Source organism: Megalops cyprinoides, chromosome 15 (assembly GCF_013368585.1).
Source record: "Megalops cyprinoides isolate fMegCyp1 chromosome 15, fMegCyp1.pri, whole genome shotgun sequence".
Classification (NCBI taxonomy): Eukaryota; Metazoa; Chordata; class Actinopteri; order Elopiformes; family Megalopidae; genus Megalops; species Megalops cyprinoides.
Window position 1 is genome coordinate 23,376,842 of NC_050597.1, and position 60,948 is coordinate 23,437,789.

Below are 60,948 nucleotides of genomic sequence, written 5' to 3' on the forward strand. Positions count from 1 at the left end.
CTGGCCACTCTGTCATAATGTGAAATCCACTCACAGACAACCTGGGGCCAGCCTTAAAAATGATCAGCGGCTAGACGTACAGGTGTCATCTGACATCCATGGGAAATTTGGGCTTGAAATGAAAGCTGCTGGGAAAAAAAAAACCAGCAGAAAAAGAATATGAAAATAAGCTAGAAAGTGTTAAATATGATGCAGCAATGACACACCAAGTAAAAGGTCCTCACGAGGCTGATGAGTAAATGCTTGGCGCGTCCAACCAGATACTTTCTCTGGGTTTCATTTCCTGGTACTAACACCCCAGGTGCCCCTTAAAATTCCCCTGATAGAGGAAACATGCAAGCTAGGCCCCTGATGTCATCTTTGGTGGTGAGAGTGCACGTGTGCCACAGACTGACACTGAGAGACAGTCTCCCTCTGTATCTGCCCAATACACTCCTTTACCTCTCCAGCTCCTGAGACACAGCTTCCACGCAAATCACTCTCTGGGTCTTATTTTTTTAATATGCTGAATGGCAGCAAGAAGTATTCTTACTTCCGGCTCTCCCACAGGGCCAAAACAGAAAAACATAGTACTGAGGCGTTTTTGATTGCAAGAATGTCTGAAAAAGCAACCGCTGTTGGTTTTGGGCATAACTCTTTTGCTTTATATTTGGTTGCCCTGAGAAAGCAGATCGGAGCGAGCAGGACTGTGGAAGCCGAGAGGTCTGTACGAGCATGCTCAGTCCGAGCGGAGAAACAGCAGGGATCCCAACGCTGGCCTGTGTCAACAAAGCAGTTTAATAATAATGAAAAGAAAAAAATTCCCCTGGCGGATCGCCTTCCTTCCTCCTCCAGGACCCTCATTACCGCGAGTCTCGTTCTAAGGAAGGGGGGGGGGGAACCCCACACCCTGTCCCACAACAGGATGCCTGTATATTGGTGGGACAGGGGCCCCATTCCTAGGGACTCCATTGGAGCTCATTAGATCTAAGGGGGGAAGAGGGCAAATGTTGCTTTTGCAGGGCATGTACTCTCTTCACCTCTGCTCCTAATTGGACTTTAATCAAGCTAATTAAGCTAATTAAGCTTTCACGAGGGCCAACGCAGTTAATGGCCTCGTCTTACCCTTTTAAACCTGGGGCTGCTGAAGGGTCCTTCTGAAGGTGACTCAGTAATTGCCTGATTGAAATTATTTCCAGATGCTGTTTTTATTTTGGGGGTTAGGTGTGGGGGTAGGGCAGAAGCCCTGGTCATAATAACATTGCTCAGAATTAAAGTCTACTTTTGATGGAGGGGGTGGGGCAGGACTCCTACACAACTAAGACCCCAACTGATTGTACAAAGCAGCATCACGTTGTGCTTAAAACCCACCCCACCTCACCACACCATATCCTCAGTGTTCAAGATGGGTAACCAGCATCAGAGCATCTGCCTGTTCTGGAAGCTCAGTCACAGGGCCCTCCATCCTCACCGGGAACCCTTTTATATCAAGGTCTCCTCTGATTGGCCCAGGAGACCAAAGAAAACGTACGGACCACGCCCTGTGATGAGCGTATCAACATGTCTGTAATCTGCAGCACAGTTACAAAGCACTTTTGGTGACGTCCAAGATGGTGGGGGAGGGGTAGGGCGGGGCCTACAGACAAGGCCCATAGAGACCTTTCCTTCCCATCTTGAAGCTTCTCACAGCTCTCCCTCTCCTTGGCCTGCTCTGGGCCCAGCTCTCTGCCCGGGCCTGTCTCCCCTGGCCCCCGGCCCTTTAGCGTAGAATGCCCCATTGTCTCCTGGGACTGGACACCACTACAGCACCCCTTCATTAGACTTGGCAGCTCATTGGGACCTGGCACCGATCCAGGCCCGGGGATCAGAGATCACATCACTCTGGCCAGGGGGGGAGATGGCCAGCCCCTCCACAGTCCTCCTACAAAGAGGCTGCAGAGAGTGACTTCACTTTCAACCCATCCCCGGGGTTACACAACGAACATTAGCAGATGACATCAATTCTCTTCATTGACTCTAATGCAATTTTCCTAAAACACAATTTCCTATTGAATTATGCAATTTACCTTAAATCCACGAGGAGAGAGCCAGCATTAATGACTTATTTGACGCTTGTTCCTTTTGGTGACGGAGCCTTTCTGCTCGCCGGGAAAAAAAAAAAATTAAAAAATGAAGAAGTGTGGCATTCATTTTGAATAGATGCCTTTCTTTGAGCTGACATAAAAAGAAAATCATGTGGTGTGTTTATTGAATCACGTCCAAATTGCACGAGGTTAACTTTGTTTCCACAACAACAACAAATCAGCGGGCAATGACGTGAACGCACGGCATGATGGGAGTGCTTCGCAGATGCACTCTGTCGCGTACACAGAACTGAGAAGCGAGGCCTGTTCTAAGTACAGAGGGACTCTCCTGACCCAAAACATTTTGCCGCTTGGCAGGCTGGAGTTAAACACAGGAAAAGGAGCTGGAGGTTAAAGATCGCCTCCTTCCTACTGCGGAAAAATCTGTGCGACTCTCCTGCCCTTCGCAGGATCTCAGTCCAATAACCTGGGATTTCAGAACTGCTGAAATGCCTGAAAGTCTAATCTGTCGGATCCTCCTTCAGAGCTGAGCCACAGAGCTTCTTTCACCTCGGGTGTTGTTTGAAAGCTGCTGGTACATAAACACTGAGATCTGACGTATCAAAACAAGTCCTTCGGGGCCTGACGGATTTGCTCTGGAGTGAGATGTGTGGATTTGTGCCGAGGCTAAACACAAAACCCGCTGCCATCGCACAGCAAAATAAAAACGAGCCCCACTTTGCCTGTGGAGGAATGCGCGATGGTGCCGTGACGTACGTGCGCCGGTCCTTTGCGAGCAGCGCGTGAAACCAAAATGCAGTTAACTCTGAATCCATTCTGCTTTGGATGGAAACACAACATGCGCTGTGAAGAGGAAATGATTGCTCTACATTACAACGGGCCCTTCCTGAGCACATAAATGATAAATCATAAAGTGAGACTACCCACCCTCCACTCCCCAAACACACCTCCACCCCCCCCCAATCCCCATCCAATCACCATCTCTCTCCTTTCCCTCTCTCTGACTGCTGGTTTATTAGCCTGTAAAAATGTACACCTACAGACAGTCCCACGGACAGACAAAGACACTCCTCTCCTCCGCTCTTGTGTGCCAGCGGCTCTGGTGGAAACAGTGAGATGTTTCCCGTGCTGTGCTGCCGGCCAGTCGCGCTTGGCCGGGGCCGCCGTATGACAGAGCTGACAGGGGACAAATAAAACGCGCGGCTGTGGTACCAGGCTGTAAAACTCTTCTAAAGATTCGGTTACCCTCCGGCTTTGAAGCACAGGCACATTCCCCAGCCCTCAGCACTTTCTGGGAATGCACTTTCTGACCGTCTGAGAATGAAGCTTTCACTGTTAAAGACAGAGCAGGTCTGTGTGCTGCAGAGAGGGGAGAGTGTCATTGTGTGTTCTGTTCTGTAAAAATAGGAGGGTGTGGCTAGTAAGTTGTGTATTACACAGATGTAAGGGTGTGGTTAGAGAGTTATGTAATATGGAGATCACAAAGTGTGTTTTGCATATTGTGTACTATATAGATGTGATGTGGGGTAGTACTGTGCTGGTACTATAGAGAAAGGGGTGGTGTGTGTTTGTTGAAGTGCTGTATAGATAGGAGGGTGCAGTTAATGTGTTTTGTGTTGAAATAGGAGCTCGTAGTTAGCGTGTATCATTGTAATGACAGCTGTATTTGTTGGGGTGTCAGCATGCAGGAGCGTGGAGTGTATCAACACGCTATGCACAGGCATGGAGTGTGTCGATATGCATGAGCGTGGAGGCCCTGGTGATCCCGTCAAAGTCTCGCTTTCCCAGGGTCTCACGTCCTCTGATCCAAGGGGGGTCAACCATTAAAGACAGCCGCGCTTCGGGGTGACCCAAAGCAAACGGAGGTGGATAACCTTCGGCAACGGGATAGTTCTGTTTCACCAACGCCGCTGACTCACAAAATCAGACACGGGCTTCTGCTGGCCCCGTGCGCTGGGGGGGGGAGGCGTGGGGCGGGTGAGGGAGGGGTAGTGGTGGTCACCATTTATACCCCAAACTCTCGACAAGCTACATTTCACTGGTTAGGATATGGTAAAGACCTCAACATTTCCAAAAGTGGCGATGGATTTCAAACCCGGCAATCTCTGCACCAGACCCAAACTTCTAATGTATACTTTTGTAAGTCGCTCCAGATAAGAGCATCGGCCAAATGACTAAATGTAAATGTGATATGTCGGCAAACGAAGCAACAAATATCAAACCAAGCCAGGCAAGCAGATAGTCGAGAGAAACACCACAGATTATAATGGAATGTGCCTTTTTATTTGGAAAACCAGCTAACGTCACTGATTAGCGTGAAAGGTCCATGTGAGTGTTGTGAGTGGGGAGGAATTCTCTGTGATAACTGTGTCTCCCTGTCTGAAACAGCTGTGCTTCCTGGCTGCAAGAGACTGCTATTGCCTCCTTCGGGAAACGTCGAGAACACAAGCGGCCTATATCATCCTACGCCCACACGTTGTTTACATCGGAAATGGAATGACATGGCATGGAACCTAGGCTTGGGGGGGTGGTGGGGGGGGCGTTGGCAAGGCACCAGAGCTCTATCTGTTCTGTGTTTGGGACACGCGCACATTCATGTGAGCATGGCGTGGATGGGTGACAGGGGATGGGGGATTGGGGGGGAGGGGGCGGCGCTGGGCGAGGGGGTGAGGGGGCACCCTAAATCACGGCTGACAGGTCCGGGGCGTGTGACGGGACGCAGCGCTTCCTCGCCCTGAGCCCCCCGCGAATCGGCAGGAATGCGTGGAGAGGGGCGAGGCGCCCGACTCGATCGCTTCCGCGGGATCTTCCCCGCTTCCCACCCGTCGCCACTGGCACCCGCGCTGCGTTCCCCCCCTCTGCCCCCCGCCACCCCACCACACCCCACCCCAACCCTCGCCCCATCCAGCTGGCACCCCTGAAAGCAACCCATTGTCTCCCGAGCTTGCAGGCAGCAGCCCGGCATTCCTGTACCCCTTTCTGCACAGGAAGCAGACCAGGGGGTGGGGGTGGGTGGGCATGTGTGTGTGTGTGTGTGTGTGTGTGTGTGTGGGTGGGTGCTCTTCAGATAACTGAAGAGGCAGGTGGGCTGCCAGCCAAGCGTACAGTATTAGGAGAGTACATCTGGCGCAATTGTTTCAGCCCTTTACAGCATGTTGGAGCAGACGCACACACGGACACAAGCAAGCGCCAAGCGGAGACATGTGTCCTCGTCATGGTGCTTGCATTTACACACACACACACACACACACGCACACACACACACACACACACACACACTAACACACACGCACACACACACATGCAGGCTATCCGTGAACAACATCGCCTCGCTGGCAACCTTCGGCTGTGCTGTCACGTATGTCTAGACGTTTGCACACATGTGTGCATGCGTGTATGTGTGTGCCTGTGACGAGGACAGGGACACTTCAGTTTCGTCCTGTACGCGGACAGTGTGGTGCAGGAGCTCATCGTAAACACCCCGAGCGGGGACGGGGGCCCCCGCAGCGAGGCGCGGGCACATTGTGCGGGAGATAGGGGCTTTGGTGGGATCACTGGGTAACATTTACAAACCCCATTCAGAGGTCCTCAAACACGAGCTTTCAACCGTTGCATTCTCCTCGCGAACAATCGTGGCTGCCAATCCTCGCTCCGTCCAACACCCTTTGAAGTCTTGCAGCCCGCGAAGGGGGGGACTGAAACACAGAGCGGTGTTTTAATTCCCCCGAACTGTGTTCCGGTTCTGTCTCAGACAAAACAAAGGCGGAGAGGGATAAAGGAAACCATCGAATGACACTGGGGGCAAAACCGGAGTTAAAAATACTCCCATCAGTCACAATTCGTTCCCTCCGCAGACCGCATACGGACGCACGCACGCACGCAGGCGCGAACTCACGCAGACACGCACACACGCATGGGGACATATGTGCTCACTGACACACACACATTCAGCCCAGTCAGTTGGTTTTACTTATTAAACTAAATGAAGTTAGATTGTATTACTGTGGACGGTTGGAACAGCAGGTTTTGCTTAGCCGCTGGCACAAAAAAGAGGTCATTGGCAATGGGAGAGAAACACACACACACACACACACACACACACACACACACACACACACATACACATGCACACACACGTGCAGGCATGCACGCACATAAAAAAGTAGTACCCAAACACAGTGAAATAACAATGAAAGATCGTAACAACATTGCGAACAATCACTCCTCATTCTTTGCCAGTAACAAGGCCGAAAACCACACTCCAGGAGAGGTTTAACACATTTACCTGTACAACACTTTTCTGAGCCCCTCAAGTAGGAGGTGGAGGGGGGGAGAGGGCAGGAAGGTGGGGTGGTGGTGGGGGAGGATCATTAAATTAAGGAATTCTCCGCAGAATCAAAAAGAGAGTTCCGGGACAGGGTTCGCAGATGGGGGGCGCGGGGGGCCCTCGTCGCCTTCCTGCGCACCCCTGCCCTGGGTCAGCTGCTTTACGGGTAACGCTCCTCTCCAGAACCCATTAGCGAGGAAATGGGGCCGCCTGGCCGCTTACCCAACCCCGCCCCCAGCCACCACCAACCCCCCCCTTGCCCCGCCCCATACCTCCTGCCTGTCCGTCCATCCGTCTGTTTGTTTTCACAGTGTTAACAATTAACACATGGCTCTGGGTATTGGCCCGCCTAATTGGGCCAGTGGCAGCGCTGATTGTGATAGATGAGAACTTTAGCGGGCTCCATGGTGGCTCCTTTCATCTCCTCCGCTCCGTTTTCACAGCAGACCTGCTTTCTGTTCCGCGCATTCCTTCTCCGACAAAATTACAAAACTTCATCCGTTCCTCTGACTTTCAGATGCTGCGGCGCCAAACATATGGTTCTAAAATGTAATTGCTCACATTTAGCTAATATGAAGAGGTAATGGGACATTGCTCCACATTGGCTTTCCTAAAGAAAAAAAAAAATCACCCAACCTTCACAACCATTTCTTTCCACTGTCGGATGGCCGCAGGGCCTGAGCTCTGTGATGGTGGCCTGCACTCTTTGACCCAAACCCCCCCCCCCCACCACACCCCCATCCCCACACAGCCTGTGAGGCTTCCCCAGAGTCAGCTGGACATGTCTTTATAGGGTTACAAGGGTCGCTGAAGGTGCTACAGGCTCTTCCCTGGCTCACAGTCCCACCAGCTCGGGCCCAACACGCTAGCAGGCACCCATTAGGTCTCACCAAACAATGCTGAAGAGCTGACCCTGAAGATTAATCACTGTAAAACAGTGACACACTCAAACACACATTACACATAAGAATGATAAGGAGACTGACCAGAGACTCAGTTATCTAAAGTGCTTTACAAATACAAGTAATGCAGTGCTTTTTAAGAGAGTGACTCACAACCCAAGAGTCATGAATGCAACAAAAAACAAAGTTAAAAAAATAGACAAGCTGAGCAGTAGAACTGTCTTGAGAGCCTCACTTCCTCTGCTGTTGTCATAACCACTTAACTATTTAATAGTGGGAATACTAGAAATATTGTGCAATATTTGATGGGATATGCATTCGTTCCATAAGAACATAAGAAGTTGTCAAGAACAGGCCATTCAGCTCAATATCAGGCTAGCTCCAACTGCAAAGTATCCACATATGCAGTGGTCTTTAACTGCACCTTCTCACTGTTCTGCCCTCTCCATAAATATACGTTATGTGTTTTTTTATATGCTTTGTACAGGATGAAGGTATGGCATGCCATTTTCCCTCACGGCAAGTGAACATGCTGTGTGCTATTTCTTTATCCACGAGGCATATTTCACCATTTTGTTAGTGGCGTACTTAAGTGAGGGGGCCTCGTAAATCAGGGCTTTTTACCCAGACAATGATATTATTTAGCCATAAAAGTAAAGAGGGAACAAGGCCGGGGGAAAAGTGCGTGGCGTTCATTAGAGGGGCCTGTGGCAGCCCCAGGGCCGTCAAACAGCGCTGGACCTGCCGTGTTTGTCATTGTTTCCAGCAGGGCTGTTTTTATAGCCGAACGGTAGGCTCGGTAACCTGTAGAGGCCCTTGGGGGGGCGGCGGGAGGGGTTCGGTTTCTGATCTTCACCAAACACGTTGACCCGGTGGTCAGCTCCCCGCCTGAGTCAGAAAACACAGGAGGCTCCCATGACCCATGAGGAAGAGGGGGATCGGGTGACGCCGGCCCTGGATGAGGCGCCGAGGAGAGGCCTGGCGTGACGACGCTGCCGCAGATTAAGCCCTGAGAGTGCTGCTTTCAGGGGCGTCCAGCCGTTGCGTGGCTCCCGCTCAAGACTCCTGCATGAAACACGTGGCTGGAACAGGCCGGGCTGCCGCTCGAGCGTCGGCCTCATTCGATCTGAATCACAATACTCTATAAGGCGATACATTGGATAAAAAAAGCCAACATGAAGAATCTGCACGAAAAGACAGCGCATTGGGAGTGACACGGGAGCAAGAACCGATGACACTGCTGAGCCAAAATTTATCGCACCGCTGAAATGGGAAGATATCTTCCTCTTTGAGGAAGATAAACGATTCTTTTATTCCCAAGACCGGTTGAGACACCAGGAGAGGCAGAGACTTCTTGTAAGTTCTGGAAAAGCTGGGATGAAGTCAGACTCAAGCAAGAAGACAGTTCATAAATATCTCCTAGAATTAAAGCGCTTTCTTGCAGATGATGCCTTATGCATTTGCAGTGAGCTGGAAGAAATCTCAGCATGTGTATTACAATACAGTCAGCACACGCAGTGCTCAGGACAGAGGCGCTGGGCATATCTCCTGCGAGCACACGAGGCATGTTTGTTCCGAGAGACAGGGGCTCGGTGTGAGAGTTTGGCCGAGGAGGAGCCCTGCGATGAGTGAGCTAGGTCGTGACGTTCCCCAGGCCCCCTGTCACTCAGCAGCCCTTTAATGACGTGTTTGATGGCCCAGCTCAGGGGTTGAAGGTCACGGTGGGAGGAGCCTGGCGGCTGGCGTCACTACACAGCAGATCTGCCGCCCGGCTGGCGTGACAGGGTTTATCACAGTGCCCTGTTGACACTGGGCCGCCTTTGATGTTCGGGGCGAAGACTGTTTGAGGGCATCGTGTGGTCACGAGCCGCTCTGTTCTGTAGCTCCGCCAGCCCTCTTCTGCACCCACATCTCCAAATGTTTGGCATCCTCTAAACACACACACACACACACACACACACACACACACACACACATTACACACACACACACACACACACACACACACACATTACACATACACACACACACACACACACACACACACACACACATTACACACATGCTCATTAGCAGCCCCCAAATGTAACAGGTATGCACCTTCACAAATGTACCCCTCGCCCCCTTTACACCCCAACCCCTTGCTCCTTTTCCCTTTGCTTGGGTGATTTCCCTGTTTATGCACATCTCTACTTAGGGTGACTGGGTCAAACCTGGCATTCATGCAGAAGGCTAGGCCACACACACATACAACTCTCTCCCTCTCTCTCTCTCTGTCTCTCTCTCATACACACACATACACAAACACACGCACACAAACTCTCTCTCACACACACAGCTCCATCCCAATCCCCTATCATGCCTTCAGAGGAGAAGACTCAAAGGATTGCGTGTACAACCGACTTGTTTTTTGGCAAGGCAATGCAAGACTTGTAATTATCGTAATTAAAAGGCTGTGATTTTGTAAAGACAACTTTTTAGGAGTTAATTTTCATGTTGGTGTTTTTCCTCGTTCTCTGTTTTTTTTTTTGGGGGGGTGGGGCGGGGGGGGGTTCTGTCTTCCTGCAGCTCCCTATTTGTGTGTCCTGTAAGACCATGTTAAAGGTGGAAGGGAGGCTGGGGGGTGGGGGGGTCAAATGAAGGCAGGATGGGGGTGGGGGGGGGGGGTAAAATTGAGGTGCACAGGGCCCCTGCCTCGCCGGCACTCTCTGTGGAATCTCTGTCAGCAGGCGGGTGAGGCTGAGAGGCCTGTGATTAGCTTTCAGAAACACAGTGATTAGGGAGGCTATGGTTTCGAGTGAGACGGCAGATTCCAGCAAAGTCTCCAGGAAAGAAAAAGGGGAAAAAAAAACAGAGCTCAACATTCAAAACGAATGGCAGGCTGTTCATTTCGCACGATATTAAAAGAACTGACAACCTTGTAATTTCGGAGGACCGTGAATTGTACTTACAAATGATTAATATGCTACGTCTTTTAGCAGCTCATGCTATAGAGGAGCGCCTTGCAGACTTTCGAAAACAGCCATCAGGGCTCTGTTTGTACGACCCTGTTTTTTTTTAACAGTGCTATTGCCAGTTAAGATTCCTATTTTTTGCTGCTGAGGTGCAATCATGCCTTTTTATAGAGAGGAAGCTGAAGTAGGAGTAGGAGTATGAGTGGTGCCCTCTCAGCTCAAAAATATAAAAGGAATTTCTTTGAGTCACTCTCCTTGTGATTTTGTAAGCTTTGGTTTTTGTAAGCTGACTCATTTCAGTTGTGAATATCCTGTATTTTCTAGTAGTCAAAGTGTAAACACACAAGCAAATTAATTAACTGAATAAATGAACAAATCATTACCTGTACATTATGTCTGTTTTATATGTTTTATTAATAAATTGACTACATTGTATTTATATTTATAGATTAATTTTAATAGATTTTTCTCTGTAATACGTGAAATCTTAGGTGTCTATGTTACTATGGAAGTGTCGTTGTCCTCAGCCTGGAGTTGGGAGGGGGCAAACTGGCTGCCATGATGGCGAACGTCTTGTTCCCACAGATGTAACTACAGGCTGCAGGAGAAAATGACCACCTTTGAGCTGAACACCGCATGGCAAAGGGAGGTGAAACCTGTGATTGGTGGAATTCTGAAAAGGAGCTGCCATGATTGGCGGGCCTGTACGCTATAATTTGCCTTTGGAGGTGAAGGTAAAGCACTACGTGGGAGCAAAACAAATGGCCACACAGAACGGAGGAGAAGAGAGGGTGGACTCTGGGTGGATGCAATGCCCTGGGTGACTCCATTATAAAAGAAGGATGTGACTTCCTGTTAGGCCTTCACTACTTGTCTCATATTGAGTATCTCTGTAACCTGTATCCTGTATCCTAAGCACTATTAGTCATCTCTACAAAGGTTGACTTCCTGTACCCCCAGCAATGATGGGTATCTCTATGAGGAGCTCTTTTCCTGTATACTCACAACTGGGGTGGAGGGGGGGGAGGTGGTGTTCAGTGATTGAAAATGACCCAATGTTTGAAAACCATGAATCATGAATGTGTGCTGATGTCTTGATACAGGATCATGCTGCCTCCTGGTTTCTTCTGACGTCATCCCTATTTATGAAGGATTATTCAGAGGACACTCACATGTGAGGGACCCCAGGAGTTCAGGCTACACCCAGATACTGCACCCAGTAAACACAGCTTGCAGGTATAGAGTGGATGCTGTTTGGCTCAGAGGCTGAAAAAGATTTGGCAAAATGTATTCGCCCTCCTGTGCAACTCAAAGGGCGCTGGCCATCAGAGACAGGGTCAACAATACTGCGTGTGTGCCCCCCCGAGCCCCCGGGCGGTGCAGACCAACGGATGGGCACGACGTCAAGCTTTAGACTGCGAGGCAAGGTTATCAAGATTGCGAGTGACAGATTGGACCACAGCTGCTCTGAGAGACGAGGATTGTGGCCACATCACACCTGCAGTGTGTGGCCGGGCGGAGGCTGCGGGGGGGGGGGGCATATGTTGAGTGAGGTGGGGGGGTGGGGGGCAAAACATTGGCATTGGTATAGTGGGGGGGCAGACAGGATATATATGACAGAAATAAGGAAGTATCTTTATCATTTCTTTAATTCCTTTTTTATTAACTGATAGCGAACCAGCTGCAGCGTGGAGAGAATGTTTCATCCTCCCATCCGTCACCGCTCCGGGAGACTGAGGCGAAGCCCCACCCCACCTGTTCTGCCCGCGCCGTCGATGGCTGCCTTTGAAGCCCGCGGGGGTGCCAAGGGCGCACGTGATCATTGTGCGTCCCCAGGGACGGCCTAGCGGCAGGACCCCTTTGATTTCCCCGCCGCAGTGAGTGTCCGATGCTGGGCCAGAAAAAGGCGCTCAGATGCCCCTCAGCCCTGACAGGGCCCTGATTTACAGTGACAGGTGAGAGAGGGACAATGACCACGGCCTTAAAATCAAGGAACCTGCGTCATGGAGAAAGTGAACATGCCTCACTCAAGGAAGGCATGGACATCAACACACAAGGGCACAAAGAATGAGAATCAGAACCAGACTTTATTGGCCATGCATGCTTCTACATATACAAGGAATTAGACTCCGCTTCCAGCGTCTCTCACAGTGCTTGCATGCAATGTCAAAGTGGCAACAACAAATATCAAACTAACAACAGCACTGCAGGACACATACATGGAACAAGTATGGAATCAACAAGGTATATATGTAGAGCTATTGCATAATGAACATGAGATGAAATGTAAATGCAAGCACCCAGTGTGTTCAGACAACAACAACGTCATGTAAAGATGTATTCTAAATCCATTTCATTGCAATAAATACTGTGTGAAACGACTTAACAGCTTTACAACAGCATTCCCTGTTCCTATTACTACAGCAGCTGCTAAGCACTCCCTCTCACTCCCACCGCCAGACCAGACATCAGCATAAATAGGAGAAATGAGGCAGAGGAGATAGAGAGCAGAGGAGGAAAAAAAGTTGCAGAAAAGAGGAGGGCGAGAGAGCAGGGGCATGAGAGAAAAAGAAGAAAGGGAGAAAAGCTGCACAAACAGGAGGGAAAAAAGAGAACAGGAGAAGAAAGGAAAGGCAAAAACAGAGCAGAGAGGGAGCGGGAGAAAGGGCAAGGAGAGAAGGCAGAGAGAGAGAGAGAGAGAGAAAAGGGAGCTGCAAAAAGAAAGAAAGCGGGAAGGGAAAAGGACAGAGAAAGAGAGAGGAGAGCAGGGAGAGGCGAGAGAGAGAGAGAGGCGGTGGACGAAAGGGCTCTCTCTCGTTTGATTTCAGGTCCCGTTCTCGCGGTTCACCGGTGCTGAGCTGGATGCAGCCGGGACAGAAAGGGGACAGTCAGGGACACTGGCCCCTCTTTCAGGGCAGAGAAACCCAGATAAGCAGGGGGAACACAGGAGCCATTGTCTGCATGTCCTGGTTAATGTTTTAATGAAGGAGAGGCAGCCAGGGAGCTGGCAGGGCTGATGGACTGGCCCAGGGAATGATTAACACAGAGCAAACATGTTTATTTCCCTGCCCCCACAATGTAATGTGTCTGTGGGCCGCATTATTTTCAGTTGTGAATGCCGGGGAGGGGGGGGGGGGGGGGGGGTAACAATCAAGGGGTACCAACCAACTGTTTGGCTTTTTATTCTTGGATTCAAATATTTTGCGCTTGCGGATGATGGGAGCATATGCAACCTGTTTGTGTGTGTGTTTGTGTGTGTGTGTGTGTGCGTGGGCGCACATGTGCTTGTGCATCAGAGAGTGTGTGCACGCGTGTGTGTGTGTATGTGTGTGCTTAAAGAGTGCACAAGTTTATTTTTCAGAGGTCAAGGAAAGCCTGGGATTGGGCGGGAAGTAAGCGGTCATTCATAGACGGGAATTAGCTTATTCCAAACCATAGTGCCTTGTGAACGGTATTATTAACAAAAAAACACAGAATGACTGGCACTGACTTTTACTTTCAGATCGGACCATTTTATTGCATCGGACTGAAATAACAGACAAGGCCACTGAGTCACTGATCGTCACTGCAGAGTTAATGATCGCGGTCACCGCTGTGGGGGCTATGATGTAATCTCTAATGACTCTGTTTTTTTTTTTGTTCTCATGACTCTGAATCTGACATTTCAGCGGTGCTCAGATGTCATCCCTCGACCTGCGGGGCAGGTACTGAGGTCAGTTTCAGCGCTGGCTCTTCTCTAGCACCACCGTGTCGCGCCGCCTCTTATCAGGTTTCGGGGCATACGCGAACACACTTTTCCCACAATGCACGTCTTTCACACCCAGGGGTGATTGTTGACAGCTCGCCAACGACAAACAGGAGAGCAGATTGTAATGGTCACATGACCCCCTCCTAAGTGCACCTAGCCACCTTGTCCGGTTTGGGATAAGTCAATACCTTCTGCGTATTCAAACTGCTGACACAGACACATAGAGGAATCTGTGCAGTGGACACTGTCTTCAATGTCTACGATGGCTGCAACTTTCCTTTGGTCAGTCTTACTGTCCCGGTAGCAGAAACCTCACATAATAAGCATGTGTCAGTCATGACTACGATCTTGTTGACATCTGTGATCAAGACAAAGATAATTAGCAGGTATGGCCCTCATCTGTGGGCAGAGAGTTCCTAATTACCCACTTGTCAGTTATTTTTCTAACAAATCATAGGACAACGTGAACTTGTGGCTGCATGGTGTTCCATGTAAATAAATTTGGAAATGATCAGCTGGAATTTGAGGTTAGCAAGGCAGTTACAGTTGCTTGCTAGCTACATAGCTAGCTATGACATACATCCAAGTTGCTAGCTGGTCAGATAGCAAGCAAACTACAAATGTTGCAGTGTATCATAATTATGGCTTAAATGATGATTTCAATGACTAACAAACTAGCTAACTCGCTATTTATGTATAGCTAGCAAGCGAGCTAAATGCTTGATTATTTATATTTACTTATATTATATATAAGTTTCTCACATAAGAAAGAACTGTGAAATTGCTTTCTGCAATTTTGGTTTCTCAAGCTGACACAGCACAAGTTCCATTTTCTTGTAATCTGAAAGAAAAATGGAATTCACACACAGTGAAACTTTTTCGAGGCGTTATTTTTCTCGTTATCTCAACCATCAACGAGTAAAACTTAAACTTAAAACTTAAAGGAGAAGCCTATTAAACACTGATTGGCCTGCGAAACCATTTGGGGCTTTTTGAACTTGTCAAATATTTGATCTCATTATCTCAGTAGTCTCAGGTCATCTTATCATGGTCAGGAGTCCTCTTATCTCAGCCGGGGGGAAGTCACCAGTGCGGCCTACCAAAGCAAGGCTGCTCTTGTTGCAGTTTCTTAGGGAGGCCTCTTTTTTTCGCTGTCTTGAACGTGGGGTGGATGTGCAAATACTGTCATTCCTTCCATTTCTCCCCCAAACCTTTACTCGGAGTTTGAGCCCCGTGTGTGAAAACAAACAGCGGCCTGAACGGCACTACTATGCTCTGCCATGAGAGCGCGTCCGAGACGGGGCTGTACCTCGGGGGCCCGGTGGCGGGACGGGACGGCCCCCGACAGGTCGGGACCTGAGAGCTCTAAACACTGGGCCTGTGTCAGCCCATCCACCTGCATCCACCTGCAGGCCCAGAACGCTGTAGGCAGGAATCCCCTCCTCCTGTAACCGAGATGGAGTGGTAACTGAGCTGTAGGGGGGAGAGAAACAGTGGCCTCTCTCATCTCGGGGAGGAGAACTCAGCACACCCTCGTTTTTCACAGCGCGGACGTGATGGGCGAAAATGTTCTGTAATGCGCTCTCCAGCTGTTGCCGAAACGCCGGGCACCGGGGGCGGGGCTGCGCTCCAGATGTTACCACAGCGACGGCCCCAAACAGTACGAGCGCCTTGCCAGAGACTCCTTGTGCACTGTCAGGCTCCAGGTCAGCCGTGCACAAACGCACCCCTGACACACCAACACCAACACTGCCAACACCTCCCAGAGGCAAACACGCATTTCAGAGTTTCAGTTACTCGAGACGCACCAGGTTAGCCACTGGGTCAACATTAATGATGCGTTTGGCTTGGTTCTAACTTGCGCCCGCTGCAACGAGGCAGCCAGGTGTGTTATGCGACTTTTCTGCAGGTGTGTTTGATCACAGGCTTACCTGCAGACCCAACTGGGAAGATAGCGCGGTGGAAATATTTGTTTACTTGTTTGTTGGTTAGTCCCAGTGGTAGGGAGAGCAGTGGATTGTGGGTAGTGCCTTTGTAACAGTGCAGCATGGCTGTAAGTTCAGACAGGAGCTGCGTCATGGCCGCAGTATGTGATGTAAGATGGTGAGAGAAACTAACATTGTTGAACAATCCTTTTTACTTGTCAACCGTGAATAACCCAATCAGGAAGAAAGACCACTCCACTCCCTTAACCTCTCCACCCTGCCTGCCACCCCCTCCCGCAACGCCAATTAAATTTTCTGAAATCTTAGCAAAAGTTCAGATTACCTCTAGCCAACAGCAGTTCGGATTTCAAAATAGACAGAAAGCTGAACCCAAGGATATGATGTATTTGAGAGTGTGTAAGAGGAGATCCTGCAATGCTTTTCCCTTCTAAGTGCAGAGACTCTGTGATGCATTTCTCCTGTAAGAGTGGGGAGGGCAGGCAGGACTGGGCAATACTGGCAGTTTAGGCTCTACTGGGAGAGTGATGAGATGATGAGGAGGATGAAGAAGATGTATAACACACACACATAAACACGGAGAGCTGGGAACACAAGGAGAGGTGGTTCCTTAGAAGCTGATTTATTGACTCCTACTACAGCACCTAAAACAGCTACATCCTGACAAAGCTGTGCACATTAAAAAGGCATTAAAAAACGTAGCTCTGGAGAGCAGGTTAAGGCTGTTTTTTTAATGATTTCATTACAACTCTAAATATGCTCGGGCCACTCCAATCTCACCTACATCAGAACTCAGAGAGAAGAAAATAAACGGAACCTCTATTTGTGCAATTGATTGCAGCGCGTAATGTGATCCCCAGCTCTACCACCCAAGGAACCACGTGCTGGAATGTCCATGCTACAGTATAGAATAAAAACACATCAAGCGTGACTGGGGCTCACACGGTATGCAGAGGAACTCAGACTGATGGTTTCTTTGGCATTGTTCCATGCACACACACCCATGTACACACACGCATGGCACACACACACAGGCATGCACGCATGCATGCACACGCACACACACACACACACAGGAGATTGCGAATGCAAACCTGACACTGGGAAATACTACGACTTTGATTCTGGGGTGTGTTTAGGAGGCACAATGAAGAAGGCCCCCAGGGCCACTGCAGCCTCTCTCTGAACCTCCTCAAAACAGGAGTGGGGAAGTGACAGGATGATACTGCTCTACACCTCCATGAGATAGACGCCTGCTCTCATAATTGATGATCTGATTCAATGTGAGAGAAAGAGAGACAGAGAGCGGTAACTTTTTTTTTTTTTTTTTACTTTTGAAAGTCATTTATTTCACTGATTTGTTTCCAAACACCTGGAAGAAGATAGTATCTACATATCTACATATTTAGATATTTAAAAGTTACAAAAACCACAAACAACCATGGGAAGAAACATCAACCAAACCAAACTCAAAAAGAAGAGAACACCTTAACCAACCTGAAAAATACCGAACAAACAACAAGAGACAGAGAGAAAGAGAGAAATTGAAGCTCTCAGTGCTTGTTTTACATGACATGAACCATTCATGTACAATCCAGGCTGGGTGAGTCTACTTCTAGACAGCCATAGTATCCCCTGGTCTCAGTTTCCTTCAAACTCCTAATTACTTAATTGGAACAATCATTGGCTGTAATTGGTATCAATCACCATGTGTTTAAGGCTGTTAGTAATTGACCATTTGAGAGAAAAAAACTTGGAGGAAAATGCAGGAACGTGAACTGTAGTTCTGTGGTTGTGCATTCTGTTGGTCTGGGTGAAGATTGGGCTGTAGATAGTACTCCAGAGTACTTTTTGGAGAGCAATTAGGCCGTAATGTAATCTTTGCAATCTTTCTGCCTTTCCGAAGAAGGCTGTCTCGAACCCTCTTCCTCGCTTTGGCAGCGCCGGTGGAAGCAGTGACTTATCGCCCATCTTGCTGGTTTGTGTCTCTCTGTTTCAGAACAGGATGTGTTATAACAGGATAATTACGCATCCCCTTGCTGAGTCCTCTGCCATCTTCCACAGTATATGAGCTCCCCCTTGTGGCCGGATCGCTGGCGTGGGCCCTGACCTCTGTTTATTTATTTATTTGCTGGGACTGGGAGAACGCATGTGCACCAGAGATGCTCATGCTCTATGGGAGAATGAATTTTGAAATCGGCTCTATCTGCAGCAGGGATTTGAAACTCTTGACATGGGACATTGAATGCGGATTCAGTCTAAGTGAATGGTTACATGTTAACAGCCATGCCCACCTCCACCCTTCATTAGTGTAAAGCCAGCGTTTGGGAAATCAGGGATATTCTACTCAGCATGCACGACATGTTATCTATTTGTTTAGGAGATGTCTTCATGCAAGACAACCTGTGTTTGTACATATTACGCACTTATCATGCTGTGTATTTACTGAGGCAATTTTGGGGTAAGTACCTCACTCAAGGCTACAAAAGCAGAGCCCCGCCCGGGATCTGAACCTGCAATCACCTGATTACAAGTTCAGGGCCTTCACCACAACCCCACGCTGGACCTTAACCACAACCCCATGCCGCTGGAGGCCATGGACAAAGACACCAGTGACTAAAGCCTAAGTATGACAAAAGTGGAAAATGTAGGCTCTCTCTCTCTCTCTCTCTTTCAGGTCTCCCTCCCGTTCTCTGTCTGTCTCCCTCAGGGCTCCCTCCCTTTCTCATTCTCTCTCCCTCAGGTCTCCCGCCCTTTCTCTCTCTCTCTCTCCCTGAGCTCTTTCTGACTCTCCCTCAGTAAGAGCAGCCAATGACATCTTGGTGCAATCTGCCACTTTGCCCATCCGCACACCCGTGTGACCCGGGGGGTATCGTGTGACCTGGAACACATGTTTAGAGTGAAACAGGCATGGCAGTGTGGAGCTCTGGAGTGACCACACGTCTCCATGGACCAGTGTGTGTGAATGGATGTACTTCACTCTTTACCCATTAGGCAACTAAATGCTCTGATGAGAGTGACTTCCAGTCTGTGTGTGGAGGCAATGGGGGACTCTGTCTATGGCGAGGGGGCTGGGGGCTGATGGATGGGTAGGTGGGAACTGCTTGTGGTTATTCCACCTTGGTGTGTGTGTATGTGTGTGTGTGTACATGATGTGTGTGTGAGAAGGGAGGGGTGGTGAAATAGGTCAGACTGGAAAGCAATGCCTGTTTCGCTCACACTGACACACACGCACACACACACACACACACACACACGTGCGCGCGCGATGAGGAAACTCCACCAAGACCTCATTAGCACAGGGCAATCAGTGCACACAACACCGCCACTGATTACTGAAAACATGGAACTGCGAGAGCAGCACAAATAAACTTGCAATTAGCAGCGGGATAACTGTAGAGGCCAGTGTCAGTGTGTGAGTGCGCGTTTCATGTGCATGTACAGGACAGAACTATAGCATTGCTCAGCACAGAGTACATTGTCCTCAAAGGAGAAGGACCCAGATTCTAACTCCTTGTGCGATGTGACATCACCGTCAACGCTGCCATGCAGTGGAGCCTTCCAAAAACGTGGGCGCGGTTCATACCCATACAGGTCGGTGAAGTTTGATGAATTGGGGAAAAGTCCCAGTCACACACCTCTCCCGCTGAGTGAAGCAGCCGGCAGCCTTTCTCCACCATTCTCTCACCTCGGACAGGTCTTGTGGCAACATTACCCCGGGATATAAAAGCTGTTTGTCCAGGCCTGGTTACTCTCAGGCCTGAGTAAGCTTGGCCCACATTCAGAGACTCTAGGAGAATAAACCCGAGCATGAAAACGGCTCAGATCCTGAGTCAGACCTCCGACCAGGCTTGTCTTATTTATGCTGTGTGGATATTACTAATTCAGATTTTTAATTTGGATATATGCCCAACATTGATGCCCAATACAGAATGAGTTGTATTTACACACTAAGTGCTTAGACCACAGCTACATGTGTTCTGCTCGAACTGACTCAAACTGAGTCACACTGTTGGACAGAGCACAGATGCACCCTCACACATTGCAGGAACATGAATGTGTGCAGATAGGCATATTCATACACACACATACATACACATAAACACGTGTGTGCGCACACACATACCACACACAGGGGTCTCCGGGGCGAGAGCCCTGTGACTGACGTCAGGAGAGCGGGAAATCGGGGTGTTAGAATTTTCCTCATTCCCCTGTCAGAGCCCTGCCATCAATCTCCGTCTGGCGGCGAGAGGACCCGAAACCCTTTCGCTGCACCCTCTGGCCCGGGGCCAAGAACATTCTGTACCGCGCGGCCACATCCGTGTGGAAGCACTCTCTGCGTCTCTGCGCCCCCCTTAGAGCCGGAGTGCTACCTTCGCGTATCGCATGCGCCGCTAAACACAACCAGATGCACGCTCCCGGACCCTCGCTCCCCCCCCCCCCCCCCACCCCCACCCACCCACCTGGGGTCCTTACGCCAAACACGCCCCCAACGGCTCGCCCTCTGGCGTCAGACCCAGGACCCTAAAGGCCAGCACCGCGGGGAGGTGTAGGGGGTGTAACTGCGGGAGGTGGCATCTCGGCGGGGCGCGCCCCTTGGTGCGTGCGTGTCTGTGACTGTGATCGATGGGTCACTTCGCTCGCCGTAACGACTCGGCGGGCGAAAGCGGCCCCTCTCACGCGAACACTGGCGAAAGCTCACGCCTCCGTCTCAGGTCCCCGCTACGCTCTGCAAGGCCGGTCACACACACGTGTTGCTCCGCTTAAAAATAGCTCCCGCCACGGACACAGTGAGCGCATTGTATTCCGCGCGGCAAAAGCTATATTACAGTACGGTATTATTAAGAGTTTTAAAGGCTTTCTTCTATCTGCCCTCCTGGAAATTGTCCTGGTGCAGGTTGTAAAAACGTGTGTTTTCGATTCATGTATAATACCCGCTGTTGTTGTCTAGCTGGCCGTTTTTCATTGGCCCTGGAGAAATGCACTATATAAAGCCTAAGTATAGAAACACGTAATTATGCACAATAGAAAACAATATAAAAGTGTATTAGACAATGCAATAAACACCTCTTATTAAAAGTTATGAATTGACACCAACAAGAATTTACATTATAGAAAGGCCAGCCGAGCCCGTTGTTTCGTCAACAATATGCTGGGCACTATGCTTCACTTTGCATGGAGAATATGCAAGGCAGCACAGGGCAGTACGATACTATGGCATTGCACATGTGTGAGACCTACCCATGCGTACATGTCCTCTGAGGGGAGTGAACATGTGTGTGAATATGTGCACTGCACAGACGTGTACTTGACCTTCTCTGGCCTGACTTTTGACTGTGAGTGCACAGTCAAACACACACACACACACTGTGAGTGTGTGTGTGTGTGTGTGAGAATGTGTGTTTGGAGGGTGGGGTGGGGGCTGGCTGGGAGGGCCGGCAAACCCGTGCCCGCCCAGGAAGGGGGATAAACATGACCGTTCGCGGTTAATTTCGGATAGAACAATATACAAGGCAGAATTTGGTTGGCGCGGCTGTCTCCTTGGCGAATGGCATTGTACTCTTTCCGTTACGCTGTGATTTCAACATTCGAAACCTTGACATCTGTGGTTTTTCGACCGCTGTTATTTCAACCTGACGAATGGCTGCCACGTACATGGCGTAATTGCGTTACTCACAATCAATCGATACTTGGAAGCTCATTACAAACTCCCACAGCCCGCTCACCCCCCCTTAGCACACACTTGCAGTCATTGCGTTACAATGAACGCCATCCGCAACAGATCCTTTTTGGCAAAATGCAGGAACGGCGTTTAAAGTTCTTCCAGATGGGTGGATCACTGAAATTTTCTTGAAAGAACTCTTTTTGAGTTTTTTTTTTACTGAAGTAAATAGCAGTCGGCTCTCGCAAGGGCCTTCTTACTGACAGCATGTGAGTGTGTCAGACAGCAGTGCTGATGGTGGTTAGCATGCAGCACGCACATCTACCCAAAACCTTTGGGGGGGGTTAACAACATGGCCCAGCACTGCAGCATTTGATGGAGCATCACAGGTCCAATTCGGGATCCTCCAACGGTGAGTGCTGTCTGATGCAGGAGATCCACTCCACATTTACACGATCTGTCATTATGTTAAAAAGATTAAATAAACAGCCAACTCATCTATGCGGACTTTTCCTCGTGTTCCCAGCTGGGGTGGCTGCTGATGACATAGCCCCAGCAGTCAAATAATTCATCTCTGATTTAAACATCTCATCTCTTGGCTTGAGGCTCACCAAAACACACACAGCACTCTAATGCATGTTAAGAGAAACAAGTAGGGGAAGGTGCTTAATCTTGCTCCCGCACTTAAGATGCTAGCTGTGATTCTCACCATAAATATGACCGGCCGGTTTGGTTATTTAATATCCTCTGGATAATATGGAAACACAGAAGCACATGCGCACACACACACACACACACACACACACACACGTGAACATCCATGCGCGAGAGAGGAGGAAGGGACATAAATGCTCCTTGGAGGAAACTAAAAATTCCTCTGTTATTGATTCCCTGTGTGTAACTGTCCAAGTGCGGGGAATGTCTGGGGTGAGCGTGTGTCGTGAGACTTCTCCCCCCGGTGTAATTTCGGCCGCTCTGACTCCTTCAGGCCTCCTCCGGCGGGAGCTCGGAATGTGTGTCAGAGGCCTCGGTCACGTCCGGATCCAGGAGGATCTGCCCCCCCATGGGGAAGAAAGGGGCGGAAGTGATTCACGACCCTGATCTCCACCTCTGCCCACGCCTCCCCCCGTGTCCTCCCCCAGGAGAGACTTTTGGGTAATGCAGACAACATGGTGAGAGTCTGCACCTCTCTCTCTCTCTGGATCTGGGCCTGGACAGGTGTGACCGACAGGTGTGACTCCTGTCAGGTTCACATCCCCTTCTGTCTGCTGTTTCTACCTTCATAGCTCTGCAGGGCGGTGATGGTCAAAGGATATGCATGGCCCTTAGTGCCGTGCCTTCCAGCTAGATAGATCATTTACACAAACCCTTCACATGTGTCTCTCATATGACTGTCCGGCATTTTTTTCCTTTATCTGTTTATTTGCGTTACTTTTAATATCACCATCAAATCTCTTGCCATCATTTCACGGGGCAATGTCACAACTGCTGCTGTTGGCGAAGGCAAAAGGCAATAATAATAATCACAAAAAGCACTGTTTCAAGAATTCGACCGTCCTTGTTTGGCGGTTTTGTTAATATTTACATTTTTATAACTTTAGACTGGCGCTAATGTCTCCAAGAAGCGTTTAACGGGAACAAAAACACACAATGCGTCAGCGAGGCCTCTTGCTTTTATAAGCAAGTCAACGGTAAACAGGAAACCGCTCGAAATAAAAAAAAAACCTGTGGAAGCGTCACCGGGACGCACAAAGGTTCAGAGGCCGATGGGAACAATGCGTCTTGGCAGTAATCTCTAAAAATAGACAAAGCAATTCATCAGCTGTCCTAGCGGTACCTGTTCAGGGGCACTTGTCGAGCCCTGTGCTCTGTATGCGTCTGTGGTTTTGAGTGCCAGCACTGGAGACAAGCTACAAACAAACGTGTGGTTTTTCCCAAGAATGGCGCAATTTCCTGGTACACGGTGAATAAGCCCCTGAACAAGTCTGGACAGAGGAGCTGAGCGATGTTTTCACTCCCCCTCAGGAAATGACAGCACCAGGCCAGCTTTCCTTTCTCTGAATCTCCCGCATGGCCTGCCTATCTGTCAGAAACGCATCCAGCTTAAGAGGCCATCGTGGAAATCTACCCCTGAAGATTTCCATACAAATGTAACCCCCAGCAAAATCACTCACAACAAGCTCTTTCCATCTGTCTCTCTCTCTCTCTCTCTCTCACTCACACGCACACACACTCACACACTCTCACACACTCCCCAACATGCAAGCACACAACCTGTGCACGTATTGAGACTGTTCTGGAAAATGAAGCTTTGTTAAGCTGAATGCACACACTTTCAGGCTAGTGTGTGGATGAACTCAGCCTAATCTCATGGACATAAACACAAGGAGACTGTGCAGTTCTGTCACAGGCTGAGGAGCTCAACAGTGTGCTCACAATTCAGATGGTTTCCTGCCTAGCAGTAATCCCACTCTAAATTGTTAGCATTGCGCGCCGGCTATGGAACATAAACATTTATGGCATTTTTTTTTTTTGGTGTGTGTATGTGATGCTTTGATGGAATGTTGACTCTATGCTGTGTGTATGTGTGCATATGCCTGTCTTTGTGTGTGTGTGTGTGTGTGTGTGTGTGTGTGTCTGTGTCGTGTTGTATTTTTATAATTTTGGAAGCATGGCTTAAAAAATGACAACAAAACCCTCAAAATTGCTAAAACTGATAAATACTTTCATATCAGATAACAGCTTCTATATTGTAACAGCAAAAGACTAAAACGTGAAAAGTACAATTTTAGTGTCATGTTTCATTAGTCATTTTGTAATAGCAAATACAGTATGGATAAAATAAGGAATTTCTGAGAGTCACAGCAAACTCACTGTTGTAAAATATTGCAATAAATAAATTGTGTTTAAACTCAGGACATGCTGGTCATGTTTTCTCTGGCAATAGATAAGTCTCTAAATCTTCTCAATTAAGAAAAGAAGTTTAAATAAATATGCCTGATAGCCATGTCTCATTCTGAATTTTTTAAACAATTGCCAAAAATACAAATTTCGAAACTATTCACAGACTTCCAGCACTGAATGTTCTCGGCGTCTGTGTCTCTAACCTCATGCTCTCCGTCGTGTGAAGTCGGACAACAAGAGGATTTGGGCTGTTCACACACAAAACTTCTTGTTAATTGAGTCCCTCCCCCCAGCCCACCCACCCCCCCCCCCCCCCCCCCCACCCTGAAATACATAATCCCCGTAAACCTATACTATAATCAGCTCTCAGAACATTTCATTTGAAGTGGGGACTATTTTCAGCGGGGCACATTTAAAATATTTTTAAAGCTTACTTTACAACTGACTCGGTTTCAGTCTGTCTTATCTCTGAAACAATGTGCTTCTGTTAGATCTGTTTTTAAGATTAACTTTAACTCTATGCATGCTGAAATGAGTATAGGGTGAGGGGGAGAGAGGCTCTGTAATGGCAATCTACTACTATAGTGTAACAAGGAAATAGAAGACTTGCTCATTGCGTTGTAAAGCTGCTCATGAGGTATTGGTTGATACTCTGAGATACTGTCATACTGAGATTCTGTTAGAACAACGGATTCGTGAGGGCTCCATTGCTATCTTTTCATCATTGCTAGCTTTTCCTAAATCTAGGCTTTATGTCATTCGGTACAGAGCTATGTGTATGTGTGTGTGTGTGTGTGTGTGTGAAAGAGAGAGAAAAACCATGCGTCTGTGCATGTGTGTGGGTATAATTTGTGTCTGTGTACATTTGTGTGTGACAGTATGGGTGTTTGTCCGTGTATGTGCATGTGGTTGCAAGGAAGAATGCATGTGCTTGTGTGTGTGTGTTTATACTCTATGTTTGTTTATGTGTGTGTGCGTGTCTCCCGGTTTATCCCTGGTTTCCTCAATCGCTCTTATCAGCGTACGCATGTGCGTTTTATGCAGAGATATTGCAGTGTCTGAGGGAGTCTGAGTTTAAGCAGACATAAGTGCATTATTTCCTTCACTTGCTGAACTAGCTGCACGGGGAGAAATCATGCTGTAATCCAACAGAGTAAACAGGGTTTCCGAGCAGTAAGGATTCAAAATCCAGGAATCAGAGCTAACGGTCAGAGCCAGGAATATAATCAGGGAGTGAGAGCTAGAGGCCAGACTCAGAGCACTAGAGCAAGTATTTGGAGGTGGTAGGCAGAAACGGTATATATTCTTTCATAACTCGTTTCATTTAGTCTCAGAGTCATACATGTATTCCCTATTCATTTATTTCATGTAGTTTGTGCTGAACATGTTGGGAGCAAAACAGACATGGCATTCATTTATTTTTTTTACACCTTTCCATGACTGGCAAATGAACCATAATGACCAGTGAACTGTTTTTATGAAAGCACTGGAGACTGGGGACAGAAAGTATTGATTTATTAGTAAATATAATAACTTTTTACAAGATGCTTGGGAATTCTGAGTGTCCAAGATGTGTGATTTCTAAATGGATTCCATCTGAAACATTGCGTTCGAGTTTTGAATAAATACGTAGCCCTTCTCCTTCCCTTTGAACCTGGGTCTTAATAAACTCCCGATTCCAGTGTAATTTCCTGTGTCTTTGCAGTGGATACACCTCAAGCTCTGGTCCAAAAGTGCGGCTTTAAGATTTTAAGAACACATGTGTTCTGTGGGGTGAGTGTGCACACTGCTAGCTAACAGATGACAAGCACTTGGCCCGCTCTTTTTACAGCCGTGAGAAATGAAGACTGGAACTGGTGCAGCTAGAACCCCCCCCAAAAAAAAACGAAAATAAACATTCCCCTCTAAATATATCGCTCACAAATTGTACACAAACACCAAAGGGTTGTGACTGAAATGCCAGGAGTAAAATATACGTAAAAGTATAACTACTAAAACTAAAAACATAAAGACTGCCTTGTCCTTTGACAAGGGGTCAAAGTTCATCAATCCACATTTTTGATATGTTCACAAGTATCCTTTTTTGTAGAAATTCTGAAATATATTACCTGTTATTATCAGAAAACAACAAGATAGAGAGGAAGTGACTAGGCCTGGAAAGCATGATCTAAAACCTTTGATTTCAAGAGCATAAATGCCAACCTCAAATATGCACCAGCGAGTGCCAACACCTGACATGGAAACTGCTGGAACTCTAAGAACATTCCTTTGCTGTGAGGTCTATTGCCGAGCACCGACGCTTTTGTCTCAGACGTAGCTTACTGCTGTTTTGACCTTTTGTAGTAGCAATGCTTCCTGGCTGTCCTGCTTTTGGTACCACTCTGAGATCCATTTGGGCCACTTTAGGAAAGAGCTGTGGAGTTGGCCGGCTCACAGCAACCACTGTGCTCCAGATTCTCTCTCCCTTCTCCCTCTCCCTCTCCCTCGCTCTCCCTCTGTCTCTCTCCATCTCTCGACCCCTGACCTTTCGCAAACAGAGGTTGATCTTTGACTGCTGGTAAGTGCCGGGTGTTTGATGGTTCTGCCTCGTATAACTCGCCTTGTTTACACTGCACGTTCCCAGTGCCGATGTTTAATGTCACCCAGGCTTTTCGTCCACAGACAGGCTTTACATAAGCTGACACTCTCAGAGAGAACTGCTTGTGGTTGTGTGTGTGTGTGGGGGGGGGGCTGGGGTGAGGGTTAGGGGGGATAGGGGTAAGGACATTTAGACTGGGTAGGAAGGAGGGGATGAGGGGGTGTGGTGGGAGCAGATCCCAGTTTGATTGGTGCATGAGGAAAACCAGGCCTTCCAACATCCCCACAGAAGAGGTTTGGTGTCATGGGAATATTTTAGCAAACCACAGCGTTTTATTTAAAAGGTTGCCTATAAACATGTGCTTGTATGTATAAAACAGCAGCACAAAAGTGGGATGGGGGCAGAACTATATGGGGTGAGCAGGACTGTTCACCCTTTGACCCGTGCCCTTTGACCCCATAGCAAGGGTGATTGGGACAAAGAAAACTCTTGCCCCAGGTGTGGTGTGTGTGCGTGTGTGCGTGCGTATGTGCATGTACATGTGCGTGCAACTGTGGTTGCATGTATCTGTGCACATGTGTGGGTGCTTGGACACCAAGCTTTGTGAAGCATCTTGATGGATATTAACTGTCTATAACATTGAATTGTTTTTTATTGCATCAATGCTGGGAGATGCTAGTATGTTAGGGTGCCACGATAGACAGGGAAAGAGACTCCTGGTTAACAGGATGAAACTGGCATCTAAAAGGTTAAAGACCATGGCCGCTTACCAAGGATCCAGGGAATGCTAAAAAAAAGCCCCGAAAGGTCTAGGTTTACAGTGCCTCTTTGAGGTTCACCAAATAGCTGCTGACTTTATGAAGAATTTATTAGCTGATCAACATCTGCGAACTATTTCAGCTGTTGTTTGTGTCTGAGCGAGCCAACCAGAACGCCCTGCTTGCCGCGGACTGTCGAGTGGTCCCACGGGTCAGCTGGCCTCGGAGCGTCGTTAGAGGCGAGGAGAAAACGAGAAGACCAGCCCGAGCGCCTCCCACCACCTCCCTGCCGGGGCTCCTCCTTGTCAATGCATTAATGCACAATCACTTCCAGCGTGAAGGAAATCAAAGTTTTCCCTCTTTTCTGAGTGACCGCTGAGGAAATTATGTTCCTAAGGGTTGGTTTCATATGAAAACCTTTTTTTTTTTTTTTTTTTATAAAGCTGGTCAGTTTCCACTTGTTTTCTTTTCCAGGGTTTGGGGGCGAAAGTGCAAGAACATTGTGTGCTATAACTACTGTAACAACTGCCACTATTACTTTAACAAGTTACAACTGTTGTTAGAAGCATTAGTGCTACTACATCTAGATATAACTACTGCTGCAAATACTACTACTACAAATACAAATGCTACTAGTAGTGTGTATGAATACTAGTAATGCTTTAAGCAGTCAGATCCTTTTGGGTGGATTCAAAACTGTTACCTCCATTGGGCAATCATATTTACAGTCTACTGCTGTGCATAGCAATGGAACAGGCAACACTGTTAGAATAAGAATGTTCAAAAAGTCCAGTGGATATTAAAAATACTGTCCAGTGTGCTTCTGACCAGGGACGTTTCTAGCTATTGAAAAGATCCAGGGCTAAGTCAAGTTTGCCTGGGGCTTGTCTTTTTTCAGCATCAGTAGGTTGGGGAGGTTATATCTACCTTTATAATAAATAAATATTATCACACTTTCGGACGCTGCAAGTCAAGTTCCACACTTTTACACAGTCTGTCTGTTGTTTTGCTATAAACAACTCCTTTTTCAGGGTGAAAATATTTGGGGCTGTAGCCCCGAATGATCGGACCTAATGACGCCACTGCTTCTGACATAAAATGGAAAAACAGAAGTTAAAAAAATCAATTGAAATCTATAAAGACTGAAAATGTAATTATTCACGAAACCAATGTACTGCAACCGTTGAGTGTCTAATGACAGATGGATAACTGAGAGGAAACTCCTAATGCTGAACAGTACCCTCTTCCTGAGTCTGTACTTGCCTAAGGATTATTTTTCTTTAGACACAATGGCCTCCTTTGTCAGATGTTTACCCCATGCATAAGAAACCATATATGTATTAAGATGGCTTAAGAGAGGGATGTAAATAGTTATGCTTTATTTATTGTATACATCATTGTTCGGCGCTGTGGATTAGGCTGCTAAGCTGCTGGGTGGTGCTCTCAGGTGAACTGCAGTAAATTAGTCCGTTCAGCTGCCAAGGCTGAGTTTACAGAGGCAGTTTGTGCACGCCCTGAGGAAACTTGTTTCTTTGGCAGCTCCTTGGCAACGGAGTGGGCACTGTTGCCACCTGTTTGGCTATCTTGTGGAAAAACCTATTGTAATTTAGCAGTAGTGGAGCGGCGAGACGCTTTTATGGTCACTGCCGGTTTCAGCTGACACAGTGAAGAGCCGGAAGAGTTGAGTGTTTGTTTGTTTGTTTGTTAGTTTGTTCGCTGAGGATGGACTGCAATTCCCAGCATGCAACAGTGGCTTTGCATGCAACAGTTATCCCAGCATGCATTGATGGAACTGCAAGTGATGGACAGCCGCAGACTCAGCTGGAAAAGCGCTTTACCCTTATCAGCCTGAGAACCACAGAGGACACGCAAGCAGAACTTACAAACCAGCACTCGGCTTCCTCTGTTTACTCTCTCACCTCACATGATAACCAGGGCATGTGGGATTCTACCATATTCCTTTGAGGAGGAAATTGCTGAGAAAACAAGATACGCCACAGACAAGGAGAAAGGATCTTCTGACTTATACTGGGAACTTCCACACCAGTGGGCCATGCTTGCTCCCATTTTCCACCCCATACGCTGTCAGTGGTGTTTCACTCCCCTAACTCTCCATCTCTCCCACCCCCATCCTTCCCAACTTTATAGAGGCCTTTACTCCCACTTCCTCTTGGTTGTGGAGGACTTCCTCCCACCACACTGGCACTAGGCTAAGCATGAAAGTCAATTTCCCTCAATTTAACAAACTCAATACCACTAAATTTTGCAAGCCCTGCACTCACACTTGGCATCGTATGCTTTCACTGTGTCTCAATGTATGCAATGATAAATAGACAATGACCTGCTATACTGACACTGTGATGACTGACCACAAATCAAATGCTCTGTCTTAGTTACATAATGTCATAGGAGAGATGTCACCAATGCCATATGTTACTGCAGATGCCAGAAGTCAAAAAGTTCTTCCATTACTCAGCTATAGGCTGCGCATAAGACACTCAAACAATGTGCTCTGTGCCTTTAAACAACAGGATATGCTCTGACTTTTGTTGAAGGGCTTGCCAGGAATCTCCGCGGCCGGGCACTTCGAGCGCACCGACCAAACACGCTGGGGTGAATAATGAGCCGTTGCGCTGGGAAAGGAGTGCCGAGGTTATTACTGAGGCAGTTATATAACCGCCCTGATCCCACTGAGTCATCACCCGCTTCTCTGGGAAGAGAGGAAGCCGCCGGAGAACAGAGGGCGGGTACACATGCAGCACGGCATGATGGGATGAGGTGCTATGGATTTAAACACAGAAGAGCAGCGGAGCAGGGTACTATGGAATAGACACAGAGAGGAGTTTGGGTGGCTGAGGGGTGCACACGCAGCACAGGGTCGAAGCACTGGCCCAGCGTTCTCATGACCAGCTATTTGGCTCCAGTGTTTCTTCCATCCACCATCTAATAGGTTCCAGTTAGTAACAGGAGGTTATGGTGCTGTCTGCCTTCCTACGCTGAGTATGGATGTTCTGTCTTAGACCATGCCCCTTGAAGAATGTTCATAGCAAGCCAGCAAATCAGAACACTTTTAGCTTCAACAATGACAGAGAGAATAATTCTCAGTTTTACGTCCACGCAGCTGACTAACTGAACCGTGCATACAGAATCTGTAGGCCCTGTCTCCCATTCCTCTGAAATGGAGAGAACGACCCATGGTCGCCCACGCATGAAACCTTTCTCTCTGTGTCTCTCTACCCTCTGGCTCACAAAGAACAGAAACGCAATAGAAACCATTGGCAAAGCGATGCTTAAACAATGCAGGCAGATCCCTTGAGCTTCAGGTTCTCAAAGCTTGCCGTCGTCCGCAGCGGTGGTCTTTGTTTTCGTAATAATAGTTATGAACTGCTCTGCGGGTCAGCCATTTGTTGTTTAAACGGCTCATTCCTTGAACCTCACGATTAAAGATGAGAGGAGGGACGGGTGAAGCTCCGCTCTGAGGCGGGCAAATAAATCCTTGGGAGTTGCTTTTAGGAGGCGCTGGGAGCCTGCCGCGGCCGCTGCACCTTTAAGACACCGGAGAAAGTCTGTCTTTAATGAATCCACTCAGCTTGTTTGTCCAGCCACCCGAGGTCCAGGTCGAGATTAAATCATGGCGGATGTGGTTCGCGTCTAATTTTACAAAAACAAATTTCTACAAGGCGGTGTTTACGCAGGGCCCCGGCAGGAGGGGCGACCAGGCCCCCTGACCCACTGCTCTCACTAGAGGAATAAGAGGCTTATTAGCTCGGTGCTATTTTTAAACTGGGCCCAGAATGGGCTGCGTTTTTGTACGGGGACATTATTAGAAAGGAGGGGGGTCGGCTTGTTTGTTGCTGGTCTGCGTGAGGGGAGGGAGAGGGAGCTCTGTCGAAAACAGGAAATGAGGTGACAGCTTCGACAACACTCTCAGCGTCTTCTTCTTCTTCTTTTGCTTCTCTTTCTTCTTCTTCCTCACCGGTACAGATCGCTGACACCTTGGCAAGCGGTGTTATGCCTGGAATTGAGTAAGAGGCTTGGTAAACACCTGGGTCATATGCCAAAACTAATATTGACACGGGACCGAGGGCGGTGTCGAAAAACAAGGCCGGATTTGTGGGGACGTGCTGGGCCGTGTGCGCCGGCGGTGTAAGCGAGACTGCAGAGTTGCTCACCTGAGCGGGCCGAACCCATAACGAGGAAAAACGAGACTCACCTGAGCGCTTATAGCATGACCAAGGAGACGAGGCTCACAGCAGAACCAGGGTGAGTGCAGAGAGGTGATTGCAGTGCGGTTTCTGCTTTGAATTCACGCCAAGCGTCTAACAGGGAGGGAGCCGTACTGCTTTTCTTAATCCTTTTTTGCCTTTTTTTTTAAATGCGCTCTTTTGTTTAACCCCTTCAGGGTCAGAGTTGCATGCAGAAAGCAGTGTTAGTGTTTATGTGTTTTCTGCTTCGGGGACAAGCAACATTTCCATCTGCCTCCAGGGTCCTGCCAGACTCCTCGGCATGAAGGCTCCCTCGATTCCTGTTATCTGCACAGTCATTAAAACAGGGGAGTGAAAAAAAATAAAAGTTCCGGCTCTTTCACTCTCGTGCAGCACTGGGAATTCCCAGAGGAGCCCGCGGATGTGCCTTGGATAAAGAAGCTTGAGCATTTAATGACCTCGGCTCCCCCTTCTCTTTCCTTCTCTCTTTCACCCAGACTCTCTCTCCTTCCTTTCCCTCTCTCCACCTCTCTCACTGCCCCTCTCTCTCCTCCTCTCCCTTTCTTTTCAGCTCTCCCTCACCCCCTCCTCTCTCATTTTCTCCCCCTCTTCACCTTTGCCTCACTCCCTGGTGCTGCTCACCTCTCTTCCCTGGACTCTCATTCTTCTGTTCCTCTCTCCTCACAGCTGCTTTCGTCTCTCCTCTCCCCTACCTTTCTCCTTCTCCCCTCTCGAGCAGTTACCTCTACTACCTCAGTCTTGCTGTCTCTCTTTCAGTCCTTGTCTCCTTCTCTCCACATCATTCTCTCCTTCCATTTCTCACTCCTTCTCTCCCTCTCCCCCTCTCCCACACCCTCGTGTCTTAATCCCATTCGAACACCACTAATCCTACTATTAAAAAAGAAGCTACCAGAGTCTCTGAATATATAAGGTCGTATCGACGGCCCAGGAAAACTTGCCCTCCATTGTTAATACTCTACCAGAGTCTGACCGCAAAAAATATAGCGAGAGTAACAAAGAGCAATTAAGTGAGAGTAATGAAAACAATAAACTTTTAAATCAGAAATTGTATGAAAACACATGCAAATGTGCTATCAGTGGGGAGGCTGTCTTGAGGCAGGTTTTTAAACCAAAAGCAGAAGAGGAAAAGTGCGTGCAGAGGGAACCGGTTGGCCCACCTTTCTGTGTGCGGCCAAGTGCGCTCCTCTGGTGTAATAAGCAGTCACCTGATACTGCTCCTGTCAATCAGATCTTCTTCCCCTTCCTTTAGACCGTGGCGCGTCAATCATCTAAGGCTCTTTAGGTTAAACTGGAATGGCCAGAACCACAGGGGATAATCATACGTGCCGATGCCATTGAGGGATCAGGTAACACAGCCACACACAAACACATGCATGCACAAACAAGCGAAGATACAGGCACACACACACACACACAAGCACACACACACATATGGAGAAACACAAATGTGCAAAGACAAGCATGCACACACACATGCACAAGTGCACCCTCACACACAGATGAATGCACAAAAATGCATATAGTCACAAACACTAGTGTGCACATGCAAATGCCCAGACACACACGTGCATGAACACACGTTCACATATACATACACAGACACAAACAAACACACAAACACACAAGCACACATAGATTAAGAAACAAAAACATGCAACGACATGCATGCACAGCCACACACACAGAGCAATGCACAAAATGCATATAGACACACATACACACATGTGGGCCCACACACATGTGCAGTTTTCATGCATTTCCTGGGTAACAAATACATGAATACAACTCTAACTATGAACAGGCTGCATAAAATGAGAAGCTGTTGCACAGAACAGACAATAAATAAGGGAAAGATAACTTCAGCTACAACTCCAGTTCTACATCCAGCTCAACTCCAGGCAGGAATCTAAGTGTGCTGAAACAAACTTTGAATTCAGTTAGGTTCATCAGCCAAGTCCAGATTCTCTGAGCCGGACTCACTTTCGGAGCCCAGCTCTTGCCGGCCTGACTCGCCTGTTAAACTCATCCCTAAAAGAGTCCCGTTCCCCCCGCAGAACCCAGCCCCGTGCAGACCCATTAACCTGTCTGAATCAGCGCTATCCTCCTTCCACCCCCCCAAGCTGCTTCTCGGCAGGAGACCTCTCAGTGTGCGTGGTTTGAATTCCAGTGACCACAAAGAGCACACAGGCCCAGCCAGCAGCCCCCCTCCCTTCCAGCTCTGCACCAGAAAAACCCCACCTCAGCTCTCTGAGCAGGGACCCGCTCAGGCCAAGCTTGTTTCTGTCAAACATACTGACTTGCACAATATAGGTAATCCCCCCCTGACCCCTCCCCACCGTTGGCACCGTGCTCCCGCTCTCAAATTGTTGTTTCACGAGACTGGCGAAAGCCAGAGGACTTTGGGAGTGCATTATCAGCCTACAACGCCTCGCGGTTTGTGTGGACATCCAAAAGAAAGCACACGGAGGGCCCGAAGGGCCAATGAAGGGAGCCACCGGCTTTGCCTGAGAAAGAGTAATAGCGCAACCGAAGCTACACAAAATAAGACTTTCCTTTTTAATGGTGCTGATTTTCTACGCTCCCAATAAATCTTTCGAAAGAGATACAAATGAGGAAAGGCTTTTGGCCTTGTCCCTGCAAGATGAGACAATAGAGTTTTAGCTGCCAGACATCCCTGGTTGTACTCACAAACCCCCCGGGCTGCTCTGAGGCTGCTCAGAACGGTACACGAGTTCCTGAACCGGCTAGTCCAGCTACAGACCACCCATCATATGGAAACAAAAACTGGGTCTATATTAGGACGTGGCAGTGAAAGAATAATACAGAACGCTTAACGCGAATGTTACTGTGTCAACAACGGCGAGAAATCCCAAGGGAGGGATTCGGCTTCAGAGAGTATGCCATCACAACAAACAGAAAACAACCCGGGGGACGGAGGGACTGAAAGCATTCTGGGAAAAACTGTCGACACATGTCAAGAGGGGGGCTAATGGCTGCTTATCAGCACGGTTCCTGCTCTGGGATGGTCTCCGTTACACAGCACAGCGTACACATTATTATTGTGAAGTGTCCACAGAAGCTGTCAACCTTGTAAAAAGGGAGTGGTAAAACAGAGGGGGTGGGGGACGGGGGGACGGGGGACGGGGGGACGGGGGACGGGGGGGTTCTAGTCAGAGAAGGGACCCACAAAAGATGATGAAGGAATGGGTGCGCAGCTTGCTCCAAAGGTCTGTGGTGGTGGATGTGGGCCATTAACAAGCGACCCTTGCTGGGAGGGCAGCTCTTGGGCTAGCGTGGGAGAAAGAGAGGAGAGTGGGAAAGTGGCCCAAACCCGGGTGCCCCTCCGTACCTCTCTCTGCAGGCACGATCCACGGCGAAGCGCGGCCACCTCACCATAGAGCTGTGCAGACCCTCAATCTGCAGCTGGCGTCTCAGGCTCTGATAGAACTCCTCATTACTTTAATATGAAAATTACAACCATCTGAAATATCACCCAGGGTTCAAACATACACTGCTGCCTAACCCGCCACATTGTTACCATTGTTGCACCCCCCACACCCCCAACACCCCCCCAACCCCTCTTCAACCCCCTCCTTTTTATACCAGGCACTTCAAGACCTGCCAAACACAACATGATTACCGGCGCAGCCCTGGATTGCGCGGCGAATGTTGTTGTTCGCGAGACTGTGTTTATTAATTTATTCATTTATTTGTTTATTTTTCCGAATGGAAACGTCGCCCCCCCCCCCCCCCCGTTCTGCATGGACAGCTCGAATCAAAAGGGAGGAAAACACATAAAGGAAACATAGATTAACCCCACCGCGCGGAGGAGAAAAACAGCCGCCATGTGTTTCTCATTTCAGCCGGGTTTGAACAGCAAATGGAGCGCGGCAAGAGCTGGCTCGCCAGAATCCCGGCCCTCCCACACCCTCCTTCCACCCCCCCTCCTCCCCACCCCCCATCTTTCCCCCCGAGAGGAGGAACGGCGTCCCATGGCGCTAAACACACGGCGGAGCACCGACAAAGAGCCGTGGAGTCACAATCCCTGCTCTGTTTCGGCTCCTCCGCCACCCTCCGCTTTCTCACGGCCTGCCTCCCGCGCCAGCGCTCACCGTTTCCGTCCAGGGGAGAGCAGCCGGCCAGGGCAACGGCGCTGGCTGAGCCCGCAGTGGGGCGGTGGTGGTGGTGGCGGGGGTGGGGGTGTGTGGGGGGTTCTACGTGACCGTTCCTGTGTGGCCCCCCAGTGGGAAAGGGGGGGGGGGGCGGGCTCTGCGGGCCAGGTACTGTGTGGCTCTGTGGAAGTTCAGCGTTTTTCCATAACACAGAGCGACAGCACACACAGGAAACTGCATATTACTTTTAGAAAACTCCCAGAGAGAGGAAGGAGGGGGGGTGTGTGTGTGTTCAATTCATAACAACTGTTAGACGGGTGATTAATTTGAAACACAATATAGGTGTAACCCGTATTGTAAATGCCTGCAGTGAGTTTGTTTTTATGGTGGCGCTTTTAAAATGTGCTCCATAAAAACCCCATTTTTTTTTTAAACGAGGAAGGCAGTCATGGAAACGGGGTATACAGTAAATAAAAGTGGTAAACCATGGCATGTTTATATTGCCATAAACAGGAAGGCATTTGCATGGCGGTGCAATGTGTATGTAAGTGATGGTGGTTGCTGAAAGAGCTGGATCTTCACGTGATATTTTATAACCCGCGACCAAAAAGAAAGGGGGGGGGTGTTCAGCACTGAGCTGTTCTGAATGCTGGGACTGTAAGGGGGGTGGATGTCTCTCCCCTCCAGCTGCCCGAGGGGGGTCAAAGTTGAACGTCTCCTCCAGGAAAACACAACCAGAGGAATGTCAAAGGTTTCTTGTTTTGATATCACGGCAAATGATCGTTTTTCACTTTCGCGTCTTGACATGCGTGGAGAAGCGGGGGGAACGGCGCTAATGCGCTGCGCCTGTGACTCTGTGCTCCCGGAGCCGAGATCTTACGGGACCCCCGCCGCGGCTCGCCCAGATGTTCCGTTCGGTTCGCGGGGGCCCCTCAGGTGTACCTTGGCCTTTGTCCAGCCCCGCGGACGGACAGGAAGTCGCTTGGGTCCCCGGGATCAGCGGGACGCGAATAAATCAGAGAGCGCTCTCTCGCTCCCACGGCCAGGTGCAAATCGCAGGCGCTGAAATCCCGTTTCATCGTCAACCCCCCCCCCCCCACCCCCCAGGCCTCCCTCACCCCACTTCTTTTCTTTTCATTCTGCCCGAACATGCTATCTCCAGAGGGAGGGGTAACCAGATGTCGAGGCTTTGCCCTGAAGTAGCCCCTAATGAAGACAGCAGTGACAAACTGTTGATCGCAGCCTGCCGCTGACACGCTGGGGCCGTTTCCTTTCACCTTGGGAAGCTGGGAATTCACGGTGGAAAGAACTACAGTGTGACTTTTTCCTGCCCACTGTCATCATCCCATCATGCTCTGTTTCTGTTGTCTTGCTATTTAAAATGATTTATCTCTCGAAATTTGCTTCGACATCAGTTGCTCGGTCATTTTGTTTGTTCGCATAACTATGGTTACGACGGACAAACAATTATCATTGTAATCTGAAGCGGTCATCCAGTAGAAATTTTCCATGAGCCTCTTCACAGAGATTTTTTTGAATGGCAAATACATAAACAAGGATTTCAGGTCAGTCCAATTAATGCAGACACGCTGGCCAAGCCTCCTGATGTAGATATCTTCCAAAACCAGCTTTTCTCTCAAACCTGAAGGGCATATTTTATACAGCATTACAGACTACCATGCAGAATATACACAGTAAATAAGCAGGTGCAAAATAACTGCCAGGAAGCACAGAACCATCTTATCCAATTAAAACAGAAATCCTGAAGTAAAATATCTACATGAGAATTCCTAATCATACCCGCTAGCTGTTGGCTATTGGCACTAAACCCACTGCCCTGAGGTGGGCCTTGGATCTTGGCCTACTCGGGAGAGCTGGGCCAGTCTGCCACTGCATTGTTAGCTGGGATCGAGGCAGTGATGAGACACAACTGAGAGACGCTTGCTGAAACAGTACAGTTGAGCTCACACTCACACATACTCGACCGCTCTCACATACTATACTGTCTCTCTCTATACTGCGTCTCTTTCTTGTTTCTCATGTGCCGTGTCTCTCTCTTTCTCACACTAGCTCTCCATCTCCTCTCCTGTCTTTCTCGCAGCATATCTCCTGTCTCCCACATACTCTCTCTCTCACACACACACACACACTGTGTCTTTATGTCACACTGTGTCTCTCCTCTTTCACATATACAGCCCCTCTTTTACAGTTTCTCTACTGTTTCTCATGCACTTTCTTTCTCTCACTGACTCTCCTGTCTCTAACATACTGTCAGTATCACATATCTCTTGTTTCTCATTAATTGTCTCCCTGGCTCTCACACACAGGCTGTTCACTGATTCTTGTAGTCTCACCATCTTTCCCTCACACGCATTCCCCTTTCTTTAATGCAAATGTGTGTGAGAAGCAGCGAAAAACTCATACAGTGTAACAGAGTGCAGTTTGTATTGTCACGTGCTACAACGTGACATTCGCTTCTCCAGCGAACTGGGCCACTGCAGTGGCATAATGTGCACAAATGTTGAACGCAGTGCTGCTATGAAAGGCCAGACAGATGTTTGCTGTTACAAGCACTGCTCATTCCTTTCCACGCTGTTATTTACCAGGCATCTCAAATGGAAGGTTTATTTTTCTTGTGTAAACAACAAGAAGAGGAATCATTTTCCAGAGAACATTTATATACGGTCACAGGCATTACGTTTTTTTTTTTTTTTTTTTAAGTCCTACAAATGTTATTTAAAGAGTTGTTTAATGCACAATCATAATCTCTCTCACACGTACAGCTCCACAATGTTCTTTTTGGGCTGACGCCCACCGCGTAGACAATCCAGTAACGATGTCATTGTGGAAACTCGGAGTCACAGATGGCCGCCCAAACAGAGCACGCCGCCTCCCAGGATCGCCCCACTGCGATGACAAAAAGCTGGATAGCATCAGCGGCGGTCACAATCGCCAAATCGAACGGTGGCGTTCTCACATGGACATGGCCAACGACAGAGACGAAAATAGATCGAAACTGGGGCAGCATTGGCAAACGTGGAGACACCCTCTTGGAATGGCGAGGGTGGGGAGGGGGCTGTTCTGAGAAGCTCCGTAACTCCACTGACAGATTGCAAAAACTTGAGGAAGGCTTCATCAGACGTAGAGTAATCAGTGACAATGCTGGTGACACAAACATAAAATAACATGGCTCAACAAAATGACCTCATAGTGCACAGTCATTCATGAGCATGTGAGTCTATGAGTATTTTCACAGGGGTTGCAGTAGTTAACCGTCATCCTTACACTTCTTACAAATACGTGTTAGAGTGTTTGTATAGGACCCCTCACAAAGGAACTTTTCCAGAAAACTGAGATCACCCTCAGGACTTCAGCCATCTTTGGAGATGGGGCCTGACCCCCTAAATCCCCCTGACGCACTCAGTGACACCCAGGGTGTGTCCAGGGTCAAAGAGTTCACATTACAGTGGTGCCCCCGAGATATAGAGAGAGAGAGAAAGAGAGAGAGAGAACAAACAGAGACACACCCCCACCCCCCCACCCCACACTACTGCTGTGTCAACTCTTTCTTTTCATTCACAATCCCTCGCTTTTTTCCTTCCTCTCCCAGATTGATTAATGAGGCGCGGAGTAACTGCCAAGGAGACTGACAGGGCAGATTTACCTGAGGGCCAGTGTGTCTCCGCTGTTCCCCGAGGCGCCCACGCCCCCGCTCTTTATTTTTGCGTAATCAAACATTCTAACGAAATTCACACGTTGCCCTGCCTTGGGACTCCTTTGGCTTACCTGACAAACACCGCGTACCCTCAGAAATATGGCTTTCGAGGTTTTTTTTAATTTATTGTCATGAATCATTCCTCTGCCAGAGAAAATCAAGTCGCATGTGTGACTTCCATTTTTCCATGTACCACTAATGGAACAATATTTATCTTGAACACACTTTTTTTACTATATGGGACAAGGAGTTCTTTTAGAGGGAGAAGAAAATATGGCAGAGCTCTCTTGATTGCTGGGCGGTCCTTTTCCTCTAACCCCAGTGTCACCCCGGGGTCACCCCCCCCCCCCCCCCCCCCCCCAACTCTCCCACCAACCCTCCCCAGAATCCCTTGCTTTACATTGTTTGGTAATAACACACAAGAATTTATTAATCTGACATGCACTCCAACAGATTAATTTGAGGAACGCTTTGATCAGGCATGGTACCGTGCATGGAAACGTAGACCAATCAACAATAATCAATTAGCAGAACGATCAAGGGGAGGGGGGCGGGTCAGAGGTGACGGCGCTGTGCATTAATCTCTGCTTCTGCGCAGAATACAGTCTGGTTACAGGCCCGGCCTGCAATCAGGGAGCAGAGGGGGATTAAATGAACTTTAGTGGTGATTAATGGTGAAATGAGGAGAAGCAAACTAAGAGTCCTGCTCCGCTGCCCCTTTGACTGAAAGGGTATGGTGGATGTTTGGCCTGTCTCTCCTGCCTCTCTCTCTCTTCTGATTGCCTGTCTGTCTCTTCACATCCAGTGAGACGTAGACAGAAGGGCTGGCGGAGTCAACGGTGACAACCAGCTGTGGAGACAGTGAGAGCAACCGAGTGCCTTTTATATACACTTTGATCAACATTGTTTGTCTTCACCCCAGTCAAGGAAGTTGACACGCAGTTATATGTGTAGGAGGAAAGACGTAGGAAAATATGAGTAAAATGAGGGAAATTACCTCTGGATGACACCCAGCCTGAAATACAATGAGTTCTGTCAGCTTAAAGCAACTTTTTGAAGGCAGTCTGTCAACTTTCTGTTCTGAGGAGTGGGCAGTGCTGGGTAAGCTGGACGGAGAGTCTGTGTATGTGAGTGCACGTGTGTGTGTGTCCATATTAGCGAGGTCAGTGTGTGGGTGTGCATGTGTGTCTGTGTCTATGTTAATGTGTATGCATGCGTGTTCATGTAAGTGTGTGTGTGTGTGTGTGTGTGTGTGTGTGTGGGTGAGAGATGTGGGTGCTGTGACTGAGCGATGGTGCAGGTGGTGCTCCGTTGGCATGGGGGAAGAAGGGGGGTGAAGACAGAGTATTTAGGTGAGACGGGGAGCAGAGAGACACAGGGGTCTGAGAGCCGGGCTGGTCCCGTGACACGCTCTACTGGCTGGTTTCAGTGCCCTGGGTGGTCGCACCCTGCGACTTGACGACGGTTTGATCCGTGTGACAGTGGAGGGCAGGAATTTCAGGAACTCCGGTGCGAACAGGGGACAAAATGTGTGTGGCACGATGCCCCCGATGGAGGAGAGGGCATTGATTTGCTCACCCGCTGCGCTGCGCCGCACCGCCCTTCACCTAGCTGCACCACTATGAGCTGAACGGTTGCACTGTGGCCTTATCAGCATGAGAAATCGTTCAGACTCGATCGCATTCCTCTGGAATTTTGCGCCCGCTCTGAATGGCAGGAATGCCATGCGGCTCTCTATGCAGGGGACCTGACAGGGGACAGTCATACAGCTCTGCCTCTGTGATGAGTGACGATCCTGCAGAATCCTCTAAACGGCGCTGTACTGAGATCAGCCGGAGTGAAAGATTTCGGGATGAAAGGTTTCTTAAAACACTGTCAGGAGCCTAACACCCATGTGCAGGACCAGCGCGGCAGCATCAGTGCTGCCCTCGGTCAGGCACTGCTGTGGACGGACTCACCCGGTCCTATTCGCACCCGAACACACCCTCAGTGGAACATCTGGGTATCGGGACTGGCATCTAGAGCTGGGTGGTGACATTTAGAGCAGTGAAGTCTTGAGGACACCCAGTACAGTCCGACACTGGCCGGTTCAGCTCAAGCAACGGTCGCGGATTTAAACACACTCGCTGAAAGGCAGAGCGGGGCGCCCTCATAAACGCCTGACTCGGTTACTGGTCGCTTAGCACGTTCAGACTCTGACCTTTACAAAGCTGATAGCCTGAGGCTGCACATGCTTCTCATAGGGCCTGCATTTACTTGTGGAGAAATATCCCCTGTATTTTCCCTTACGGGGACTTTACATGTAAAACTACACTGGGGACTTTGCATGTGCAACTGCAGCCAACTCAAAGTAATGGTGAGTCCTTTGGTTGACCAACCCTCTCTTCAAGTGAGGTGTATCACCATATGTTATTCCTGGAAGTCTGCAGTCAAACCATCTTTCCAGCTAAATGCATCTTTTGATGACCAACTACTTCAGAGCTTGGAAAAGTCATTAAACTGACTCAGCAAATAGAAACAGAAACAATTCATTTTCGACAGCCACGATTGCCACACTGTGTTACGTGACTAGGGCTGTGTAGTGCATGCAATTTTGGACCGGTCTGTCAGTGAGTCTGCAAAACTACTGATGGTTTATTCTCTTGGTTGCATAGAAATTACCAAGTCAGAAATCCCACTGAGCTTGGCATTGAGAAGAAAAGCTACGTGGTGACAGTGAGGCCAATGTAGAAGATGTCACTGCCTATTGTGGAAAATGCCCTTCAGTGTACCATTTGAATGAAGTGATTGAGTGATTCCGGTATAACAGAAACTGCAGTCCTCATTTGCAGGGCACCCCTGCTTTACAGGGGATTGTTGTGAACTAGAATTCCCAGAATTACCCTGTGTTTGCCTTCTGTGGCCAGGAGGAAACATCATATGATACGTGTCGTTTACCTGTGCACTGTTTCCTGGTACACTCTCATGTCAGCCAGGGTCACATGTGCGTGCGTGTGTGTGTATGTGTATGCGAGAGACACTCCTGGCTTGAGGCAGGCGGGGGGGGGGGGGGGGGGGGGGGGGGGGGGGTGCAGTGGGGGTGGGGAGGACCCCTGTGCAGTCAGCAGGATGTTCCCATGCAGTGGGGAAACAGGCAGCTGGCTGGACGCCTGCCAAGCCAAACCTGCCAGGGCTGGAATGGGAGCAGCGCGGCGATGGAAACACAGATCGTGTTTCTGTTTCCTGAGTTCTGCGAGATGCCAGCGGGGGGAGGGTGGCGAGTCCAGAGCCCAGTGAGCAGGAAGACCTGGAGCACAGCCTGACGGCCCAACAGCAGATTGAGGGGAAAGACAGCGGGTGGGAGGTGGGGGTGTGGGGGTAACAGAGTGGGGGTTGGGGGGTGTCAACAGGAGATGCAAGGGAACAGAGAGGGTCTTTAGCTTTGCAAAAGACCACATGCAATGAGATAACCCCTCAAAAATGCAAATATAAAAAAGTACAACCAGCACCAGAAATGAGAGCTTTTTCTGTGAGACATCACCAGTTGCCTTCTCTCCATCCCTAGCTTTCTAAACTTGACACCCCTCACTCTCCTAGACCCCCCTCCCCACCTCTCCTCTCCCTCCACCCCTCCACCCCTCCCTCCCCGCCTCCATTGGGATTTCGGGCTGTGCCTCCCGTATGGAAGTGATTAATCTCGGCATCTGAGACTCATTGCCGTGAAAATGTTTGACGTTTATCAAGATGTGCTCTGTGATGTCATGGGGCCAGCCGCTGAGCGGAGGGAGGGGGGAGAAGTGCTGTGTCAGGATCGGGAGAGAGGGCTGAGATCTCCGTCTCCTCCACCGCAGCGCTAAATTAGCACGTCCCTGATGGAAAACATGCGTGGAACCCGGGCCCGGGGCCTACTAAAACGCTCGCAAAAAATCCGCTCCGCGGTCAAACGCTGTTTCAATTAAGCCCCGAACATAACAACTTCATTGAAGTTTTACCAGACAAATAAGCCCCTTTCGAACCAGACGCTCAGCCAATCGCTGTGCGAGTATCGAATGTGTTGTTTCTGGTTTCAATGAACATCTGCACATGTTGTTTAATCGTCTCGCTAATAGCATGAAGATGTAACAAGAAGAAGGGAAGCAGAAAAAAACAACAACAACAAAAAGAAGCTATGCCAGCAAAATTCCTCATGGGTCATAAATTACATATAGAAAAAAGGAATTTCCAAGATTCTAGTGTTTGACTGTTCAAGCTGCACTTAATTTCTCCTCCGCGTTACCAGTTAAAACATATGAGCTGTGTGATTGGAATGCTGAGCGCACACACAAACACGCAATGTACACATAATATATCCATAGGTACAGATGTTGCACTGCAGTACAAGGGGCGAGGGCCTCTGCTATGTGCATGCTAACAGACAATGCATCCTGCAGGAAGGGCCCGGGGTATGTGCTAACAGTTTTCTAACAGACTGCTAACAGTGCTCATTATTTGCTACAGTCAGGCCCTGTGCTATGTGCTTGCTAACTGACGGTGTGTGTCTGCAGTAAAGAGCTGTGCTAACTGTTTGCTAACAGACGGCCTGTTTCTGCTTTAAGGCCCTGAGCTGTGTTCTTGGTAACAGACAGTGCATTCCTGCAGTAGGGGGAGGGCTGGGAAACAAGCGTGCAGGAACAGCAGCGGCAGCAGCAGCAGCAGTGGGGCGAGAGGCCGCTTTTTTTACGAGGCCTAGCGTCTGGACCCAGGCCCCCGCGACACAGTGGCCTCTGTTACACACGCCTAAATTTAAACCATTCCCAGGCCGTCCGCGAACAAAGCGCCGCGTCCGTCAGGAAAGGCCCAGACTCCCGGAGCGGCCGGCCCGCGCTGGAACAACAGGAAACACATGTGGGGAAGGATGGCAAGATAGGGCCTGGGGCCTTGCGGATCAGCGCCGCTCCAGGGTCGGTGCCCCGTGGATCCACGCCATGCCCCGGGACGCTTCCCCATCCTGCCAGGCCTACCATGGGACGGGACAGATACGAGACACACATGCCCGGTTCCGAAAACTGCTCCAGGAAATCTGGGGGGGATGGGGGGGGGCGGAGGGGGGCGTATTTTTAGATTTATCACTGGAGGGACAGCAGGTTGTCTTCCTGTCTGTGACATTAATGAGAATCATTGTACTGTTCACATGGTTACATCATAAATAAACACTCCCTTTGGGAAGGACCGTAGCCAACCCCAACACTGCTCTTTAAATAGTTATCGTGCTCATTAACACATGTCTGATTCACAAACAAACTTTCCCCATAATTTTGATTAAAAAAAGCTTGCTTGCTTTGAGTACAAACACAAGTAAAAACACAAGGACAATGGGCACATATTCAATTCATTGAAATGATTTTCAGACAGAAGAGTCAAATAATTATCCTGCATGTTGGCTTTGTAGCTCCAAAAAAACTGTTCAGAAAGGTACAGCCCAATTTTTGGTTACAAATGAGATGTTTCGGAAATTGTGGGGCAACCCAAATGTGGTTCTTCTTCATCTTTTGCTTTGCAATATATAATTTTATATCGCTCCGTAATAATAAATTTTGTCTCCAGCAAAGCTGGAGAATACAGTGTGGTTTGCCTTTTCTGTTGAGTTTTGTCTGTTTGTTTTGTCTATTCCCAGTGACCCTTGGTGCAGGAGGTGAAAGGCCTGTGGGAGAGGCTGAGGGGACATTTCTTAGCCTTCTGAAAAACACATTGACGCGCGGGGCCGTCAACGACGTGCACAGACCACAGCCATCGGCGAAAAATGTGTACGTATCGCGCCGTCAGTCACATTCCTGCAGACCTGTATCGCCGTTTCCCCCCACGTTCGGACTGGTTTCTACATGCAGCCACCATGACTCCCCTTCTCACGCATCACTTCCTGCGGCCTTAGGCCACATGAGCACTGGAACCAAGAGCAACAAACCAGAGGCTGCCTAATAGCACTAAATGATAGTGGTAGTCATGTGGCGGGAGGGCTGGGGCTCGAACAGATAAATTATCTCCTTGTTTATTTCAGACTTTAACGATCGTGTTGATATCATTACAGTTAAGGTAACGAGCACATTCCCCGCCAGCTCTTGCCCACATACTTGCACACGCTCACACACACATACACACACACACACACACACACACATGCACACACACACACACACACACACACACACACGCGCGCACACACACACGGACTGTACTCGAAATGGTTGTTTCTGTCTTGTTGGAACATGAGCGCAATCAACGTGAATCCAAAACAACGCAGGGGAACACAGGGAGCGCGGTTTGTTATTCCCAAACCCGCAGGTGCGATGGGAGATTCAGCACTGGCCCCGGTTGCCAGAGAGGTTCACGGTTGGAGGGGAGGGCTGAGCCCAACCGCCTCTGCCTCATCTCCCCCCCTCCTCCCCCACCCGCCGGTCCGCCCACCCGTGCGGTATGTGGCAACAACACCCCCACATCCACGCTACCTGGAGCTAGGAGTTGTTTGCGAATCCTCAAACCCAGAACCATCTGTGCTGACATGATAATCCGCTCGCTGAGGTCTGGCAAGAGCAGCGGCCGCTCCAGACGCTCATTTCAGGGAGGAGGGTCGTTCCCCTGGAATCATGGGAAAGGTTCAAACTGAAGTTGAGTTCAAATCCACCCTGTCAGAATCTTGGATCTTCTTTCTTTTGTTCTGATCAAGAATTCATGGAGTCGATCTATAAAGCAGAGGTGTTACAATCCAAGCCCCCTCCACTGCCGCTCCAATCATATTCTGTCTGGCTTGGCCCCTCAGCATTGTAGGATTCTTGATATGATAGTCATGGTACAGATGCATTTAGAAACACACCAACTAGTACTTTCATGGTAGAAAACCAAAGCAAAACCAAAATACATAAACAAAAAGCACCAATGTGCAAGAAGGGACATGTCAGTCTAGAGATGTAGCTAGCTTCACATCTACAGTGGATCTAGAGAGTCTACACGCCCTTTCAAAATTTCTTGTTTTCGTTGCCTTGAGGCCTGAAATGAAAGCCCATTTAATAAAACTTTTTCACTTTCATTTAGACATGGTAACCCACAACACTGAAGTAAAAAGAAAAGCCAACACATTACTGAATATTAATTTAAAATAGAAAACTAAAACAACATGGTTGCATAAGTTTACACACCCTTTACAATGGGATCTGTTATTGTGCTCAGGTCTAAGCATTCCCCATCCAAATCATGCCCAAAGCTAACTCACTTCATCTGTGACCAATTGAAGTAACTCTGATTAGCTCAAGATAAAATCAATGGTCCTGTAGGTTTTTTCAGCAGCTTTCCTTGCTTCTTAGAGCACACCAGTGTAAGAAAACATCTATGGGCAACAAGGAGCTACCAAAACATCTCTGGGATTGAATTGTTGAAAGATACAGATCAGGACAGCATTAAGTAAAAACCATAACCAAGAAATGGATGAAATATGGCACCACCAGGACTTTGTCCAGATCAGGCCGCCTCTCCAAGATTGGTGACCATGCAAGGAGGAAACTCATCAGGGAGGCCACCAAGAGGCCAACAGCAACATTAAAAGAGCTGCAGGACTTCATGGCAAGGACTGGCCACCATATGCCCAAAGCAACAATTTCATGTGTTCTCCACAATTCTGAGCTGTGGGGTAAAGTGGCAAGATAGAAACCACTTCTCAGAAAGACAAACATCCAGTCTCATCTGAATTATGCAAAAGGACACTCAGGATCTCCTGTGGAAAAAGGTTTTGTGGTCTGACAAGACTAAGGTAGTACTTTTTGATCTTAATTCCAGACTATATATGTGGCACAATGCCAACACAGCCCCATCAGCCTAAGAACACAGTCCCTAACTGTCAAGTATGGTGGTGGCAGTATTATGCTGTGGGGCTGTTTCTCTTCAGCAGAGATGTGAGCTCTGGTAAGGATAGATGGGAAAATGAATAATACCAAAAGATTTTAGAGGAAAAAACCTTTTCCACTCTCCAAAAAGCTGGGGAAGAATTTCACCTTTCAGCATGGCAATGACCCAAAGTGCACAGCCAAATCCACCGTGCGATGGCTATAAAAAGGAAGATCAAAGTTCTGGAATGGCCCAGTCAGAGCCCTGACCTCAAACCCACTGAAAATCTTTGGACTGACTGGAAGAGAGCTGTTCAGAGAGCATTGCCCTCAAAATTTAAGTGAAATTGAACTCTACTGCAAAGAAGAATGGGAGAAAATGGCAAAATCTGGATGTGAGAAGTTCATAGAGACTTTTCCAAAAAGTCTCGCTGCAATTATAAAAATTTAGGAAAATTTGTATTGATTAAGGGTGTGCAGACTTAAGCAACCAAGACAAAGTTTTAAATTTTTTGTACTTATTTTAAAAACTGAGGCATTTGGTTTTCACTTAGATATTGCTGGTTACAACAACAAGTGTAACTAAAGCTAAAAATATCTTCACTTGCCTTGATTTCAGCCTTTAAGACACAAAAACAAGAAATTTTCAAAGGGTATGCAGGCTTTCTAGTTCCACTGTATCAGAAATGCTGATTTGTCCGGTACAGTGATGCAGCTTTTGAGGACACTGAAAGTACATGCGTAAGTGGCGTGAGTATCTAGGTAAAAGGGATTAAACTGACTGGGAGATTCATTCATCTGTGCTTTTCTATTTAAAGTTTATGCGTCAGTGAAAATGGCACGAAGTCTGCCTCTGACTCCCCAGCCCCTGTTCCCCTGCCAACGTCCTCAGCGCTCCTGGTAATATCTCAGAATAAAACAACCCAAGGCCACATATTTACCTTTAAAATGCAATAGTTTCATAACTCTCTGAAGCGAAACCCTCCAGTGATAATGTCACCAGAAAAAGAAACGCTATGTTCCCAAAAAGAAAGTCACTTAATCACTGATACGCACTGTAAGTTCAACAATTGGAATGTAAAAAAAGGAAGAGAAGAAGAAATGTGATATATGGAGAGAAAGGGAGAGGAAGAGAGACAGAGGGGAGAGAAAGGCTGGAAAGCTGCCTCACACATGGAGTTAAGCCACACTTCTCATCCCTTCTTCTCTCCTTCCCTCAGTCCTGCTTCCCCTCCTTCACCCCTCTTTACCCATCTCATTCTCCCCTGACTCTCCTCTCTCTCTGTCTCTCTTTGTCTCTCCTCTGCCTTCCTGTCTCTCTCTGTCTCTTTTCTTCCCTCTCTCTTGCTTTCACTCCCTCTCTCTTCCTCTTGCTTCTCTGACCCCAAAACTATTCCAAGAGTAATAAAAATATACAGAGACCTTGGGAATCTGTGTCCATCCAAGACTAAGTCAGCTATGAAGCAACTTTACAGTTATATAAGAGATCTCACTTGAAGTTTACATCACATTTTTATGATACTTTTTTTTGAAGTGGGTCTAATTTGGTTGCATAAGTTTCTTTTGCTTAGTTGGGGTGGGGGCGAAGGGCAGAAGGAACAGCCAACAGTTACCCGGGCTCGAGAGTGAGGTCCGATGAATAACGTTCTTGGTTGCACAAAGTTTAACAGAGGGCCTTTAGTTGATCTGGTGCAACTGCTTTCCATTCTAAGAACTACAAAAAAAGACAAACAGTCCCGTTGAAGAAAAAAAAAGAAATCTCTATTTATAACACGGTTGTACGAAGTGCAGCCACATCTTTATGGAAAATACATGGAAACATGGTGACAATGTGAGCGAGAGAGATGGAAAGGCAGCCAGCGAGAGGTTGCTTTCCGTGACTCGAACCGTCTCTAATGTACACTGAGGATATCCGACCTTGGAGTGTGTTACTCAGCATGTCTGAAATAAACTCTAATTACAGCTCACAGAAAACAGCCACCCGGAGCGTGACCTCGCAAAGGGCTCGCCTCTCGTGTTCGGAGCTGAGGGGAAGGCTGACGGGGCCAGCACCTCGGGACAGCAGTAGTCCAGGGAGGGTGTTGGTCGGGAAGGCTTCTCAATCTTTCGCACCCGAAACCTCATCCTCTTCAGACCGTGTTACCCAGCGCTATCCAGCCAGCGGAACATTCACCTTGAACCCCCCCCACTTTCTTTCAGTCTGTTGTGCGTGTGTCTCTGCATGTGCATTCGTGTATGCACGTGCTTGAGTGTGTGTGGTTCGTGTCTGCATGTGTGTGAGTGTGTGCATTGCCTGACCTTTGACCCTCAGCAAGTTGGCCATCAATGTCATCTGCACCTCTACCTGTCCTGCATGACCTCCTTTGGCCTCTCTGAAACACCATAAGCCTCACGACTCCCCCCTATCCCCCCCCAACAACCAACCCCTGGAGAGAATGCCGCACCCAGCACGCTTCCAGCCAGTGAGGGCAAATTCTGAAAACCACATATATATTCCAAGGGAATTATCACGGGGATATTCCATGCTTTAATCCCATAATGACACCATGGGATTAGGCATGATGCACGAAGGCGTAACTTATCTGGGAAGTGATTATTGCATTATCAACGGTTCTCTCTGTCCGGTACTTTCCCAAACACTGTAAATAAATCACTCCTCTGTCTCTCCTTCTCTCTCTCTCGGCCATCCAGTCAAGAGGTGGGAACCCATTTGGTCAGATAGGAGCTCCTAATCTTCCAGATCAGCGGTCAGGGATGGGAAGTGAGAAGTATGTGTACATTAAGTCCCTCTTAAGCCAGGTTTCTCTGGGATAAGAGGGCCGGCTCAGATAAGGCCGCGGTGCGGACTTTCGAGGCGTGCGAACGCTCCCCGTCCGCGTCTCACATCCACATCTGCAGCCGGTCAGAGTTTCCACGTCCATGCTGGAGGTGTTGATAAGCCACAACACATGTTGGGCCAAATCAGACGCAGGATCGGGGGGGGGGGGGGGGAGCTGGGGCTGGGGATATGGTGAGAGAGAACGGGGGGAGGTTGAACCACAAAGCGATCAGAGATAACTCACCTCGCCAAACCTGTTTAACTCTTCACGGTCTGCCTTTGCAGTTTGTGGTGAGGATTACAGTTTGAGGGGTGGGGGGTGGGGGGTTTGGGGAACAGATTCACAACCACAAACATGGACAGGGTTTCACATTTTCCTGCTCTGCTTCACATTTAGCCATCCTCTCTGCAGACATTTCCCAAAACATCCTTGTATACTCAGAGTGGTCTGCAGGGACAAATGTGTGAGGCAAAATAAGCAACGTGGCATTTCTTTGCATTACCTCACCCCTGGGTAATACAGTAGCATAGTGGTTAGTACAGTCACCTCTAAGGCCAGGGGTCTAGGTCTCTGACTGTTTGGAATAGGCATGGTTTGTGCCCCTGTTTCTGCCCAGAGTCCAATTCTGACTAGGTTAACTGTTGCATGAGTGTGTATGTGTGTGTGTGTGTGTGTGTGTGTGCTCTGTGATAAATTGATATGCCACCCAAGGTACAGCCCTGCCTTGCACCCAGTCCCTGTCAGGTTCCTGCTGCCCCTCTAAAGGATAAAATGGCTGGTTCTGACAATGGCTCACGCGGGGCCACTCATCCCAGGTCTCACACGGGGCCACCACCGCTCACCCTGTATGTGCAACCCGGTCCAGGCTGGTTCCATTCCTACCCTGTGACCCGCTCAACAGCTGCGCCTTCGGAATGCGCACTGGCATCTCGCTTGACTGGAGGCAGCCGCCCCCACCCCCCCGCCCTCGCCCTCCCGAAAAAGTTGGTATTGTTCAGACATGTAATCATTACCAAGGGATTAGCGAGGGGGATCACAGAGAGGTCCGGCCTGTTAGCCAGGGTGAGTGTAGCGGGCAGCTGTGGGAGCCTCCAGAGGCTGGGAAACCCTGGCATCACTGGGAAACGGTGCCATTAAGCCAGGTCTCACAGGACCACAGGGGCTTTGTTGTGTCTGGGAAGAGGGCGTTAGCCACCGCGGCCCGTCGAAACTCTTGGCCTCATTGGTGGAGCTCACGTCCGCGTTGGCGAGCCCTTCAGCTCATCACCTCTCAGCAGCCAAGCTTGAGGATTGCCACCCTGTAGTCTGCTGGCTCTCTGCCAGCTTGTCACTGTGACACACTGCAGCGAAGCAAAGTTGTACTGTACAAGGCTGACCCTCGAGAGGCGCAGCCGCGGTTCTGCCATGTATTTGTGGTCTTGGGTCTCTTGGAAAATGTGCTTGATCTTAATTTGAATCTCAAAAAATGAGCTAGGCCTGAAGTCTTGTTCACACGCTTTGTAAAAATACTCTTTGACATTTGATATGACTCCCTCTTGATATCTGTTATTGGTTATCTGTGTTATACAAAAACTGGTCTGGTCCTGATCCCGGTTGCACAACCACAAACGTACACATGCATGCTCACACACACACACACACATACGCCCACACATATGTGCACTCACACAGGACAAATGTCTGCCACAAAAAATCATAAGCTCAATAGCCATACAGAATGTGACACTTTTTCACTCCATCTCTCTATGTCTTTAGATAAAGCCCCACCAGAGCAGCGGACTGGTTATCTGAGACTACACTCTGGTGAAACCATAGCCACCGGCTCCCATGGTCCGTCATTCACCCAGGCAGAAAACGGCTGGATGACTGCGAGGTTGCTAAGCTACGCCGGCCAAACACAGGTTTTGTTGAACAAACAATAAACGTAAATTGATGCAATTAAGTAAAAGTCCATGAATCCTCAATTTTGATTCCAATTTATTTTGAACTGAACTTGCAGTCCATCGACTGTTTTTGATTTACTCTGTAAATACTGTGTGACATGGGATTTATTCTTGGTGGTCTTTGTTACAGGGCACACAGCCAATCAAGCAGGCCTTAGCTGGGATCATGATGATGGGAACATACACACACATGCACACACACACACACACACACACGTACGCACACATGCACACACACTCACACATACAAACGCATGCACAGACACACACACATACACACACACAAACACATGCACAGACACTCACATGCACACAGAGCCCATAGGTCACACAATACTACGATACCAAGTGGCACAGCCCTAGGTGTACCCCTCATACATGGTTGATGCAGAATAAACAGCAGGTCTGGGAGCTAGCCTGGCCCTTTGGGTCCTGTCTCTGAGCAAGATTCCATTCCTCACAATTACCTGAAGAATAAATCCCTTTATTACCCAGCAGAACATTTACTGGCATGGAGATTTACTATGGCCACTGAGGATGCTGGGAGACGGAGTTTGGGTATAAATACAATGATTGTTGCCCCCTCCCCCCCTCCCCCACTTATAAGGACCTGGCCTCCAGTCTCTGGCAACCGGCTTGCCAGCAAATGGCCAAAGTGCCGCAATAAATGTCCAAACCCAGCTCTTTCAGTAATCACAGCACATTATTGTGATTTCAATAAAAATAATGAGCGCTGATTTTTTTTTTGCTTTCTTTTTGCACTGTAATTACGGGAATCGCAGACTTGTGGGAAACAGTCCTAAAAATAGAGGGCGATGCTGAAGCTTCGGAAGAGAAAGGGAAAACAAGCGCGGTCTGGACTCTGCGTGACCGCCGCTGCTTCTCAGTGCCACCGGCCCCTCCGTCTCACGTGTTTTGAAATTCATCTTGATTTGTGGGGTTTGCGGGGTCGTCAATCATCCCCCCCCCCTCCTCAGCCTCCCCCCTGGCTGCTTGACCGTGTGCTATTTCTTGTTGGACGGGACTTTATTTAACTCCATTCCCCGGTCATCTGCCAGGAAGAGGAAATGGGGTCCCTCTAGTGCGATTCTGAAGGTCCAGGAAAGGAGGCCAGATTTTGGTGGTCCCGGGAGACAGGAACTCATATGGCACTGGTTTTAATGGTAATCGCTCTCCTGTCGGCTCCGCTTACGGTGCGGAGGATCCGCAGGGATATGAGGTTTTTTTTCCAGAGAATGTGTGACGGGCAGTTTTTCTACAAATGACCCATGAACTTACATGTACCCAGAATTATAAATGACATCTGAAACACATGTATTCATCTCTGAGCAGGTCATTCTCTTCATGTATTGTTAGAGTTCCTTTCCAGCAGCTGTCTGGGGTTTTTTAATATATAGGATGGGAGGGTGAATTTTAAAGGTGAGAGGTTTGGTAAGGGGTCACAGCAAAACCATTTGCATTGATGTGAAAGTGACCTGTCCCAGCACCTCCCATCAAACACTTCAGCAGTACTCTGTTAATCCCTGTGTATTGTGCTAGGACGTGCTGTGCTGTCCTGTTTGTGGGGACAGTACTGTGTGCATGCATGCGTGTGTGTGTGTGTATTTATGTGAGTATGTACAGTATGAGTGTGTGTGTGTGTGTGTGTGTGTGTGTGTGTGTGTTTGTGTATTTTTATGAGTGTATACATTATGAGTGTATGTGTGTATGTGCAAGTGTATATGAGTGTGTATTTGTATCTCTGCACAGAGCGCCATTCACGGCCCTGTTAATTAATGAGCGAAGGTGTCTGCTGAGACTACCTTGGGGAGCTGCAGACCTGGCTCTCTTCACCTTCCTCTGCATCAGGGCCCATCCCTCTCCCTCTCAAACAGACGTCTGTGGATGGAGGCATCGGAGCCTGCCGCGGGAAAGGGGGGGAAAAATACTACTTAAGAATGTTTTCTCAGGGATATTGAATAAATACACAAGTAAACAGTAAATAAGCGGAGCTGGGGAAGAACTGAGCCGGTCTGTGCCGAGGCTCGGTTACTCCCACAGTGCTCTCTCTCTCTTCCCCTCGACCCTCCCAGCGGCGAAGAAGTGGCCGTTTGACCAGAGTGATCAGAACTTTTTCAGAAAATCATTTCTTTGGCTAAATATTTTCCCGGGGCGCCCGCATATCCTTCTTGTCACGACGGAGAGAGGGAGCCTGTGTGAAGGTGTGAAGTTTAAGGAAACCTAGAGACACGCCTGTATGTGTGAGTGTGTGTGTGAGTGTGTGTGTGTGAATGTACTTGCCTCACACACACACACACACACACAAACACACACACACACGCCAAATCACATTTCTGGAAAACGTCTGTTTTTATTTTTTTTGGAGCAATGTCAAGGGACACAGAATGCCTTTGTCTTGGATATCTGTGTGGTGAGAGATAAGCAAACATTCCCTGGGAGAGATGAAAGAGGGATGTGATGATTGCGAGGAAAGATAGGATCTGACACTAATTATGTGAGTGAGGAACAGTCACGTTTATAGCAGGGCGGGTGTCACTGTCACCTCAGCCTGACTTTCTGGGTTTATGTGTAGAAGGAATCCCATTCAAAGGCAATAAACTTAAGAATGCACATCTCAGCTGAAAATGTATCTACTGGGTATACTCCTCAGTTCAACCTATTAAAAAAGACCTCATATTTTTGAATGAGGTGTTTTAGAATCCTTGGCTTGGTTTGTAGGCACAGATACGTAAGTATCTGTCTATGTGTGTGAAGGCCATTCACAAGCCTGACCTAGATCACGTTAGGGCAGTTAGTTCTGTGGTGTAACTTGACTCTCTTCAAACCACTTTTCCAGTTCAAAAGCAAACTTCAGCTCTCAAACACACAAAGGCACACACACACACAAAAAACCACACAGGCAGTACTCATACGGGATGCATGCATGAGAAAAAATGCATGCAAACACACAAACAAACACACATGTTGGGTGGGTGGTGGGAGGCGATGTGAGTGTATGTGTGTGTGAGAAGGTGTGTGTGTGTGTGCCAGTTGAAGAGGCAGCCAACAGGGCTGGAAGGAGAAGAGGAGGTGGCAGCAGCTGGGCTGTGTTAGCACTGCAGCTTAATCCCAGAGCAAAAGCCTCTGTTGAAACAAGCACGGCTGTGTTTTCACCCTAATCCTGGAGACCAGCACTAATGGCGAATAAACCCGCGCCCCCATCGCAATGCCGCTCGCTCTCTCCCGCTGTCTCTCCGCCTCTCCCTCCCCTCTCCTTCTCTCTTCCCTTCTCTCCCGCCCTTGCTCTCTCCTCCATCAGTATCTGGAGAATAAAGTGGGTTTAGCAGGGGATCAGACAGTCCTGCTTCAGCCAATAAGAGCCGGGCCCTGGCCAAACTATTGTAAGTGCGGTTTCTGAGTGCTGTGTATTCAGCGGTCCTCGGGATTTAAACAAACATGAATGTGCACACACACACACACACACACACGCACACACACACACACACACACACACACACACACACACACACACACACATACACACACACACGCACGCACGCACGCACACACGCACGCACACACGCACACGCACACACACACACACACACACACACACACACACACACACACACACACACACGCACACACACACACACATATGCACCTAGTAATCCACCAATATTTGCATATTTAAATGGATGCAGATATAATTCACTAGGTATACATAAATTTCCATGGTCATGTAAAAATGAACAACTGTAAAAAATGTAAAAACTGAAACGCTGTGTACACGCAAAGTACATTTACAGCACCATTCATTCACAGGGCTCGTGCACATTCTTTTGAGGCACACAATTAAAAATGTTCCTTTCAACTGTGGCACACAGTCTGCACACAGCGGAGTGCAGACTTGTGCATAAGACAGTGTGCACGCAAGTGTGCACAAGGGGGATGAACACAGCCCGACTGGGACAAACCACCCCTAATCAGCTGACCTGCAAGAAAAAAAACATGGCCGTGCAATAAGGAGCGGGAGCAGGGCAGAAAGAGGTGAATGTCAGAATTATATACAGTCTGTGCTGAACACTGTCCACATACAACAAAGGTGTTGAATACACACGTGTTGCCTTACATGCATGTTCATAGATACTCATACATAGTCAAAACACACTCCTTTATGGCATACCCTCTCTCAACTGCACTCTCTGTCTCTCAGTTTTCAAGTTTCAATTTCAGTTGCTTTTAATGTCATGGCAGACATATGCTTGCGTGGCCATAGCATGTATAAGAACATGTACAGTATGTATAATGTACCAAATAAGGGCAACAGTTGTTCAATAGTGGACTGTTTTACTCTCAGTCTGTCTCCCTCTCTCTTTTTCTTTCTCTCTTTCTCTCTCTCTCACACACAGTCATTCACATTTACTCAATTCTCATAGCTCACACCTGCTAAAATCTCAAATCCTCCTTCCTGATTTTACACTCCAGTCCTCAGATATCTCTCTTTCTCTTTCTGTCTTCCTGCTTCTTTATTTTCCAGTCTTCCTTTTACAGGTGTGGTTATAATTACTGTCTGTTTTCAGATCCCTACTCATATCCCCATAAGGTGTATGATTCTCTTGTGCTGTTTGTTAATGCATCTATGTGAATTTGTCTTTTTTGTGTGAATATGTCTTTATGTTTGGTTGGAGCAAACTTGCGTGTGTACCTGTGTATGAAAGATCTTGTGTAAATTATTTTTTGTGTATTTGTTTGTGTGTTTTTGTGCATAATATGAACGTGTGTATGTTTTGATGTGTCTGTGCATTATAGTGTGTGTGAGTTATTCTAAGTGTGTGTTTGAGTTTCCGAGCGTGCGCGCGCGTGTGTGTGCGCACGCGCCTGTGTTGCTGTGCATGTGTGTGCCTGCGTGTGCTAGGGGCGAAGGGGTGGGGTGTTTTCCACTGTCTCTCTCTGAAGCTTCATCAGATTGCAGCCCGCCCTTGGCGATGCTGCAGGCCTCATCTCTCCCCCCAATCTAAGCAAGCAGACGTCTGCGCGGGCCTACGTGCCGAGCTGGAGATGTGTACCTGGCAAACACCCCCCCCCCCCCCCCATCACCTCCCCCTCTCCCTCACCCTCAGGGAAGTAACAGCACCCTGCTCCTCCAAACTAAACTCTGGAGTTACCCGATGGGGTGGGGCCTATCCACCCCAACGGCACCGCGGGCTCCAACATGTCCATGTTTATCAAAAACCCTAATCCTTTATGAGCCCTGCACTGCTTTATTCTCTGCGCTCCAAGAGAGGGTTTTTTTCCTTTTTAAAAGAGGGATGTATCTGTCTGTCAGCTGATATACTGCTTCGGCATAGCACGAGTGAGCGCTCAAACGTGATGTGACAGGTTTTAATCAGAAAGACATGGCAAAGTCCTCACATGAATGCTCTTGCAAAAGGGGTCTCAGAGGCCTTGTAAAATAACTATTTCAATATGAAAGGGAATGGTTTACAGTTAGCTTGGGCATGTGAGGAGGAATAGTGTTATATGACAGGAGAGGGTTCAGTCCTTAGAGCAGAGGTGGCAGTCCGAATACAGACAACAAAAGATGGCCACTTTGTTGGTCTGTAAATCCTTCTTGATTTGTGAATTCTGTAAACCTGATTTCTTAAGGTTGATCTCCGTCCCGTTCTACAATGAAAAGTGAAGTTCTGTATGAAACTTTCTACAAAGGTGCTACTCAACAACAATAACAATAAGAGAACTTTGAGAGAATACGTTTTGTGAAATGACAATACAAAAATGCAGTTGGACAAATGGACAGTGGAAATGAAGCTGGACAAAGGTCTCTTCACCGTTACTCTCTCTGTCTGTGTCACTTTCCTTCTCTGTGTGTCTATTCCTTCTCTCCCCACTCTCCAGTTACTTCTCAAAATACTCTACCCTTTAATTCTCTGTATCTCTCTCCTTCCTCTCTCTCTCCCTCTCTCTCTCTCTCTCCGACTCTATATATCTGTCCCTCTCTTTGTCACTCCCCCTTCTCTCTCTCTATCTCCCTCTCCCTCTCCTTTTCTGTCTCTCTCTGTCTCTCTCTCTCTCTCTCTCTCTCTCTCCCTCTCTCTGTCTCTGAGTGGTAGTCAGATCTTGTTCCCTGGCATTGCTCCAGTCCAGCTTGCAGGATTAGGTGTTACCCAGTGCCTGGAGCACCTCACACTCCCCCGTCTCTGTTGGCACCACCCCAAAATCAACCATCTCCAATTAAACGGGAATGGGCTCGCAACACCTTACGCACACACAAACACACACCTCAAGCACTTACGCGCACACACACACACACACACATACACACACACAAATACACACACACTGAGACACATACAGCCTCACATACACACACATACACAGAAACACGCAAATACAGACCTCTTCCATGCACACACACACACACACACAAACAGACATACGCAGTCGTACACTCACCTAACACTACACACACAGCTAAAATGCAATGAGAGCAAACTCCTCCACACATGCGTCTGTTAAATCATCCACCATGACACACACACAAGAACTTTTCATTAATTGTTTTCTATTTTAAAAAGCTTTTGCCCATAAATGTAATTATTCTCAGATGGCGAGTGAAGAGCCGGGTTCAGACTTTTAGTATTCCGGGATGTTTGGCAGAAATATGAAAATTCGTTGGATTTGTAAAACATCAAATTTCAGGCCCAAACCATTGCAGAGTTACTGGAAATGGGCTGTTCGAAGTTAATGTCACATGTGTTACTATCTCTGTTTAAAAAGCCCTCAAGAGAAATTCTGACGCAAGTTGCGACATGGCACTCGTCTCACGGAATGAAAGGGAAGGCTAATCAAAAACAGAGAGAGAAAACTCTGGATATTCAACATCGAGAGAAGGGATGAAGGGTACTGCGTCTCACACAGCCATTGGGTTTCAGCTTTAAACACTGTTAAAAGTGAACAAAGTTAGGCTACGCTCTCTCTCTCTCTCCCCTGCAGCCGAATCATTGACCCAGTTAGCCGGTGCTCTGAGTCCAGAAAATCTGCTTCCAATTAGGAATGCTCCTTTGATGTCCCGCCCCGTCCTGGGTGAACACTAGGATTTATCAGATATGATTTCATAAGATGCATAGTTTGGTTTATTTGGGTTTTTCCGAGCTCATTCTATCAGTTGACCCAGCAGATGTACCTCCTCCACCCCCCCACCCCTCACCCCCCACAGACAACCACGTGTTTCTTTTTCACAACCCCCCCCCCGCAACCAAACACACAAGCACTCTCCAGCAGGCTTAAGCATTGTCCATCACCTTCAAAAATAAACTATCCACGTCCTCCTTCACAGCTTCAGTCTGTGCCTCCACTGAAGCTCTGGGCCAGAGGAAGCAGTTGTAGTGTGTCATACCATGATTCTAAAAGAAAGGAAAAGAACACAATGGCAATGCCATAGATTGCGGGGGGGGGTTGGGTCAAGGTGGTGGGTGTAGCAGGAATCGGGCCACAGGTCAAAACTCGAGCTCAAGCCGGGGGTTTTTTAATTCAATTACGAGGGCTGCCAAAGTTTCAATCAGGCATTCCAGTCCGTTTGTCATTCTCCTTATCTGCGAGCCATTTACGCAAATGGATCCCAGATGCGCCAGGGCCGCTCGGCAGGGTAATTGAATTTGTAGCATCCACAGAAAGAGACAAAATTACATAATGCGGGGCCTTAATAAATAACCAGCAAACTTTGCTCTCTCATAAATCAGAGTACAGGCTATCGGAGTAACCCTCCCCCAAGCCCCCGACTCAAATCCCACCTCTACAGCCCCCTCAGAGGAAAATTTCACACTCAATCACAGACGTGACCGCCAAACAGCTCGCACACGTGCACGTGAGCTTGCACACTCACGCGCTCGCACACGCACACGTACACTGTGTTCGGAGGCAGGGAAAAGCAAAGATGTTGCAATGGAAAACGAGACAGCTAAGGAGAAACAGAGTGGCGGATTGGGAATTCAGGGCCTTCGCAGCTGCGGAGGAGACGACGCAGGCCAAGGGCAGAGGCAGAAACGAAACGCGGCGGCCCACGACAGCGCGCCGGGGAGCTTATCGCCGAGGAGAGGCCCCCCGAAGCCAGGGCGGCGCGCTGATTAACGCGGGCGCGGATAACCCTGGAGCTCGCCCGCCGTTGCCGTGACGATGACGGTCCTGCAGCTGGAAGCCCGGAGTGGCCGTTTCCACGGCGACCGGCATTGTTGTGAGAACAGTTTGTTCTCTGATGTCACCGGGAACGCTGCAGCAGGGCCGCGGATGCTGCCAGCGGTTCGTCTCCCGTCCCATCCCGTCCAAACCCAACCCCCCCAAAACCCCCAACACACATATGCTCACTGTATCACCTCCCTCCACCTCCCCCTCCCCAAGCACGCTGTAACATCATGGTCTGGACTATCCATTTCTCTCTCTCTTACGTTTTTTTCCACAAGCTCAGGGAAAATAAGGCCTATAACAGC

At 48.5% G+C, this 60,948-nt stretch overlaps 1 long non-coding RNA gene across 1 annotated transcript; it reads left to right on the top strand.

Annotated features, from left to right (window-relative positions):
• The first annotated feature begins 31,742 nt into the window (after positions 1–31,742).
• LOC118789663 lies at positions 31,743–52,427 on the top strand. Its single transcript, XR_005005468.1, has 3 exons — positions 31,743–32,102; positions 45,525–45,654; positions 52,296–52,427. It is a non-coding gene; the product is annotated as an uncharacterized LOC118789663 (long non-coding RNA).
• Positions 52,428–60,948: the final 8,521 nt, after the last annotated feature.